General features: G+C 38.0%; 1 long non-coding RNA gene and 1 pseudogene across 1 annotated transcript; one reads left to right on the top strand and one right to left on the bottom strand.

Annotated features, from left to right (window-relative positions):
• Nucleotides 1-18,377: 18,377 nt before the first annotated feature.
• LOC105478699 (uncharacterized) lies at nucleotides 18,378-60,102 on the bottom strand. Its single transcript, XR_985386.2, has 3 exons — nucleotides 59,985-60,102; nucleotides 59,332-59,446; nucleotides 18,378-18,709 (listed from the first exon to the last, which is right to left on the bottom strand). It is a non-coding gene; the product is annotated as an uncharacterized lncRNA (long non-coding RNA).
• On the top strand, nucleotides 43,314-44,823 carry LOC139363142 (B-cell CLL/lymphoma 7 protein family member C pseudogene; annotated as a pseudogene).
• Nucleotides 60,103-72,089: the final 11,987 nt, after the last annotated feature.

Below are 72,089 nucleotides of genomic sequence, written 5' to 3'. Positions count from 1 at the left end.
TATCAATGGAGAAGAAACCAATATAAATCTCTATACCAAAACGTACTTTCCCTGGCCATCTCATCTAAACTGGGTCTTCCCCACACCCTTCTTTCTTTTTTTCAGAATACAGTCAGCCCTCTGTATCCATGGGTTCCACATCTTTGGATTCAACCAACAGCAGAGAGAAAAAAAAAGAAGAAAAATATATCTACATAAAAATTTCTATATATCTATATATCTATCTATATATAAAAATTGCATGTGCACTGAATATGTACAGACTTTTTTCTTATTCCCTAATCAATACAATATAACAACTATTTACATAGCATTTACATTGTATTAGCCATCATAAGCAGTCTAGAGATGATTTCAGTATAGGAGGATGTGCTTAGGTTATATGCAAATACCATGCCATTTTATATCAAAGAATTGAGGATTCTTGGATTTTGGTATCTGTGGAAGGTCCTGGAATCATTCTCCCATGGTTACTGAGAGATGACAATACTATGGTATTAAGTTGTCAAAGAAAATCGAATTTCAGGACCCTCTAAATTTATTGTGTAAAGGGAGAAGGTAAACACTGGAGACTGTGTCACCTAGCATGTTTGCAATTCTGTTTCTTAGATTGTAGCTTAACTCTCTTCCTCATTGTTTTTATTCTGTAAATGACTAGGAGAGATCAGAGGCCAGGTCCTCCCCATCCCAATCACTGGTCTTTGTTATAAATTAACTACCTCCTTTATTGTCCTGTACCTAATTCAGACCAGATGGTCCCCAAGACCCCACGACAGTTACGTCTTCAGTGTGAAGTGTTAAATATACCTTGCCCCCCAAAAAAAGACCATCTTGGTAATAGAGATATTTTCCTATGACAGTAAGCATAGCCTCACATCTCTCCTCTGAATAAATAATCACGATGTGCATGAGCTTAAAGCAGTCTGTCTTTTTCTTTGGAATGCCGCATGATACACCAAAGAAGACTGTAAGCAGCGATCCTAGAACTGTAACAGCAAATGCCTATTTCACTGCCCAACAGTAAGGCCTGGAGAGAACTTTAGGTGACGAATGGGACGTGGTACTCATGTGAGAACAATAGATTGAACAAAATAATGCATGGATGGGACATGGTACTCATGTGAGAACAATAGATTGAACAAAATAATGCATGGATGGGACGTGGTACTCATGTAAGAACAATAGATTGAACAGAATAATGCACTGCCATTAGAAACTCCCTTGGTCCCACCTCAGTATTGAATGTCTTTCAAATATGCCCAGGACAATGTGAGTACCTATAATAAAATAAGCTACCTGGATTTCTTACCTCACATATTTAGGGGAAAAAAAACAGTCTATAACAATGCAATATTTAAAAAAACAAAACAAACAAACAAAAAAACAGGATAAGGGAAAACTTATCTAAGGAAACATACCTCTTTTTTTATCCTGATTGAAGATTTTTAATAACTAAGCTTTTTCTGACACAAGTCTTCTGAAACAACACCTTTGAAAATAAAGTTCTAGAAATGTTTTCACCAATGTAACTTTATTTATTCTTTTTAGTAATTATTGGGAAGGGTCAAATAATTTCCTATATTACATGTGATTAAGCTTTCAGAAAGTTTACCATAATCCATACAACGTAAGATAAGAATTAGAAGCCAGTGCTAATATGTTGCCTAATTATGAGCAGTGCAAGCCTGCCAAACCAGTACTCAGGCAAGATCCACACCAATCCCTGCTCCTTTTTATTTAATGGTTTATGTTTTTCTGTTATACAATATTTTATAAGTGTCAAAATTTACAATACTTAAAGTAAGTTTTTCTTCCTCTCCTTGTATACATATACATTAGATATGTGTATGTATATATAAAGCACACACACACCCAAAATCAGAAATTTATATTCCCTTATATTTATGATTTATCTCATTCTTACCCACTCATGTTTCTGTAACACAATCAATAGTAAGACTTCAGACATATTTAAACAGTTCACATGTATATGCAAACATTTATATTTACAGATATGTATATCATTGGCAGCATATTTTGTAATAGAAAAAGATTTGAGGCCGGGCACAGTGGCTCACACCTGTAATCCCAGCACTTTGGGAGGCCAATGCAGGCAGATCACAAGGTCAAGAGATACAGACCTTCCTGTTCAACGTGGTAAAACCCTGTCTCTACTAAAAATAGAAAAATTAGCCGGGTGTGGTGGCAAGTGCCTGTAGTCCCAGCTACTTGGGAGACTGAGGCACGAGAATTGCTTGAACCCAGAAGCCGGAGGTTGCAGTGAGATTATGCCACTGTACTTCAGCCTGGACAATAGAGCAAGACTCTATCTCCAAAAAAAAAAAAAATGTTAACAGTCACTCTGTGAACTCAGAATAGTCTTTGTTACCTTGCGAAGAAAAGTATGCTGTCTAAAAGATATATTCTATGTATCTCCAGAATAATCAAAGAATATACATTGTCCACTTTAAGGAGGCAAACTGAGGGCCTGGAGTTTGCAAGGAGAAAGAAACATTGTTAACCTACTAGTCTTTCAAAACCTTCAAACTTTGTTACATATGAATGCATTACTTGTTTAAAAATAGTTTTTTTTTTTTAAACCCAGGTAATAAGCACAAAGCTATACTACAATGTTAATATTATAATTATAAAAAGGGTATTATAATGTTCATAAGCTAAAATTTTTTAAACTAGTATCCTTAGAATACTGTCCTAAAAGATGTTCTGAGGAAAAACAGCACTAAATTACATGACGTAGTATGTGTGGAAATGCCAGTGAAATCTTCACCTCTTCCATATTCATTATGAACTCTGCATGTTCCAGGCCCTGATTAATTGTTTCATAAAGGAACATCTTTAGCTCCTTTTTCATTCCATAATTTATAAGTTTGTATTTGACTTTTAAATCTCTTATATTAAACAGGTTTTAACATCCAATGACATCAATTTTAACATGACACTCCTGAGAAAATACAGTACTGCTTTACGCTAAATTCAAGGCAATGTATGTAGAAGAGTCCATTAAGCCATCACGCACACTAATTTATTTTTATTTTGTACACAGACACAGCAACCTTGACATTCTAATTTCTAATTCAGCAATAGGTTAGAAGTAACAAATAAAGTGGGAGGGAGAGGCAGTGACAGGCACATGTACTGTTAGCTGGGAAAAGCTATGGATAAAACAAGAAAGCAGGCTGGAAAAAGAAAAATAGACAAATGTGCAACAATTTGTGATTATTTTAATTTAATTAACAAACAAGGAAGAAATAATAACTCATTTGATGTGTTGTTTAGAGTAATTGGTGACACATTGAAGCCATCTTGATGGATGTGATTTGTAACATTAAGAGATACATTTAAGAAAGAAGAAATGACAGGAATATTCCCCACACAAGCCAGGAAAACACTCCCAATTACAATGGGACTTTGATAGTGGTGTTGTCATAATATAAAGGATACAATCCAATGAGCAATCTGGAAAATGGAAAAACAACAGCAAGTTCTCACATTTTAGCCTATTTAGAAGGAAAAGGTAGTCTAAATTTTTGTTTTTTCTTTTTTCTTTTTTTGAGATGGAGTTTCGCTCTTATTGCCCTGGCTGGAGTGGAATGGCGCAACTTTTTCTTTTTTAGACAGAGTCTCACTCTGTTGTGTGCAGGCTGTTTTGTAGGCTGGTGTGCAGTGGCACGATCTCAGCTCACTACAACCTCCCTCTCTCAGGTTCTGGTGCGTCAGCCTCCCAAGTAGCTGGGATTAGAGGTGTGTACCACCACACCCCGGCTTATTTCTACATTTTTAGTAGAGACAGGGTTTCACTACGTTGGCCAAGCTGGTCTTGAACTCTCGACCTCAGGTGATCCGCCTGCCTCGGCCTCCCAAAGTGCTGGGATTATAGGTGTGAGCCACTGCACCCAGTCTAACATAGTCCAATTTTGACACACTTGTAAAAAAGTTTTCCAGAGTTATCCATTACATTCAGTGAGATTATCCAGATGGAAGAGCTCTTAAAAACATCCAGTTGCCTTTGCTTTAGTTCTTTGTTCATTAGCCACCTTCTAATCCATCATTTGTTTTTCTCAATGAGTTTTCTCCACAAAGAACACATATCTTACTTGGACGAGGGAATCTAGCTTTCAAGCAGTTGTATCTTTGTTAATTAATCAGAATACATAAGTAAGTAAAGTTATTTTCATGTCTGAGATTTCTGCTGAAAGTTATTAGGAAATATAACGCACTCCAAAACAACTATAAAAATATATCAAACTAAAAAGTCATCCGACATCTATTGATTCTTTTTATGATCACACAGGGTTTCTTATCTCTTGTGGAAGCTTTTTATAAATGATCAGTGGAAGAAAAAATATTTGAACATAAAGCAAGAAGGAATGAAGTAAAACATTTCTCAACATAGATAAAATAGGGAAATTCACTTGGTCTGAAACATTCCAAATATTTGGGAAGCTGAAAATATTGGAAATACCATGATTTAGGTTTCTAATTTTTATATTTAGTAATTATGTAAAGTAATTCTCAACCTTCATTAACTTGGGTTTAATTATTTCACTGTAGTATTTGTAGTTCTAAAATATGCATATTTTTCCACAAAGAAATTCATGTTTATTTGCTTCCTGAATAGAAATGTAATAATGCAAATGCATTGTTTTAATGGATATGTTTAAATGCTAATACCAAATAAGATACAGGCAGGAAGAGAACAGTCCCATTTTGAAGCTCTAAATTTTTGGAAAGAAAATTTTAAACTTGCTCCTTTTCCTTTAAATTATTGTGTCATTGTTGTTTTTGTTTTGCTTTTACTTATTATTGATTAGATTCAACAACAGCAAGAGAAAGAAATAAGGTGGTTGTGGAGAAACACCTTTCCTAATTATAACTGGAATTTTATAGAGAAAGAAAAATACGGAAAAAGAAATTTAAGTTTTCTGAGCCAAATGCATTATGCAACAAATATTAAGTTCTTCCTTACCAAGTAATGATTTTAAACCATGAAAATATTGTTTCTCTAAAAGCAAAATGCATCATGCAATTCAGAGTGCTCTGCAGGGAACAAGGCCACTAGGGAAGCAGCAACAAAACACTTTCGATAAGAAAGTAGCAAATTATTCCAGATTTTGTATTATTCTAGTCAACAGGAGACACAGAAATGTGGACTTTCAGAAAATGACATCTCAAAATGGTCAGAAACAAAGAGTTCTATGAACTTTCTTTGAGGCACTTGCAGCATAATGTAGTCCTTGCACTTTAGGCAAGCAAAAGTCATCTTATTCGATTGGAGTCATTCATTTCTCATCACACAACAGAGCTTTATCAGGGAGGAAATGGGAGACTAACATCATATCTAAATATATATACACATAGAGAAGTCATTAGAATCCATGTCTAAATACTGGGACAGTGATCTTCCTCTGGTTGGATGTTAGGATGGAGAACAAGTCGTTCTCAGAGGAAAAGAAAGACTATGGTTTTGTGGAAAGAAGTACAGTCTTGTGGCTGGGCACGGTGGCTCATACCTGTAATCCCAGCATTTTGGGTGGCCGAGGCCGCCAGACCACTTGAGATCTGGAGTTGGAGACCAGCCTGGCCAACATGGTGAAACCCTGTTTCTACTAAAAATACAAAACTTAGCCGGGTGTAGTGGTGCATGCCTGTAATCCTAGCTACTGGGGAGGCTGAGGCACAAGAATCACTTGAACTCAGAAGGTGGAGGTTGCAGTGAGCCGAGATCATTCCACTGCATTCCAGCCTGGGTGAGAGAGCAAGACTCTGTCTCAAAAACAAACAAATAAAAAACAAGTACAGTCATGTGCTACGTTTCTGTCAATGAAGAACCACATGCAACAGTAGTACCATAAGATCTTAATATATTATTTTCTCTGTAGCTTTTCTATGTTGAGATACGCAAATACTTAACATCGCGCTACAACTATGTACAGCATTCATTACAGTATGTGCTGTACAGGTTTGCAGCCTGGGAGCAACAGGTTATGCCGTATAGTCCTGGTATGGTAGGCTCTATAATCTAGGTTTGCATAGGTACACTCTATGATGGTCACACCATGATGCAATTGCCCAACCACACATTTCTCAGAATGTATCTCTTTGTTAAGTGATGCATGACTATATTAGTAGGTTAGTTCAGCATGCTAAGACAATGTATTCATTTCCCTGCAGTGTGGTTGGCAGATTATAAAACAGATATAAAATCAAATCCAACCTTTGCTTCTAAGTAGCTTCGTGACTGAGTTACTAAGTCTCTCTGAGCCCTTGGCTGTTTAATAAAATGATCTGAATATCTATAAGGTGACATTTCTTTAAGAATTATAAAGTGCCTAAGAGGGCAGTTACGTTTTAGAAAGTAATGTTTCTCATTGTTGTTTTTAATTTTAATACACACATTATAGGTTCACATTTTTCTTGTAAGTATAATTTTTATTCTATAACATGTGCCTTTGTATATGATGATTTCATTTAGATAAGCTCCAAATATTACATAGTTGTAATAATAATTTCTGCTTTAACCCTCAAAATTAAAATGTGATTTCTAGTTTCTAAGTACATGGGAAAATTGAGTCTAACTTTGATTATACAATTTTTAAAAATTTTATTGCATTATAGTCAGAGAGCACAGCTTGTAGTGTGTATAACTTGAGTTTTTTGGAATTTGTTAAGAATTTTTTGTATCCAAAAACATGATTGTGTGTGTGTGCGTATGTGTGTGTGTGTGTGCACACATATTAATGAACAATCATTTTTTGTGTTCATCTCAAGTGGTGAATGTCATCATTCTCAAACCCCTTACACCCCATGTCAGGGGTGAGGTCTGCAGGTGAGGTTGGTGTCCTCTTTGCTAATAATCACTTATTACTGTCTACTCTCTCTCTTTCTCTCCTATAGAAACACTAATCTTTGTATATAATGTCACCAGACTACCACACCCAATCACCTACCATTCATTCTACCTTACTCCTCTTAGATCTCTATGAGTCTTTCCAGAAAAACTATTGTCATAGTTCTTAAAAATTATTTCAACAATGTCTATCTATTTTGATGAATTTTTTTTTTAAGAGATAGAGTGTTGTTCTGTTACCCATGATGGAGTGCAGTGGTGTGATCACAGCTCACTGCAGCCTTGAACTCGTGGGCTCCAGGGATCCTCCCATCTCAGCCTCCTGAGTAGCTAGGATTACAGGCATGAACCATTGCACTTGGCTCTATTTTGCTGATTCATTCCAATACTCTGGTATCTTCATCCCATGTCTCCTCCAATGGTCATGTCTTCCTTCTTATGTCAGCCATTCGCTGCTGTGGTCGTACCCTTGACTTTATCATTACAAACATATGCAACGCATGCATAGTGATCAACCCATCTGTAGACTGCAGTAACTTCACAATTATCTTGAATCAATTGAACTTACCATATTTTCCCTCCCTTTCATACCTCTAATGTCTGTTCTTGTCTTCTTTCTTAGCATAGTCAGTCATTATACTTGCTCCCTTTCATGTATCCTTAACCTATTTTACCCATTTTTGCACTTAATTGTTAAAAATGTGTTTCTCCTTAAGCCATCTCTCTATATAATCCACACAGCCAGATATCTGTGGCTCACTCCACTTAGAAGCATATGGCTGGAAAAAAAAACTTTGAACAATGCTGCCTAGTGTCACTTGAAATTCCTGATCACTAGCTTCAAGTGACTTTTTAAGGATGCCCTATGAGTCTACTGTATTTTCCTGGGCATTTTATCCTTTCACTGTAACAGATAACTTTTCTCATACTTTATCTTTTCTCATTAAACCCCAACATCACTTCCCCATTCTTATTCTCCAGAAGAACATTTCCACAGTCTAATACCAATAGCTTAACAATAAACTCATCAAGAACATTTCTCCAGGTTATTTTTTTTTTCTAACTATTCTGCAAAAACAATTTTTCTCTCTTTACTAGATCAATATTATAAGTCTGGAGAAATGCTATTACTTCTGTCACAGAGAAGACACACATGCATGTAAATCCTCTGTTCACTTTACATTCTAGCTAAAAACTCATATTTCTTAATTTCTTAAAGTAAAAGAGCATAAAAATTTTCATATGTGATATTTACTTCCAATTTCCCTTTTCTAATTCTATTGGAAATAACCAGATATTTTTCAAAACTCTTTATCAAAATTGTTTGTCGAGGTCATCTTTGACTTTACATTACATTACTAAATGCAATGATCAATTCTAACAAAAAACCCAATATTTGACACAAGTGGTCACATCTTTTTTGAAATATTCCTTCTTCTGGATTTTACAGTTTTATTTTGACTTTTCGTTCCCTGAACATGTATCATTCTGTGCTCTAGCCTCAGTGTAGCTGTTGATAGATTTGTTATATATCTAAATGACTTTTCCCTATGAATAATTGTTTTTATTCTCTGTGACTACTGTCAGTATCAAACAGGGAGAAAAACAAACATTTTAATTGGGCATCAATGTAAGTTATAGAAAAATTTTACTTGAGTAACTAAATAATATACTTTTAACTAGTAAGCCTTTCAAGGGTTTGTTTCTAATATTTGATTTACATATAACTTTATAGGAGCTTATTTATAATATACAAAATGAAGGAAAACTGTGTGCTAATATTACCATTTCTTGAAGATGATAAAATTTAGATGATGAAAGAGGATTTTGGGAGAAAAAATATTTTAATCTTAATGGAAATTGAAAAAATAAAATGCACAAATAATTGGCAGAGAAGAGCAAATATTTGATATGGCCTGAAATTAAATTTATATATATAGGTTTTTATTTTGTACAGACATATGTCTCCCACACACAATGTTAATAAGAAAAATAACAAAAGATAACATTAACTGAGCGCTAAAAAATAAAATACAATGTGAATGGTGTCCCTAAGATTGTTCAGCAAGGCAACCCTGATGGCTATAAAACACCAAGTGCAGCACATATATTTAATTTGATTAAGTAATTCAAACACTGTAAAGCAGGTGCTTTTATTATCCTCATTTTACAGCTGAGCAATATGAGAGATGGAGAGTATGAGTAATTTGTGTAATTTTACACAAAATTATACAAGTGCTTATGGCTTGTAAGTGCTATGACTTGATGTTTTTGTACTCTCCAAAATTCATGTTAAAATTCAATCCTCAAAGTAACAGTATTGGAAGGTGTTCCTCTAGGAAGTGAATGAGTCATGAAGGCAAAGCCCTCATAAATGAGATTAAGTGTCCTTACAAAATGGCTTTGCCGAGGGAGTTCCCTTTGCACCCTTCAACCTATTGCCATGTGAAGACATGGGCTTCCTCCCCTCCAGAGGATACAGCATGTAACGTGCCATCTTAGATGCACACAATGGATCCTCATCAGAAAACTAAAGCTGCCAGTGCCTTGGTCTTTGACTTCTCAGCCTCCAGACCTATGAGAAAATTAACTTTAGTTCCTTATAAGTTACTCAGTCTCAGGTATTCTGTTATAGCAACCCAAACAGATTTAGACAGTAGTGAAAGAGCAGGCTCCAATCACACCAATAATAATTCAAACTCAGTTAGCTGTCATATTATACTGCTTTCATAAGCCCAAAGCACTAATTTCTCTTATCAAACTACTAATTTTATATAAAAAATAAATATATATACACAGTATAAAGCCAAATTGAATACCAAAGCAATCAGCAATCTTAAAAATCCTTTAAATTCTTACCCTTCACATATTGCTTTTGAAGTATTCAATAAGCAGACATGAGTAAATTTATACCCCAAGTTTGGAAACATAACCAACAATAGACTCCAAAATACATGATATTTTTGGAAACATGTTTTCTGTCAGAAAGGAACACAATTTCAGAATAGTTTTTGACCGTATTAGAGTAATAGAGATGGATTTACTCTAATGCTTTAAGTAATTAAAAAAAATAGATATACTGTATAAAACAAACATTTCAGACACTGGACAATAGGCAGCACAGGGCTGTGATATCTAAAATGGGAGGAACAAACGAGATGGCCTTGAGGTTGCCCTGCTTTTTGCCTCAAGTATCACTTAGAAATACAGAGTAGGGAAGGTAATAGAAACTTGAATATGGTAGACTGAGTTGAGGAAACACATGTTGGCACTCAGGAAGCCTGAGGTTGCTGGAAATTACAGGGCAGAGTTCCGGAATGAAAGGAGTTATGCAGAGTAAAATCTAAACAGTGGTCCTCTTACATTTTTAATGACTACCAAGATGTGAGTGCATTGGGTGAAACTCTAGGAGGTTAGTCAAAGAACGACTGAGGAGATGTGAGCTGTACAGTTCTCGAAGCTTAAACAGGGTTGAAAATTATTTCTAATTCTTATCATCAAGAGAAGAGAGCTTTCAACGTTCACTTTAGGCATGCAGTAGAGACACTAGAAGGTCTACACCTTGGTATTGGCTAAAACTATCCCTAGAATTAAGGCTATTCTAGACTCACACTAATAAATTGTTATTAAAATAGCATCAAAAGAAAAAAGTAATTCAACTGATTAGTTGGACAAAAACCAATGGCCTTTAAAAAAAAAGACAATGAAACCCTTATAAAAATACTATATATATATAAAAATTGTGATGTATAATATGTAATCAAACCTTACTAGAGAGATCAGGAATTAAGAAAATGTAAAAATGTTCAGGAAACAAATAAATTAAAAATAATTAAGAAATAATAGAGATAATGAGATTAGCAAATAAAAGTGTTAAACTGTTATTATAAATATATTCAAGTATTTAAAAGAAAACATGAAGAAAATACAATATATCAAAATGAAATTTAATGAAAAAGTCAATGGATAAGAAAAATAGCAGATTAGGCACAGTGAAAGAAAGTTAGTGAACATAAAGATAAGAAGATAATTATAAAGAACAAAGTTAGAAAGATGTCTTATTCTCCTGTGATACAATATCAAACAATATAACACACACATTTATAGACTCCTCGAAAGGGGCAAAATGGAAAGCATATTTAAAGTAATAATAGTTGGAATTCTTCTAAAATGGATGCAAACTAAAAACCCACAGATTTATGAAGGTCAATGAGCATCAAGTGGGTTAAAAATATAGGAAACCTAAACCAAGCACAATATAATGTCATTGCTGAAAACCAATGAAAAAGAAAATTTTGTAAGTGGCACAGAAAGAAGGCTTACATGGAGAGAAACAAAAAACAAAATTATAGTACCTATCCCATCAGAAACTGCAAGCAAGACAACAATGGAACGAAGTTTTAAGTTCTGAACAAAAGTGTCACTTTAAATTATCTCATCATCAAAATTATATTTCAGAAATGAAGGCAAAGTAACCTTAGACACAGAAAAGCTAAGAATATATCATTTGTAAACTTCCATAAAAGTAAGTTAGTTTAAAAAAATATATGGAAACAAAGGAATGATGAATGTAGTATGTTTTCTTATTTTTCAATTTCTTTTAAGAGTAAGTGACAGCTTAAACATTAGTAACAATGTATTGTTTGAATGTATAACATATGTAGAAGTAGAATCTACAAGAAAAATAGCAAAAAAAGATAGGAAGATGGAGATAAAAGTATACTGGAGTAAATTGCTTGCATAATAATATGCTGAGCAGTTTAAAATCATTTGATGTAAATTGTGATGTTAAAGATGTGTATTGTAAAACTTAGAACAATTTAAAAATTTAAATGGAGCTGGTGTGCGAACAAAAATGGAATTACAAAAAACGTGCAAAATAAGGCAGAAGATGCAGGAAAAGAGAAACAACTCATAAAAATAGGAAAAAATTACAAAGTAGCAAAGTGATATAAATTCAAATATATCGATAATTAAATTATATAATATTAAGCCATTTACATTAGCTTTAAGAAATAAAATATTTAGATATAATAACAATATACGTACAAGATTGTTATGCTGAAAACTACAAAACACTGACAAAAGAAAGCAAAGAAGGCCTAAATAAATAGAAAGACTTATCATGTTCAGGGATTAGAAAATCTCACAGAGTAAACACATAAATTCTCCCCAGATTTATCTGCAGATGTAACACAATACCAACAAAAACACAAGTAAGTTTTTAGAAATAAACATAGACAAGCTGATTTTAAATTTTATGTGGAAGGGCAGAGAAACTAGAATGACTAAAAAAATTATCAAAGTGGAGTCACACACGGAAATGTAAGACTTAGTATACTATACTACAGTATACTCTAAATCTGTAGTAATCAAGAAAGTGTGGTTTTTGTAAAGAACAACAAATTTATAGATATATGAAAGACAGTAAGATGTCCAGAAATAGACACACATTATTATTACCAACTGATACTTAACAATAGTAATTCAACAAGGAAAATGTAATCATTTCAACAAATAGAGTTGAAATAACTGAGCATCCACATGAAAACAAAAAGGGCCTTGATTAATAACTCACATTTTATGGTAAAGATAACTAAAATGTTCATAGCCCTAATGAGAGGTGAGGCCAGCTGAACTTTTTGGGTTGAGTGGGGACTTGGGGAAATTTCCTGTCTTACAAGAGGATTGTAAAATGCACCAATCAGGAACTTTCCTGTCTTAAAAGAGGATTGTAAAATGCACCAATCAGTCCTCTGTAAAAACGCACCAGTCAGCGTACTGCAGCTAGCAAGGGGATTATAAATGCACCAATCAGTGCTCTGTAAAAATGCACCAATCAGCAGGATTCAAAAAGTAGCCAATCTTGGGGAGGACAGAAAAAAGGGCACTCTGATAGGATGGAAACAGAACATGGGATGGGCCAATAAAGGAATTAAAGCTGGCCACCCAGCCAGCAGGAGCAACCCAGTCAGGTCCCCTTCGATGCTGTGGAAGCTTTGTCCTTTTACTCTTCACAATAAACCTTGCTACCACTCATTCTTTGGGTCTGTGCCATCTTTAAGAGCTGTAACACTCACCATGAAGGGCCACGGCTCCTTTCTTGAAGTCAGCGAGGCCATGAACCCACCAGCAGGAACTAACTCCAGACACACTAAATGTAAAGCTTACAACTCTAAAACTTGTATTAGATAGCATGATGGGGGGAAATCTTTTTTAATTTGGCTTAGGTAAAAAGATTTTAGACATACTATCAAAAGCATTATCAATAACAAAATAAATTGACATTTATCATAATTAAAATTTTGCTCTGTGAAAGTGCTGTTAAGACATAAAAAGATAGGCTGCAGTCTGAGAGAAAATATTTGCAAAATACATGCCTGTGAAAGAGCTTATATTAAAATAATATAAAGAACTTTGAAAATGTAACCATAGGAAAACAACCCAATTCTTTCTCCTACTGCTTTTTGTTCTGTGGGATTTATAGTGCATAGAATTGTTCATCTAGTACCACAATCATAAATACAACAGTTCTACCCAAACAATCTTCTTGACTTTGTCTTTTTTAGACAAACTGATCTTAACTTCCAATACCACTAATTTGTTCTTCATTTCTATAGTGATGTTTCTTTCTAGAATGGCATATAAATGGGCTCTGTCACTATATAGCCTCTTTCTTTTACTTAGTAACATGCATTTGAGATTCATTCATGTTTTGCCTACATTATTAGCTTACCAGTTGTAATTGCAGGGTAGTGTTTCATTGTATGAATGTATCATATGTTGCTCATCCATTCACTAGTTAAAAGATGTTTTGAATCTCACCAGTTTAGGGGGATTATGAATAAAGCTGCTATATAGCTATTTGTGTGAACCTATTTTCACTTCTCTAAGTTAAATCCTAGAAGTACCAGTGTTGTAAGTATATATTTAGCACATCACAAAGGACAGTGGTTCCAATTGCTCCACCTCTTTGTCAACACTTCTTATTGTCTTTTTTTTTTTTTTTTTTTTTTTTTTTTGAGGTAGCATCTTGCTTTGTTGCCCAGGCTGGAGTGCAGTAGGGCTGTCTCTGCTCACTGCAAGTTCCACCTCATGGGTTCACGCCATTCTCCTGCCTCAGCCTCCCGAGTAGCTGGGACTACAGGAACCTGCCACCACGCCCGGCTAATTTTTTTGTATTTTTTAGTAGAGATGGGGTTTCACCGTGTTAGGCATGATGGTCTTGATCTCCTGACCTCGTGATCCACCCACTTCAGCCTCCCAAAGTGCTGGGATTACAGGTTCATTTTTTTATTATACCTATTTTATAGGTGTGCAGTTACATGCCGTTGTGATTTTAATTTGCATTTCCCTAGTGACTAATGATGTTGAACAACTTTTTATGTTAATTTCTATAACTACTTAAACAGTCATTTAATAGTATAGGATGATTAAAAAAATATTATTCCTCCTTCTCTTCTAAGTAAAAAGAGGAAAGGAAAAGAAAAAAACACACTTAAACCAGGACATGAAGGTAGCATTCTTACTCTGTTAAAGATAACTTTCAAAAATCAGCAGCAAACATGATTCATAATGTGGAATTCATAACAATTCCCATTAAACCAGGAACAGAAAAACACATAAACAAAACTCTTGCTTAGTTCTACTTTTATTCAACATTTCATTAGAGGTGGCATAAAATACAATAAGAAAAAGAATAAAGTGACATCAACTTGGAAAGAATAAACATAATTACCTCTACTAATGAAATGTTGTATACTTACAATGTTTATAAATAGATATTGGCCATTATGAAAGAGTTCACCAACTTCACTAGATTCAAGGTCAACATACAAAATCAATTACATTCCTGTGCATCACTGCTAATCAATTTTCATAATAAAAATTTCCAATCACAATTAAAAAAAATACTCTTAAGCGCCCCAGGAAACTATTAAACCGGAGATAAGCCATTTGTGGGAAAACTTAAAATTATTATTAAAATATATAAAATTGAAATTTAATATTGAAAATTACACCATGTACCTGGAAGGAAAGATTTATTATCATGGAGATGTCAAGTATTTTCCAAATTAATTTATAAATTCATGCAATTCCATTCAAAATATCACTTTTTTAATGAGATTTCAAAAAATGATCTTAAAATTTAAGGTCAATAGAAGATTAATCGAAAGCAGCAAAAAATATTCAGGGAAAAAGAGGTGGAAGTATTTTCTTTAATAGACATCAACACTTTCTGTCAAACTATTATGGTTAAAACAATGTTAATATTGTGGCAAAGATATGCACATGTATCAATATACCAACAACGAGAAAACCAAAAGGATCACAACCAAGAACATCACAAAGTTAAAAAAAGAGCCACTAATTGGGAGAATTTATCTATAACCCATAAAACAGGTAAAGCATTCACACAGAAGATTTCAAAGAGCCTTCTCAAATCAAAGAGCAAAAGACAGAAAATCCCCATTGAAAACATAGAGAAAATATATGAATAGATGCTTAACAAAAATCAGATAAAAAATATTTAACCTCATTAGCAATCAAGAGAATGCAAATTTAAACAAAAAGTTACTATTTCGTATTCATCTGATTTTTAAATTAAAAATTCAACAACCAACTTTGTACCCTGTCATTTTACTATTATCCTTTTTTACTTACTTTGTTAATTTTTGGTCTCCATGTAATCCTTATTACAGAGAGTAATGTTAATAACTCTCTGAACATTGTTTTATAATATTAACTAAATCTTAATAACTAATATCTAGACATCTGATTCTTTTTCAGTCTAGATTAACTAGATCTAAAATATAAAAACAATATAATGAAGACATTTCAAATATTGATCCAGATTTTTTAAAATTACAAATACAACTTTAAAGTTGTAGTAAAAATTCCATATGTATTCTAGGCCTGCAACATTATTTGTTTTGAAAGATTAAGCTTTTCTTTCACTCAATACATGGTTCATAAGATTTGCCTACTTAACTGTAGTCCATTCATTTTATCAGAGGTTTATAGTACTGCACTATACCACTGCACCATGGGTGTTCATTATTTTCATATTGGGGGAAATGTTTTTAAATACTGCCATTTCTCCTTATATACATACAAGCAAGATATTCTGTGTGTCTGTGTGTAATATTGTCATCTTCTTACATTATAAAGTAATACCTTCATATATACTAGATATCATAATATTAGTATTCAAAATGTTTGTTTTAATTATCTCGTAATTTTTAAAGGCCTCGGAATAGAAGACAGGATGAAAAGGGTCAATCTGTATCTTTGTATTTGTCTGAGTAGGTAGGTTTATTTCTGAATTAAATGTCATACTAGTAGTTTCATATGAAACTGTGTACATATACAAATAGGTAAGATTTTGGATCATAATAGGATATTTTTCTAAACAATGCTTATTTAATTTTATAAAATATCGATTTTGCTTGCTAAAGTGACTTGTCTTGTATATTTCATGATTTTACAGAATAAACAATAGAGCAATTTGTATGTCTTTTTGTGTATCTGAATGGAGGCTTTTTTCCTGGATTAAATTCTTAAGCTACATTTTCATGAGCAACAAATTTTTAAGATTTTGGTCTGAAATAGTTAACATTCATAGCTTAAGATATGATAATATTCTAATTTTGTAGAAGACATCTTATAAACAAGTATTTAACACAGCATAATTTTTTAAAATGTTCCCTTGGTTTTCATAATAACATAAAGTTTTCATGTCATTTTTTTATCAGGGTAAAATTCTGAATCCTAAGAGGCATTAAATTTAAGAGTTAATTAGCATATGCTGGCTAGAAATGTAAGAATCGCATTATAATAGGTAAGCCTTCAAATTCCGGTTCTGTAGGCAGTGGAACAGAAAAAAAGATGTAAGACCACTAAATTTTTTTATGTATATACACCATATATCTCCATCTTCTTTTTTCCTCTGTGTGAAACAGTGGCTTTCACTAAATACATTTTGAAAAGCCTTATTTCCCTCAGGATGTATTTGAGGCCAATCCATTATTTTCTACTTTAGAATTTTAAATAGGGTCTATCAGTTGAATGAATGTAACACAATTGTCATTGCTGAGCCAGTACATAACCAAAAATATGATTCTTGTACATCATTCTGAAGAGAATAAATCTTTGTTGCTGGCCTGCTAACCACTAGGCATTAATAGTACCATTAAAAGAAATTTGGTGTCTAGAAATGATTCAAATTCTACTCTTTTTGTTTTATAGTTTTGAAGTGAAAAGTGAATATAAAAGGTGAAAGTAGCGCAATAACTCAGCTTAGAAACATAAAGGCAAATATTAAAGGATATTTTGCAAAGATTCCACAAGGAAGTGTAATTTTAAAAACTAAATGTATGTTCCATTCAAATAGTAGAGCCATTGTTTTTGAAAGGTTATAGTATGGATCCATGTTTACAGATAATGCACAAACTTACTGAATAAATATGGAAAAATTTCCCGCAAAATAGTAGATAGTATAGTGTGAAAAATCTAATAAATAGGTAAACATTCACCATTATGAGTTTTTGTATAGGATATACCACTCTCTGGATGTAGTAGATGATAATTAAGCATATAAGATAAAATTTTTGTAAGCATGACATACTGGGGCAAAATGTTAGCCATCACCTTTAATATTCTATGGCAGTGGTATGGAATGCTAGTTATCACTCAGTATCTGTTCTTTCATTTATTTATTTTTTCAGCTTTTGGTGTAGCACATGGTTGCGTAGAATAAGAAGTGCCTGTCCCAATCTGCTTTGCAGCTAGGTACAACCAGAATAATATAAATACACAATATACAAAGACTCACATTTTACAGAGGACTTGTATGTTGGCTTTCTGTTAGAATATATAATTTATGATTCCCAATTTGATATTGTTGCTGTTCTTTTTTTCCCTACTCTTCTGCGTTCTTAAATAAACTTGGGTCTCATGTATGGGTAGGTGAAAGGGGAGCAAGTATCAATGCATTGAACCAGAAAAGTACCTGAAATGATCAGGAAACACCATAGAAGTCAGTGTGATTGGAGCAGAATGAGGTAAGATAGAGTGACATAAAACTGAGACCTGAACACTGAACAGGCCCTTTAAGACCGTTGTTAAGAACTATTATACTTTATCCTGAGATGAAAATCTACTACCAGAGAGCTCCAAGTAAAAAAAATGAACTGTTCTCAATTACTTTCTTCTTTATTTCTTTGTTTTTTTTTTTTTTTTTTTTTAAAGAGAATATGATTTATTTGAGAAGTATAATAGAATTTCTAGTTATCTGACTAATTTTACTAATTTTTAGCTTTGGTAAAATACATAACACAAAATTAGCATCTTAACCTTTTTAAGTGTGTAGTTCAATAGTATTAAGTATACTCACATTGTTGTTTAACCAATCTCCAGAACATTTTCATCCTACAAAATCAAACGTTCCCATTCCCCTCCCCTGCCCCTCTCCCCCCAGCCCACTATTTTACTTTCTGTTTCTGTGAGTTTGACTACACTAGATACCTCACATAAGTGGAATTGCATAGCTGAAAGAAAATAATACATACTCTTCTATGTAAAATTTACCCTGATGTATTACATTTTATTCAGTTCGTTGTATTTTATTTTACAAAGAATTAGAAACTATTTGTTGACCTACAAATGAATATCTTATTATGAAAAATGCTGTTCAGTCTTTGGGAACAACCAATTCAGCATGGTATTTAAGATGATCAACTCTGGATGCAGACTGCCAGTCTTTGAATCTGAACTCCTTCACTTGCAAACTGTGTGTCCTTCTGCAGCTTATTCAAACTTGCTATGCATTCCTTTCCTCATCTGAAAGCAGTCATAATAATAGTACTTAATCAGAGAGTTTTAATTAACACATGAAATCATGTAGAAGATTATTTGTTACACAGTAAAAGCACAGGTAGTGGTTATTTTTCCACTATTTTTATTAATAATGAATATTATGCTTTTCTTTTAGAGAAGAGTTCAGAAACTTAAAATGCTGGTAGAGGAGATACAATGATCATAAAACATGAGAAGTGTAGTGTGTATATGATAACAAGATGCTGGTATTGTGATCTTAATTACACTGCATTCTAAAATACTGGACTCAGCCAAACAACACAACAAAACAAAATATGTCTGAGGGTCATTATTACCAGCAGATACCAACTGATTATTCTTGATGTGAATCATAATCATTAATTTAGGACAGCAAATAAAACAAGTTAACGAAGGTAGCTCTGAGCCTTGGATATCAGAATTTTAAATTTCATTAATTAAACACTTATGACATGTCCACATTAAAATTAACATTATTATTTGAAATCCCATTATTAAAATGTAAGATAAATCAACAATGGTATGTGTGTGTATAACTATATATATAATAAAAAATTAACCTACACACACATACACACATACTTACACACATACTTACACACAGTGCACACACACACACACACAGTTGAACATCTATAATCATCCTTCCATATTCTTTGGGTTCCACATTCATGGATTCAACAAACCACAGACCAAAAATATTTTTTTAAAAAAATGAATGGTTGGGAAGGTTGCATCCGTACTGACCACATACAGATTGTTTTCTTGTCATTATTTTCTAAATAATACAATATAACAACTATTTACATCACATTTAAATTACATTACGTATTATAAGTAACCTAGAGAAAATTTAAAGTATACAGGAGGATGTGCATAGGATACATGCAAATACTATGCCATTTTCTATAAAGGGCTTGAACATCCACAGATTTTTGGTATCCATGGGGCTCCTGAAACCAATGTCCCATGAATAACAAGAGATGATTTGGTATTGTTTCATATATGTGTGTGTGTGTGTGTGTGTATATATATACATGATATGTTTTTACGCACATGCATATGAAACATCATATATATATACACACATATATAAAACAATCTTTGCAGTTGCATTAATTCATACAACGGTCAGCAGTGCTTCTTTTCTCCAAAAGTTTAATGATAATCTACTATTTTTTCTAATTTTAAAAAAGATTAGTACCTGATAGGAATTCTTAATATCTAAGTAACTGATACATTTCAGATATAAAATGTTTTATCTTGTCACACTGGTTTGTACTCAAGAGATAGTTGATACATTAGAAGGCTTCCAAAAGAGTGTTAATGAATAGACAATTCTATTGACATTCTGTGACCTGCAATTTGGCAGACTAATTTACACTTTAGGAATTAATTTAGTATCAACATGATTTTAACTGCTTTAATCACTGTCATTCAATTTCTATTTGCTTAAACTGTCTTGCATTTCCTATGATAACTGTCATTCAATTTCTATTTGCTTAAACTGTCTTGCATTTTATAATGACTATTTTCCGTTTCTTAGGCAAAAGATACAGCAATTTTAAGAATAATAAACACTAATTAATTTTATAACATTTTATATTATTATATTTCAGCAACTTTGGTATTTATTTGGAGTAAGACAGTGGCTAGTAAATAGTATTGAAAAATAAAAGTAATGAGAGTTGTGATTACCTTTCCTTATGCCAACTTGTTTAGACTACAGTCCCCTGTCATTTATTCAAACATTAATCTATTCAAAGAGGTAAAGGTATTTTTTTCTGAAGAGATGAAAGTATATAATCAATTCACTTTACATAAGAGAGATTATCACAAATAAGCAATTATAGATAATCTGAGTGGGCCTGGTTCAATTAGTTGCAAGACTTTAAGAACACAGCCTAGGATTCCTGATGAAGTTGTTCTCCTCATGAATAACAACTCAAGATTGCCAGCCTGTTCTTCCTAAAGACTTGCTTTATATGTTTCATACCTGCCTAGCCAGCCTACATAATCACATTAACCAATTCCTTGAAATAAACCTCTTTATATATATATATCTCAGTTCTTCCTGTCTGGTTGTGTTTTAACTGACACAGGGTTAGTTTTTAATTGCCTTATCAGATATGAAGGCATATTTTGAAGTTAAAAGTATCAAAATGTTGTGATACCAGTATACAGATCAATAAACGGATCAATGGAAGATGGTAAATGATATATATATATATATGCAAGTGATTAAAAAAAGTGGTGTTGTGGAACTGATAAGGAAATACAACAAAATTCTGACTATTTTCTATAGGTTGACAACATTAAAAGATGCTGTAAAAGAATGTACTTGTATAAAAATAAAAGAAAAAATGGCAATAAAAAAACATTCTCAATTTTACTATTAAAAATTTAGTAATAGAAAACTTTATTCACAGAAATTCATATAGAAAACCGACTGTTAATAATAGATAAAGTTCAGCTGTGTTTGTCAACTGTCAAAACCTACCACCCCCCGGGTGGATCCTGAGGAGACGGTGGGTGATAAAATCGAATCTTCATCAAGGATGTCGGACAGTCAATAAAAAGCAGCTGTAGGTTAATAAAGCTGTGTTGCCTGTCCTTCTTTACATCTTCACTTCAATTAGATATCTACATTTTGCCTTTATGAAAATATAGGCAAATATTTTTTCCTATATTTTCCTTGATGAAAAATGTTGAGATATTCATTTGACTTATTTCTTTCCTATTATTCCCTTAATTTCATTTAAGATGTATACTCATCTTGTATTAAGCTCATCTTGTATTGAGCTCAGATCTCTGAATTCTTTCACTTAATAAACAAACCTTCCACTCCTTTTAGTTCATTAAATCAAACTATTTTAATCTTTCCTTGACAGTGATTTTATAAACAATGGTTGTTTATGGGAGAAAATAATATCTGGACTAAAAGAAGTGTCAATGAGATTAACCTTACAAACTATCAAGTCAGTTATCTAACTTGCTAGGTGCTGCCCAAATATTAGTAATTGAATAATACTACAGAAATATCGTGTTGTCCACCTTTAGAAAAATTATTCCAAATAATTATGTCATTTGTTTTAATTTGAAGAATACATAGTTCAGACAGTTAAGTTAATGATTAAACTCATGGAAGCTGACAATTCAGAATGAGCAGTGTGATAATGTAAGATACATTTTTCAAATATTTTAAAGTTTCTATTAAATATTTAAAAATTATACATCAACTGGGGTCTTAAGATGGCCAATTCAATGCAGGTGGGAAGTGCTGCTCCCATGGTAACAGGCTGAGATTTTGACTAAATCAACAATTTGAACAGATGTTTGTAAAGAAGATGCCGACTGTGGATGTAAAGAAGATGCGGACAGTGAGGCTGAAGAGGGAGGAAGCTGGAAACTCTGTGTGGGGTAACTGAATGCTAGGGCTGCTTCCTGGCCTCAAACAGTGTCTGAGGAAGGGGTAAGTGAAGGGTCTTGGAGCCTGGGGACCTCACACCTGCCATGGACATTTGAGTTGGTAGGTGGATGTCTTCAGAAATTAGACAGAGACAGAGCTGCAGCAGGCATGGCACCAGGAATCTTTGTGTTAGGGACAGCTTTGGTGGAGCCTAACTCACCAAGGGCTGCCTGTCTCCCTTTGACAGGCTCCCCTAGCTAACCACTGGGGAGAAAGCAGGGCCACCTTCCCTGTGGGAATGAGGCACATCTGTCCCACAGGACACCTGCCTGTCAGCCCCTCCCAGGGCTCCGACCTGGCCATCCTGCAGAAGGCTGTCCACAGCATAGCTCCACTCCCAGCCTGGGTGCTTTGTGCCACCTAAGTGCATTCTGGAAGCCTGGGAGCCCTTCAGATCCTATAGCACACCTGGGACCCAGTCCCAAGTGTCTGGAGGAGGGAGCTGCAAACAGGTCCTGGTACACCAGGGCCATGGCCCATGGCTCAGGATTATCTAGCCAGGATCTGTGCCCTGCACTCAAGTTGGGGAGGAGCCCACACTATTGGAAAACCGGGAAAAGTGAATTGCACAGGTTCACAGGTTGACCTAGAACCTAGATGTGCCTCCCTGCACAGGGCAGGTCCATTAAGGATGTGGTCTATTTCCCTACTGGACCTCTGTTCAAGGGAGCCCTGAGGCCAAAACATCAAATTAAAAATAAATAAATAAATGGAATTGCTGGCCAAGTGCCAGTGATCAGAGGTGGAGCCCCCAACTCCCAGGAGTGGACCTGGTGAGGAGGTCACCTCTCTACCGCTTTGCATAGCTGCAAATCCAAGGATCCACAAAGGAGCCATGCTGCTAAATAAGAGCCTGTCTACCATCCATTGCCCTCAAGCACTATCTACCAATCAGAGCCCAAACTCCAAAACGAAAAAGTCACTCTACTAATTCTCCCTGCTGATAAACCAAGGGCAAGAATTCAACGAAGACCCTGAACAGAGCCTTAGCCCTCTGAAGCCAACTGACTATACTAGATTTCCATCACAGTTAAAGGAACACCAGCCTTCCCAGATGGGAAAATATCAGCATAAGAACTCTGGTAGTTCAAAAAGCCAGAGTATCCCCTTGCCTCAAATAGGCCCACTAGGTTCCCAGCAATGGTTAATCAATCTGAAATGTCTGAAATGACAGACATGGAATTCAGAATCTGGATGGTGAGGAAGCTTATCAAGACCAGGAGAAAGCTGAAACTCAATCCAAGGAAGCATAGCAATTCAGTAAAATGATTCAAGAGTTGAAAGACTAAGAAGCCATTTTAAGAAAGACCCAAATTGAGCTTCTTGAGCTGAAAAAGTCACTATGAGAATTTCAAAATACAATCAGAAGTATTAAGAGCAGAATAGACCAAGGAGAGAAAAAAAAATCTCAGAGCTTGAAGACAAGTAATTGAGTCAACTCAGTCAGACAAAAATAAAGAGAAAAAAATCAAGAAAAATGAACAAAACCTCTGAGAAATACGCAGTTATGCAAACAGACCAAATCTATGACTCATTGGCATTCTTGAGAGAGAGAAATAATAAACAACTTGGAAAATATATCTGAGGACATAGTCCGTGAAAATTTCCCTAATTTCCCTAGAGAGGTTGACCTGCAAATCCAAGAAATATAGAGGATCCTAGCCAGATACTATACAAGACAACCATGCCCAAGGCACTTGGTCATCAGATTCACTAAAGTCAACACAAAAGAAAAAAAATCTTAAAGGCAGCCAGAAAGATGGGGCAGGTAACTTACAAAGGGAATCCATCAGGCTTACAGCAGAACTTTCAGCAGAAACCTTATAAGCCAGAAGAATTGGGGGCCTATTTTTAGCAACTTAAAGAAAAAAAATTCCAACCAAGAATTTCATATGCTGCCAAACTAAGCTTCTTAAGTGAAGACGAAATAAAATCCTACTCAGAAAGCAAATTCTTAGGGAATATGTTTAAACTAGACCAGACTTACAAGAGATCCCCAGAAGTGGACCTGGTGAGGGGGTCCTAAGGTCTTCAGGTCCCTGGTGAGGGGGCCATATTGAGGTAGTGCCAAACATAGAATTGAAAGAGCCTGCTACCACAAAAACACACCTCAGCACATAGTCCACAAGTACTCTAAAGCAACTGCATTATTAAGTCTACAGAACAGCCAGCTAAAAAAAATGATGACAAAATGAAAATCACTCATATCAATAGTAACCTTGAATATAAATGGGATTAAGGCACACTTAAAAGACACAGAGTAGAAAGCCTGATAAAAAGACAAGCCCCAAATGTCAAATTTCTTTAAGAAACCCATCTCACATATAATAACACCCACAGGCTCAAAGTAAAAGAATGGAGAAAATTCTACCATGTAAACTGAAAGGTAAAAAGAGCAGGAGTCACTATACTTATATCAAATAAAACAGACTTTAAATCAATAATTAAGAAGGAGAGTAAAAGGCATTACATAATGATAAAGGATAAAAAACAACAAGAAGCTTTAACTATTCTAAATATATATGCACCCAGCACTGGAGCACACAGATTCATAAAACAAGTTCTTCTTGTTCAATGAAAAAACTTAGACAACCACAAAATAATAGTGAGAGGCTTGAACATCCTACTAACAGTGTTAAATCATCAGGGCAGAAAGTTAACAAAGAAACTCTGGATTTAAACTTGACACTTGACTAACTGGACCTCAGACAGCTACAGAACACTCCACCCAGCAACCAAAAAATATACATTTTTCTCATCTGCACACAGAATATATTCTAAGATCAACCACATGCTTGATCATAAAAATGTCTCAATAAATTCAAAATGATTGAAGTCATACCAAACACATTCTTGAATCACAGTACAATAATAGCAGAAATCAATATCAACATCTCCCCAAACTATACAAATACATGAAATTAAATAACTTACTCCCGAATAACTCCTGGGCCACCATCAAAATTAAGGCAGAAATAAAAAAAATTATTTAAAATTAATGAAAATAGGGACAAAACTTACCAAAATCTCTGGATACAGCCAAGACAGTGTTAAGAGGAAAGTTTGTAGCCCTAAATGTCTTCATCAAGAAGTTAGAAAAATCTCAAATTAACAATCTAACTTTGGAAAGGAAGAAACTAGGGCAACTAAGGGGAAGGAACTAGAGGGGAGAAAAATCCCAAAGCTAACAAAAGACTAATAAATCACTGAAATTGGAGAAGAACTTAATGAAATTGATGTGTAAATGTTGGAACCGAACTGTCGATTCCCTCCTGGGCAGGGGTCGCCGCGAAGGACCACCGACACAAGATTCACAGCAGAGAGTTATTTATTACTAGCGCGCTAGGGTCCCAAGCTCTAAGTTGGCCCTGGGACCCAGAGTGCTTGTTTCAGGTTGTTTATATAGGCAAACACAAGTTCAAACACAGCTTAAGGCGCAAAATTCAAACAAAGCTTTAGGCGTGTGGTAATTGGGTCTAGCTATGGCCTGAGCAAGGTGTTTTGTTCTAATTGGTTAGAGCAGGACCTTATGAGGTTTTTTTCTTGGAGTTGCTGATTCCGGGAACTTCGAGGCAGGGTGGGACCCCCGGAATTGGCAGGGTGGGACCCCATGGGGTGGGACCCTATCGAGGCAGGGTGGGACCCTATCCAGAGCCACCTGGTGTTAATTTTTTTCTATGTGAGGCCTAGTTTCTAAGTTTTATGAGGCCTAGTTTCATTCCCTCCTCTTTTTGTGTCAGAGGCTCAATCTTGAGCCTCTTCTTCAGTCCTGAGGGTCTGGTATTGTTGGGTCAGAACCATAGCATGTACTATGTTTAATCTATTTTTAATAAGGTGAGTAAGCGGTTGAGTATGCATGGCCCGAAAGTCAGGATGAGCATAAGCAGGATGAGGGGTCCTAAGATGGTGGAGATTAGGGTGCTAAGCCAAGGGGATTGGTTGTACCAATTTTCAAACCAATTTTGCTGAGATTCTCTCTCTTTTTTTCTCTTGTCTAATCTTTCTCTTAGTTTTGCCATAGAATCTTTAACTACTCCTGAATGATCTGCATAAAAACAACATTGCTCTTTCAGGGCTGCACAGAGCCCACCCTCTTTCAGAAAGACAATTTCTAGTCCTCGTCGGTTTTGTAATACAACTTCAGACAGAGAAGTCAAGGACTCTTCTAGTTTTGTGATGGATTGTTCTATGGCTCTAAGGTCTTCATCTATGGCTACTCTACGTTGTTGCAGATGATGGTTACCATGCACTAGGGCTGCTGTCCCGGTCCCAACTCCAGCCGCTACCCCAATTCCTAACATTACGGCGAGGGTGAGGGAGACAGGTTCTCTCTTTGGTCTAGTATGAGTTTTTTGCTCATACTGGAGATCAAAGGAGTCTCCAGAGTGATAGTATACTCGGGGAACAACTTGTACCAACACGCAATAGTGGGTGCCACTGCTAAAAACGGCTGTGGATATACAGGGGGTGAGCCCAGTGTTGCAAGCCCACCAGTCCGTCTCGGAGGGGACCAGATAGTGATTGGAGCTGGGTACTGTCAAGGTTACATTACAAAGATGCTGATGACTAGGGGGCACCTGGCCTATGCAGGTTCCTGACCCAGAAACTTCAGCCAGGGTTAGTTTTCTTTGTTGTTCCCATGCGCATCCAGTAGGATTGGCGGAGTTAGTGAAATTATTAGTGGAGGCAATGCCTTCATAGTAAGGGGGGCCTGTTGCCAGACATAGCCAGCAAGAGGATGTAAATTCTGGCTTTGTCTGGTTTAAAGCGAAGTAGGAGCCCTTTATGAGATTTAGGAGCCTGTCACCTATTCCCAGGTCAAGGGGCCCGCGGGTGACGGTTTGGGCTGAAGGTGTGTATTTAGAGGAGGTGGAGATTAGAGGCGGGGAAGTGCTTTTAGGAGCTCTTGGTTGGGGCTCTCTTGGTGCAGGAACCAGGGGCTTCCTTGTTTCTGATAAAACTTGGTTTGGTCCTACTGCGACAGGGGCTGTGATAGGGTTGACTATTAATTTGATTTGGATAGGGATTCCATACAGTGGCTTTTGGTATAAATATAGGCCCCATATTAACCCGGATATCCAACGGTTATCAGATTTTGCTGCATCTTCAAACTTGATGCAGACCAGATTGCAAGTTTTTGAATATCGGGTTCTGGTGCAGCGCTGGACAAAGGACATGGTTATGTACCAGGGTTTCGTGGCCCATTTCCATTCTCCATCATTAGTAGTTATACAGGACCAACTAGCGCAAAACAGGGCATCTATTTCTCCACAAGTTTTTTTCATTTCTCCTGTCCTGAATCCGGGACAGGCATAGAACCCGTTCCGGCTTACGGACACCCTTCTAGCCTGTTTTCTCCATTCTCCCCCTTCCATGTCATCTATTTTTGCTATTTTGTCTAGGTTGAAATAGAGGTCAGGGAACCAAGTCCCCATAGGAGCAATTTTTGAGGTTTTATCTAAGACTTCATGAGTACTAAAATCAATCACCTGCCAGGTCAGGTTATATGGCCGGTGGGGGTTATTACTGCCAGCGACGCAGGGAAGGAGGGCTAGTAACAAGCAAGGGGCTAGATACGAGAGAGTCTTATCTTGAGCGGGTCTTCGGAGCGTCGGAGTTTCCATGTCTCAGGTGGTGTTGGTCCGGGCGTCCCTGGAGCAGCCTTGGCGTGGGATGCGTGGATCCAAGTGGAGATTCCGTCCACCTTTATGGCTGTGGGTGTGGTCAGGAGAACAATGTAGGGTCCTTTCCACCGAGGCTCTAGTCCTTGAGTGCGATGTCGTCTAACGTAGACAGAGTCTCCCACCTGGAAGGGGTGACTGGTCTGTGGATGTCCTGGTTGGTACAGTTCTGCCAAGGGGGCCCAGATTTGGGCCTGTACTGCTTGGAGTCCTTTTAGCCGGGCCTGTAGGTCAGTCTTAGGATCGGAGGGGGAGAAGGAATTAAGCAAGGTTGACAAAGGGGGAGGTCCTCCGTAGAGGATTTCATATGGAGTGAGCCCAAAACGGTTAGGTGTATTCCGGGCCCTTAACAGAGCTAAAGATAGGAGGCGTCTCCAATCTTTCAAACCAGTCTCTAAGGTCAATTTAGTAAGGGTCTCTTTTATTGTTCTATTCATTCTTTCTACCTGTCCTGAGCTCTGGGGTCTATAGGCACAATGTAATTTCCAATTAATCCCCAATATCCTGGCGAGCCCCTGACTTACCTGAGAAACGAAGGCCGGCCCGTTATCTGACCCAATTACCTTGGGAAGTCCGAATCTAGGAAAGATTTCTTCCAAAATTTTCTTGGCTACTATGTGTGCCGTTTCTTGCCGGGTGGGGTAGGCTTCTACCCATCCTGAAAAGGTATCTACAAACACTAGTAAGTACTTATATCCAGCATAGTGAGGTTTTACTTCAGTGAAGTCTATTTCCCAATAGACTCCTGGGCGGTTACCACGAGTTCATTTTCCTTCTGGCACTCGGGTAGCCCCAGCGTTTACCTGCTGACAGACCTTACAGGCAGATGTCACTTGTTCTACGAGGGTACTTGCCTTTGGGATTAGAAAGTCAGTTTTTTCAATCAGTAATCTTAGCTTTCGATTACTCAAGTGTGTCCAGGCATGCATCTGCTGGATCATTGCCAGGGCCTCCTTTTGGGGAAGGACTATTTTCCCTCCTTTTTCCCAGTTTTTAGTGTCTTTGTTTTCTATAGCCCCTATGGCCTTTGCTTCTTCCTGGTCTTCTGGGGTATAAGTATGTTCAATAGTTATGTGGCTGGTTTCGTCAGGTTCTGTGGCTAGGGTCAGTACTTCCGCCATGGCGGCTTGCCTGGCTACTTGGTCAGCTTGTCTGTTTCCTACTGCGACTGGATCCTGTCCTTTCTGATGCCCGGGGCAGTGAATTATAGCCACTTCTTGAGGAAGAAAAAGGGCTTTCAATAAGGCAATTATTTCAGCTTTGTTCTTGATTTCCTTTCCTTCTGAGGTTAGGAGACCTCTTCTTTCATAGATACTTCCATGAGTATGAGCCGTTGCAAAGGCATACCGGCTATCAGTATAAATGTTAGCTTTCTTTCCCTTGGACAGCTCTAGGGCCTTGGTTAGTGCTATTAACTCAGCCTTCTGTGCAGACGTGCCAGGAGGTAGTGATTGTGCCCAAATGGTGTTGTGGCCATCTACTACCGCCGCTCCCGCCCTCCGGGTACCTGAGTCAAGGTAACTGCTGCCGTCTGTGTACCAGGTGTGATCCGCGTCTGGGAGTTCTTGGTCTTTAAGGTCTTCCCGTGTTCCATGGGTCTCAGCCAGTACTTGCCGACAATCGTGTGGGCTTGGTTGGTCTTCCGGTACCGGCAGCAGCGTAGCAGGGTTTAGGGTGACCGGAGGACCAAACTGGACGCAGTCCGTGTCCAGTAGGAGGGCCTGGTAGTGGGTTAGGCGTGCGTTGGTTATCCACTGGTCCGGGGGCTGCCGCACTATGGCCTCTAGAGCATGTGGGGTAATAATAGTCAGTGGCTGCCCAAGGGTTAACTTAGCAGAGTCCTTGACCAGCACAGCGGTGGCTGCCATGATACGGAGACACGGGGGCCAGCCGGCCGCCACAGGGTCTAGCTTCTTAGACAGGTATGCTACCGGTCTTTTCCAAGGCCCTAATTTTTGGGTCAAGACCCCTTTGGCAATTCCTTGCCTTTCATCTAGGAAGAGGGTAAAGGGCTTTGAGGTGTCCGGTAACCCAAGGGCCGGGGCAGACAAGAGTGCTTGTTTTAGTGCCTCAAAAGCCAATTGATGCTCTGTCTGCCAGGTGAAAGGGGTGCTCTCCTTGGTGAGTGCATAAAGGGGGGCGGCCAGTTCAGCAAAACCGGGTATCCACAAGCGACAGAACCCAGCAGTTCCCAAGAATTCACGTACCTCCCTGGGATTTCGTGGTGGTGGAAGGCGAGCCACTGTCTCTATGCGCCCAGGGGTGAGCCACCTTTTCCCTTCACTCAGGATATACCCCAGATATGTTACCTTGGTTTGACAGAGCTGTGCCTTCTTGGCGGATGCCCGGTATCCTTTTTCACCCAGTGCCTGGAGTAGATGCCTGGTACCTTGTATACAGATTTCCTTTGTAGGAGCAGCCAAGAGGAGGTCATCCACATACTGGAGTAGAGTCACGTCTGGATTTTGGGTCCGGAAGTCGGTCAGGTCTCGATGAAGAGCCTCATCGAAGAGAGTGGGAGAGTTCTTGAAACCTTGGGGAAGCCGGGTCCAGGTCAATTGGCCCGAAATTCCTTTCTCAGGATCCTTCCACTCAAAGGCAAAGAGTTCTTGGCTTTGGGGGGCCAGAGGTAAACAGAAGAAAGCATCTTTTAAATCTAATACTGTATACCAGTCATAGCCTGGTTTTAAGGTGCTGAGTAAGTTGTAAGGATTGGGGACCGTGGGATGGATGTCCATTGTTCTTTTGTTGATTTCTCTCAAGTCTTGGACAGGCCTGTAATCCTGAGTACCAGGCTTTTTTACTGGCAGAAGAGGAGTGTTCCAGGGCGAGTGACAAGGTCGCAACACTCCGAGTTCTAGAAATTTGTTAATGTGCTGCCGAATTCCTATATGAGCCTCTCGGCTCATGGGATATTGCTTGATAGACACGGGCACCGCCGTGGGCTTTAGATCAATTATGATTGGGGCTTGATACTTAGCTAGCCCGAGTCCTCCCGTTTCCGCCCAAGCTTGGGGAAAATCTTGCAACCAAATATCAGGGAGGCTAGTGTTAACCGGAGCGTCGAAAAGCCGATGCTCATCTTGCAGAGACACAGTTAAGATTTGGATGGGCTGACCGTCCCGATTTAATACCTGGGCCCCTGTCTCGGAGAAATGGATTTGGGCTCCGAGCTTGGTCAGAAGATCTCGCCCTAGGAGGGGATAGGGGCATTCAGGTACCACCAAGAAGGAATGTGTCACCATTCCTTGTCCAAGATTAACTGTCTGGTGGTTAGTCCACTTGTGCAATTTTCCCCCTGTTGCCCCCTGGACCCAGGATGTGCGGGAAGACAGGGGCCCGTCTGCCTTTGTCAAAACTGAATGTTGGGCGCCTGTGTCCACCAAGAAGGTGGTGGGTTGCCCCCCTACAGAGAGAGTTAGCCGGGGCTCGGGGGGGGCTCCAGAGCCTTGACACCCCTATTCGCTATCTTCACCTAGGGTGAGGACAGCGGCAGGTTTCTTTTGGTCTTTAGGACGCTTGGGGCAATCTTTAATCCAATGTCCCCGTTCTTTGCAGTAGGCACACTGGTCTTTTTCCACTTTTGGCCGCCTTCGCTTTTCTCCCTCTCTCCCTGGTCCTTTCTCTTTTACAACTGCCGCCAGGATTTTTGTTAAATGCTTATTTCTCACTCGGTCCCTACGATCCTCTCGCTCCATCTGTTCCTTTGCTAACCTGGCTTCCCTTTCCTCAGGGGTTTCTCTCTTATTATATACTTTTTCTGCCTCCCTAACCAATTCCTGTAATCCATAGGTTTGGATTCCATCTAGCCTTTGGAGTTTTCCTTTTATATCTAATGCAGCTTGGTCTATGAATGCCATAGCTACGGTAGCCTTATGTTCTAGGGCCTCTGGATCGAATGGGGTATACATTCGGAATCCTTCCAGAAGCCTTTCCATGAAGGCTGCCGGGCTTTCATCCCTTTCCTGAGTTATGGTCCTTACCTTGGCCAAATTTGTGGGGCGCTTTCCTGCCCCTTTGAGACCCACCAACAGAGCCTGGCGATAGATTCGGAGACTCTCCCTACCTGGTGCCGTTTCATAGTCCCAGTCTGGGCGGGTGAGGGGAAATCCCTCGTCTATTTCATTGGGAAGTTGGGTTGGGAGGCCTCCTGGTCCTGGCACATTTTTCCGGGCCTCCAGGAGGACTCGCTGCCTTTGTTCAGTGGTTAGGAGGACCTGCAAAAGTTGCTGGCAATCATCCCAAGTGGGCTGGTGAGTGAGGAGAATGGATTCTATTAACGAGGTTAGGGCCTGGGGGTCTTGGGAAAAGGAAGGGTTATGGGTTTTCCAGTTGTAGAGGTCAGAGGCAGAGAAGGGCCAGTACTGGACCGTGCGATTGACAGTACGGAGGGGAAAAAGGGAGGATTGCCAAGTAGAAGGGCCCTCTGGGTCCTCAGTCCGCCGCAAGCGGAGACGAGGAGGTGTCGGCGGCGGCGTCCGAGGGGTGAGTTTGGGCGGGGCTGGAGAAGGAGACGGGGTGGAGGGAGGGGCCGAGGGAGAAGTTGGAGAAAGGGTAGGGGCCGAGGTGGTAGAGGAAAGAGCTGGGGACAAGACAGGGGGCAAGGGTGAAGCGTAAGGTGGAGGTCCCAGAAGGGGGTTCTGAGGTGGAGGAGGCAGGGGGTCAAGAAGGAGGAGATCCCTCTGGGGTTCATCTGGGAGGACTGGCTTAGGCGGGTCTGGATTCCGATTCTTTGGGGCTTCTAAGGCAAGGAGGGTAGATTGGGATGGGGAAGGGGGATGGAGGAAGGGTTTCACCCAAGAGGGAGGATTTCGGACCAGATCCTCCCAAATAATTATGTAGGCCACCTGGTCCGGGTGTCCGAGTGGCCCAGGATCCATCACTTTTGCTTTAACCTGCAAGATAATTGAGAGGTTAAATGTTCCGTCCCGGGGCCATTCCCCATGGAGGGTTGGCCATTCGGACGAGCAGAATGTTTTCCATCGTCCCTTACGGACTTCTACAGAGAGGTGGTGGGCTCGAGCCCGGACGTCAGGGAAGTGAGTCAGGGTTAGAGACAAAGGAGTCGTCAACGTCTGTCCCATTTCGTCCACGTATAACAAGGACAAAACAAAAGAAACAAAAACAAAGACCAGACAAGTAAGGAGAAGCCGCGCGGCCAGAGAGTGGCGCCACAAGATCACAAAATATTCAGACGGCAGGGGCGGCCTGCCTACAGATTTGAAGAGGCTAACTGAGTCGTTAGCCTTCTCCCAGACTACCACCAGGGCGTCCCCCAGGGTGCAAGTGGGAAGGTGCGGGACACGTCTGTCCCCCTTCCCCACTTAATTCAGAAGGAGTACTCCCCAGAGTTCAGAGTTAGCCGGCAAGACAGACAGAACAAAACGAAAGTACCTGGTAGGTCCGTTCAGTCAGCAGTCCGTGGCCCGGGCCAGATGGGTCTCCGCCGGATGGGTCGGGGGTCCTCGGACGACCCCACTTCCCGGCCAATGCACCAAATGTTGGAACCGAACTGTCGATTCCCTCCTGGGCAGGGGTCGCCGCGAAGGACCACCGACACAAGATTCACAGCAGAGAGTTATTTATTACTAGCGCGCTAGGGTCCCAAGCTCTAAGTTGGCCCTGGGACCCAGAGTGCTTGTTTCAGGTTGTTTATATAGGCAAACACAAGTTCAAACACAGCTTAAGGCGCAAAATTCAAACAAAGCTTTAGGCGCGTGGTAATTGGGTCTAGCTATGGCCTGAGCAAGGTGTTTTGTTCTAATTGGTTAGAGCAGGACCTTATGAGGTTTTTTTCTTGGAGTTGCTGATTCCGGGAACTTCGAGGCAGGGTGGGACCCCCGGAATTGGCAGGGTGGGACCCCATGGGGTGGGACCCTATCGAGGCAGGGTGCGACCCTATCCAGAGCCACCTGGTGTTAATTTTTTTCTATGTGAGGCCTAGTTTCTAAGTTTTATGAGGCCTAGTTTCATAAAAATCCATACAAAAGATCGATAAAACCATGACTTGGTTTTCAAAAAAACAGTAAGATTGATAGGCCACTAGTTTAACAAAGAAAAAGGAAGAGAAGACCCAGGAAAGCACCACTGGAAATGAAAAAGCTGTTTTTTATCAATATCACAACTGATCCCACAGAAATACAAAATATCCTCAGAAACTATTATGAATAACTGTAAGCACACAAATTAGAAAACCTAGAGGAAATGGATACTTTCCTGTAAGCACACAGTTTTCCAAGATTGAATCAGGAAGGGACTGTTACGCTGAATAGACCAACGTCAACTTCTGAAATGAAATCAGTAATGAAAAACCTACCAACCAAAAAAGGCTCTGGACCAGTTGGTTTCCCAGCTGAACTCTACTACACTGAAAGCGACCCTGCACAAAACTATTCCAAAAAATCAAGGAGGAAGGGCTTCTTCCTAACTCATTCTTTGAAGCCACTATCAGCCAGATATGCAAACCTGGATTTGAAAAAAGAAACCTTCAGCCCAATATTCCTGATGAACGTAGACAGAAAAATCTTCAAAAAAAAAAAAAAAAAATACTAGCAAACCAAATCCAGCAGCACATAAAAAAGTTAATACATCACAATTAGGAAGGCTTTATTCCTGGGATACAGGGCTGTTTCAACATATGCAAATCAATAAATGTGCTTCACCACATAAACAGAATTAGAAACAAAAACCACATAATCATCTCAATAGACATAGAGAAAGCCTTCGATAAATCCCTTCATGGTGAAAACCCTCATTAGACTCAGCATCAAAGGAACATACCACAAAATAATAAGATCCATCTATGACAAACACATGGACAATATCTTACTCAACTGGCAAAAGCTCTAACACTTTTCCTTGAGAACTGGAGTAAAACAAGGATGCCCACTATCAGCACTCCTGTTCAATCTAGTCCTGGAAGTCCTAGTTCAAGCATCAGGAAAGAGAAAGAAATAAAGGGAATCCAAATAGGAAAAGAAGAAGTCAAACTATCTCCCTTTGCTGATGATATGATTCTATACCTAAAAAATCCTGAAGACTCTGCCAAACGATACCTAGGACTGATAAATGACTTTAATATAATTTCAGGATACTAAATCAATGTACAAAAATTAGTAGAATTTCTGTACACCAATAATGTTTAGGCTGAGCATCAAATCAAGAACATATTCCCATTTACAATAGTCAAAAGGAAAATGAAATATTTAGGAATACAGCTAACCAAGGAGGTGAAAGATCTCTACAAGAAGAACACAAAACACTACTGAAATAAATGAAAGATAACCCAAATCAATAGAAAAGCATTGCATGTTCATGGATTGGAAAAATCACTATAGTTAAAATGGCCATACTGACTGAAACAATTTACAGATTCAATACTATTCCTATCAAACTACCAATGTTATTCTTCAGATAATTAGAAATACTATTATAACATTCATATAGAACCAAAAAAGAGCCCAAATAGCTAGAGGAATCCTAAGTAAAAAGAACAAAGCTGGACGCATCACACAACCTGACTTCAAATTACACTATAAGGGTAGAGTGACCAAAATAGCAGGGCACCATACAAAAGCAGATGCATAAACCAATGGAGCAGAAGAAAGAACCCAGAAATAAAGTCACACACCCGCAACCCTTGACAAGTCTGACAGAAACAAGCAATGGGGAAAGGACTCTCTATTCAATATATGGTGCTAGAATATCTGGCTAGCCATACGTCAAAGAGTAAAACTGGACCCCTACTTTTCACCATATACAAAAATTAACTGAAAACGAATCAACTATTTAAATGTAAGACTTCCCACTATAAAAATCCTAGAAGATAACCTAGGAAATACTCTTCTCAACAGTGGCCTTAGTAGAGAATTTATGGCTAAGTCTTGAAAAGCAATTGTAACAAAACCAAAAGTAGACACATGGGACTTAAACCAAAAGCGCTTCTGTACAGCAAAAGAAACTTGTAGCAGAGCAAACAACCTGCAGAATAGGAGAAGTTATTCACAAATCATTCTTTCAATGAAAGGCTACTATCCAGTATTGATATAGTTTAGCTCTGTGTCCCCACCCATATCTTGTAATCCCCATATTTCAAAGGAAGGACTTAGTGGGAAGTGACTGGATCCCAGGGGCAGCTCCTCACTGACTGTTCTCTTATAATAGTGAGTTCTCATGAGATATCATGGTTTAGAAGTGTGTGGCTGACAGTGTGGTGGCTTACACCGCATCTGTAATCCCAGCACTTAGGGAGGCTGAGGCAGGCAGATCACCTGAGGTCAGGAGTTCAAGACCAGCCTGGCCAACATGGTGAAACCCCTATCTTTACAAAAATTAGCCAGTCATGTTAGCAAGTGTCTGTAATCCTAGCTACCCAGAAGGCTAAGGTGGGAGAATCAATTGAACCCAGGAGGCAGAGGTTGCAGTGAGCCGAGATCGCACCATTGCACTTCAGCCTGGGTGACCGAGCAAGACTCCATCCAAAAAAAATAAGTGTGTGGCTTTCATTGCGCTCTCTCTCTCTCTCTCTCTCTCTCTCTCTCTCTCTCTCTCCTGCCACTTTGTGAAGAAGGGACTTACTTCCCCTTCTATTTCTGCCATGATTGTAAGTTTCCTGAAGCCTCTCCAGCAATGCAGAACTGTGATTTAATTAAAACTTTTTTCTTTCTAAATTACCCAGTCTCAGGTAGTTCTTTACAGCAGTGTGTGAATGGCCTAATACAAGCATCTATAGAGAATTAAACAAATCAACAAGCAAAAAACATTTAGCCTATTAAAAATGTGCAAATCACATGAACAGATACTTCTCAAAAGAAGGTTTACAAGTGGCCACTGAACATATGAAAAAATGCTCATCATTACTAATCATCACAGAAATGCAAATTAATACAATGACATACCACCTCACATCAGTCAAAATGGCTATTATTAAAAAGTCAAGGAATAACTGATGCTGGTGAGGCTTCAGGGAAAAGGAAATATTATATACTGTTGATGAGAATGTAAACTAGTCCAGTCACTGTAGAAAACAGTCTGGAGATTTTACAAAGAATTTAAAGACACCTACCATTTGACCCAGCAATTTCACTACTGGGTATGTATCCAAAGGAAAATAAATCATTCTATCAAAAAGGCACACATACTCATATGTTTATTGTTGCACTATTCACAATAGCTAAGACATGAAATCAACCTATGCTCCCATCAACATAGATTGGATAAAGAAAATGGGGTACATAGACACTATGGAATACTATACAGCCATAACAAAAATGAAATCATGCCCTTTGCAGCAACATGGATATAGTTGTGGCCATAATCCTAAGTGAATTAACTTAAGAATATAAAAATCAGATACTACATGTTCTCACTTATAAGTGGGAACTAAACGTTGAGCATACATGGACATTAATATGAGAATAATAGACACTGCAGAATACTCGACAGAGAGAGCAGGAGTGGGTCATGGGTTGGAAAACCACCTCTCTGATACTATGCTCACTATCTGAGTGATGGGATCAGTATAAGTCCATTTTCACACTGTTATAAAGAACTACCTGACACTGGATAATTTATAAAGGTCTAATTGACTTACAGTTCCACATTGCTGGGGAGGCCTCAGGAAACTTAGAATCATGGTGGAAGGTGAAGGGGAAGCAAGCACCTTCTTCACAAGGTGGCAGGAGAGCGCGAGATTGAAAGCAAAGGAAACCACACACCTTTAAACCATCATAACTCATGAGAACTCATCACTATCACAAGAACAGCATGGGGGAATCCACCCCCATTATCCAGTCACCTCCCACGAGGCCCTTCCCTCCATGTGGGAATTTGAGGTGAGATTTGGTTGGGAACACAGAGCCAAACCATATCGGGGCCATACCCCAAAACTCAGCATTACACAGCATTACACCATATTCCCATGTAACAAACCTATACATGTACTCCCATATCTTTTAGATAAAAGTTGAAATTAAAATATACAAATATCAAAAAGAATGTATATACACACTTAAAGTTTCATAAAATACTTTTATATGTGATAATTTTAATGTTAAATTTAATAATTGAATATTAAATGTGGTCAATGTTTAACATATAATTTCTTGTCAGAAATGTTCTTTATATATTAGTATGTACTCTCTAAAGAGAAGCATAAGATATGTGAGGCAACCATGTCTCTTTATTAAGTGCCTTAAAATTTTGCTTGTTTGGGATTCTATCTTTTCTTAAAAATTGTTTTAATCAATGTTAGAATAGTTTGAATTAATAAATCAGACTTAACTCCCTAACAATTTTTTTTAAAGTTTTCTCTGATGTTACCAAACTTGATCAATAAAACTACTGTTCTCAAGGTTACTAATGGCCTAGTTTCTTTTGCTAAATAAAAAGTGTATAAGAAAAATCACAATCTTATTTTACTTTTCAGCAGAATTTTACCTTGTTGATGGTTCTTAGACTTTTTTAAAAATTACAATATTAACATCAAACTTGAAAACAATTCAAATAATGTTAAAGTGTCTGAACTAGCAATCAGGAAACATCATCTTATTCTTCCCACTCACCATATATAACTATAGTAAGCAGTGCACATGGACAAAGTCTATGAACTTCGAGAAATGTGTTTACACACATTCAAATGCACCAAGTCAACGGAAATGTTAAAAGTGTTCAAAATAAGTTAATGAAGACATAGCTTTTATAAAACATAAAAGAACAAATGAGAAATAATCTTAATGGACAAGGTAATTTGTTGACATTCCCTAAAATAAGACCTGTGTTTTTGCTTTCATGAGCTACTCCAAGATCTGGAAGTTCAGCTCTCTCTTCTGGCTTGGCTGAGTTCCTGGCAAATGCTAATTTAAGGTTAAGGCACAAACCTGCTTGTAACAGAAGGGAAGCCACCAAGGACCTGCAGGCATTCTGCTAGTCTGGCCCCATGGAGAAGAGCAGAATCAATTCTGCCACAGATGGTAAAAACCAAGGAATAGCCAACAAATGTTTGAAGAAAACAGCAGAATAAAAGACAAATAAAAACTATCACATGTAAGCATTTACACACAAAAAAATTATTAAAAACAGAAATTGACATTAAGATATATGTATTTAATATTCTCAGAAATATACTTAGGTATATAAGAAAGTGTCATAGGCAAATAAATTACGCAAGAAAGGAAAGGGGGCGTGGAGAAATTGAGAGACAAAGTTAAGATGTATACAAGTTGTCAACATATATTTGATGAGGATTCTTGCTGGAGAAAACAGGAGAAACAGACATCAAATAATGGAATTAATAATATAATATTTTGATCAAGTGCAAACTTATATATATTTTTCACAACCCAGGCCTTCTGTGGGCTATCTAAAACTTCTTGGCCTAATCCAGAGAAGTGAAAATTTAAGGTTAAGATCATGTATGTGTGGGTCTATTTATGGACTTTATTCTGTTTGTTGCTCTGTATTCTGTTCGCTGCTCTGTTCTTATGCCAATCCTAAATTGCCTTGATTACAACAGAAAACTCTTTTTATGTTTATCATGCTGATTATTTCTCCACATTTTCCCATATGGTTCTAGGCTCTTTGTATTTCCCTTTTTTGTTGTTTTTTTAAAAAAGACTTTATGTATATTATTTTGGATAATTCATGTTTTTCTTCTTAATGCGTAAGAACATTCTTTATCCTTTTCTCTATATTCCTATGTTTGCAATTGCATTTAATTTTGTTTTTGGTCTTTTATTGTTAATTTTAAAGGTTTAGAAACGTTATCCGTATTTTCCTTTGTGATTCTTTTTCTCATTACTGCTATGCTTAGCTAGTTCCAGAAATCACAAACTTGCTCATTTTGCACCTACGTTTTTCTAGATAAATATTTCTAGTCAAATATTTCAGTTGTTTAGATTTTGACTAAAAACTTAGAGAATGAGACATAATAAATTTTTAAAAATCTGAATCTTGTTTGCATATGCCCTCAGACATGACCATCAAATATTTTTCCTGAGATTTTTTTCCAAAGTGAACTATAAAGTTATTTATTTTTCCCCCCAGATCCCAGTGCTATAGGATTGTTATCCCAGAGGTGGCAAGAGTTCTTTTTCACCACATGGAAAAAAATCCATGCAAGAAGGGTGCAGATGGCAACTTTCATAGTCCTGTAACCCTGACTGCATAGTCCTGTAACCCTGACTGCAAATTACTGCTTGTGATGAGTCACATACAGATTGTGAAAGGAAAATATCTTGGGCCCTTTCAAGCTGAGAACTGCTCAGGGCAAACCTGCCTCCCATTCTATTCAAAGTTATTCCTATGCTCACTGAGATAGATGCATATCTGATTGCCTCCTTTGGAAAGGCTAATCAGAAAGTCAAAAGGAGGCAACAGTTCATTGTCTCTCACCTATCTGTGACCTGGAAGCCCTCTTCTGGCTTCCAGTCTTCTTGCCTTTGCTTCAGGTTGTCCTGCCTTCCCAGACTGAACCAATGTACTTCTTACATATTTTGACCGATGTCTCCTGTCTCCCTAAAACGTATACAACTAAGCTGTTCCCCGACCGCTGTAGCACATGTCGTCAGGACTTCCTGAGGCTGTGTCACAGGCGTGCATCCTTGACCTTGGCAAAAGAAACTTGCTAAATTAACTGAGACCTGTCTCAGATTTTGGGGGTTCACATTTTGGTAATCACAGGGGGATTCTGCGTGAAGATGCCACTGACCCGTGACTCTCCTATGAGTGCTTGGTACCCGCATCAGCTAACTCTATGGCTCAAACCAATAGAACAATTTGCAGAGGTCTTTGAGCACCTCCTCCAGTGAATCCCTGATCTCTCAAAATTTGGCCGAGATCTAAAGTTTATTTTGCTGTATAACTCCTCTTTTTTTGGAGACCTACTTGCTTCCAACAAGGAAGGCATGTCTTCCTACTTTCATGATGATGGAAGTCAGGTTAACTCCTTTATGGAGTTTGAGCTCACTACCAACATGGAAGAGGAGTTTTATTTTTCCCTGCTTCTAGGATGGGAGAGACCAGTCTATAGCCTGAGACCCATCACAAGGTAAGTGAAACTAGGCCTCATAAAATTTAGAAAATAGGCCTCATATAAAAAAAATTAACACCAGGTGGCTCTGGATAGGGTCCCACCCTGCCTCAATAAGGTCCCACCCTGATAGGGTCCCACCCTGCCAATTCCGGGAAACAACCTCATGGGGTCCCACCCTGCCAATTCCGGGGTTCCCACCCTGCCTCGAAGTTCCCGGAATCAGCAACTCCAAGAAAAAACCTCATAAGGTCCTGCTCTAACCAATTAGCATAAGACACCTTGCTCAGGCCATAGACAGACCCAATTACCACGCGCCTAAAGCTTTGTTTGAATTTCGCGCCCTAAGCTGTGTTTGAACTTGTATTTGCCTATATAAACAGCCTGTAACAAGCAGTCGGGGTCCCAGGGCCAACTTAGAACTTGGGACCCTAGCGCGCTAGTAATAAATAACTCTCTGCTGTGAATCTCGTGTCGGTGATCCTTCGCGGCGACCCCTGCCCAGGAAGGAATCGACAGTTCGGTTCCAACATTTGGTGCATTGGCCGGGAAGTGGGGTCGTCCGAGGACCCCCGACCCATCCGGCGGAGACCTATCTGGCCCGGGCCACGGACTGCTGACTGAACGGACCTACCAGGTACCTTCGTTTTGTTCTGTCTGTCTTGCCGGCTAACTCTGAACTCTGGAGAGTACTCCTTCTGAATTAAGTGGGGAAGGGGGACAGACGTGTCCCGCACCTTCCCACTTTTCGCCCTGGGGGACGCCCTGGCGGTAGTCTGGGAGAAGGCTAATGACTCGGTCAGCCTCCTCAAATCTGTAGGCAGGCCGCCCCTGCCGTCTGAATATTTTGTAATCTTGTGGCGCTACTCTCTGGCCGCGCGGCTTCTCCTTACTTGTCTGGTCTTTGTTTTTGTTACTTTTGTTTTGTCCTTGTTTGTTATACATGGACGAAATAAGACAGACGTTGACGACTCCTTTGTCTCTGACCCTGACTCACTTCCCTGACGTTCGGGCTCGAGCCCACAACCTCTCCATAGAATTCCGTAAGGGACGATGGCGAAAATTCTGCTCGTCCAAGTGGCCTACCCTCCATGTTGGGTGGCCCCGGGACGAAACATTTAACCTCCCAATTATCTTACAGGTTAAAGCAACAGTGATGGATCCTGGGCCACACGGACACCCAGACCAGGTGGCCTACATAATTACTTGGGAGGATCTGGTCCGAAACCCTCCCTCTTGGGTGAAACCCTTCCTCCATTCCCCTTCCCCATCCCAATCTACCCTCCTTGCCTTAGAAGCCCCAAAGAATCGGAATCCGGACCCGCATAAGCCAGTCCTCCCAGATAAACCCCAGAGGGACCTCCTCCTTCTCGAACCCCTGCCTCCTCCACCTCAAAACCCCCTTCGGGGACCTCCACCTTACGCTTCACCCTTGCCCCCTGTCTTGTCCCCAGCTCTTTCCTCTACCGCCTCGACCCCTACCCTTTCTCCAACTTCTCCCTCGGCCCCTCCCTCCACCCCATCTCCTCCTCCAGCCCCGCCCAAACTCACCCCTCGGACGCCGCCGCCGACACCTCCTCGTCTCCGCTTGCGGCGGACTGAGGACCCAGAAGGCCCTTCCACTTAGCAATCCTCCCTTTTTCCCCTCCGTACTGTCAGTCACACTGTCCAGTACTGGCCCTTCTCTGCCTCTGACCTCTATAACTGGAAGACCCATAACCCTTCCTTTTCCCAAGACTCTCAGGCCCTAACCTCGTTAATAAAATCCATTCTCCTCACCCACCAGCCCACCTAGGATAATTGCCAGCAACTCCTGCAGGTCCTCTTAACCACTGAAAAAGGCAGCAAGTCCTCTTGGAGGCCCGGAAAAATGTGCCAGGACCAGGAGGCCTCCCAACCCAACTTCCCAATAAAATAGACGAGGGATTTCCCCTCACCCGCCCGGACTAGGACTATGAAACGGCACCAGGTAGGGAGAGTCTCCAAATCTATCGCCAGGCTCTGTTGGCGGGTCTCAAAGGGGCAGGGAAACGCCCCACAAATTTGGCCAAGATAAAAAAGAAACCCCTAAGGAAAGGGAAGCCAGGTTAGCGAAGGAACAGATAGAGCGAAAGGATCGTAAAAACCGAGTAAAGGATAAGCATTTAACAAAAATCCTGGCAGCAGTTATGAGAAAGAAAGGACCAGGGAGAGAGGGAAAGAAGCGGAGACGGCCAAAAGTGGAAAAAGACCAGTGTGCCTACTGCAAAGAACAGGGGACTCGCGGAGGCGTTAAGGACAAAAGAGGACTCGGCCAACTCCCGGAGGAACGGCAGGCCGAGAGCGCGGCGCCCGGGCCTGGCGCCAAGCCTGAGCCCGCCAGACGGGAGGGGGCCCCGCCGCGGGCTCGGCTCCGGCCCCAGCCACGCCAGCATGGCCGGCCGGACCGTACGGGCCGAGACCCGGAGCCGGGCCAAAGATAACATCAAGAAGATAATGGCGACCATCAAGAAGGTCCAAAAATGAAAAAAGCAATGAGTGACTGTAGGCGACACTTCCCTTCGTATCTTCAAGTAAGTGCCAGTGGTAGACCCCCAGGAGGAGGAATGAAGGCGGGCAGGTGGCGGGGCAAAGAGATCCCGTGGCCGGGAACGTCGGGGCAGGGGCGCCAGTCCCCGAGGGGGTGGCCCTCTCATCCTGCTGGATCTCAATGATGAGAACAGCAACCAGAGTTTCCATTCGGAAAGTTCCCTGCAAAAAGGCACAGAGCCCAGTCCTGAGGGCAGCCCCCAGCCCAGCTGCCCTGTGTCACCTGCCGGACCCCCAGAAGGGGTCCCTAAAGAGGCTCAGCCCCCACGGCTGGGCCAAGAAAAAAATCCCGGGGGCATAACTGCTGGCAGCACTGACGAACCCCCAATGCTGACCAAGGAGGCCCTGGCAATGATCCAGCAGATGCATGCCTGGACACACTTAAATAATTGAAAGCTAAAATTACTGATTAAAAAAAACTGACTTTCTAATCCCAAAGACAAGTACCCTCGTAGAACAAGTGACATCTGCCTGTAAGGTCTGTCAGCAGGTAAACGCTGGGGCTACCCGAGTGCCAGAAAGGAAACGAACTCGTGATAACCGCCCAGGAGTCTATTAGGAAATAGACTTCACTGAAGTAAAACCTCACTATGCTGGATATAAGTACTTACTGGTGTTTGTAGATACCTTTTCAGAATGGGTAGAAGCCTACCCCACCCGGCAAGAAACGGCACACATAGTAGCCAAGAAAATTTTGGAAGAAATCTTTCCTAGATTCGGACTTCCCAAGGTAATTGGGTCAGATAACGGGCCGGCCTTCGTTTCTCAGGTAAGTCAGGGGCTCGCCAGGATATTGGGGATTAATTGGAAATTACATTGTGCCTATAGACCCCAGAGCTCAGGACAAGTAAAAAGAATAAATAAAACAATAAAAGAGACCCTTATTAAATTGACCTTAGAGACTGGTTTAAAAGATTGGAGACGCCTCCTATCCTTAGCTCTGTTAAGGGCCCGGAATACACCTAACCGTTTTGGGCTCACTCCATATGAAATCCTCTACGGAGGACCTCCCCCTTTGTCAACCTTGCTTAATTCCTTCTCCCCCTCCGATCCTAAGACTGACCTACAGGCCCGGCTAAAAGGACTCCAAGCAGTACAGGCCCAAATCTGGGCCCCCTTGGCAGAACTGTACCAACCCAGACATCCACAGACCAGTCACCCCTTCCAGGTGGGAAACTCTGTCTACATTAGACGGCATCGCACTCAAGGACTAGAGCCTCAGTGGAAAGAACCCTACATTGTTCTCCTGACCAGTCACCCCTTCCAGCCATAAAGGTTGACGGAATCTCCACTTAGATCCACGCATCCCACGCCAAGGCTGCTCCAGAGACGTCCGGATCAACACCACTTAAGACGTGAAAACTCCAACGCTCCGCGGACCCGCTCAAGATAAGACTCTCTCGTATCTAACTCCTTACTTATTGTTTACCCTTCTTCCCTGCGCCGTCTCTAGTGTAGTTTTTGACGCTAACCCCCACCGGCCATTTAGCCTGACCTGACAGATAATTAATTTTAATAATCAAGAGGTCTTAAATAAGACCTCCGAGAATACTCCTATAAAGACTTGGTTTCCAGACCTCTATTTCAACCTAAAAAAATATATATATATAGCAAAAAAAAAATAAAAGACACAGGCCCCCGGTTTACTAGTCCCACAGGAGTCCTATTAAGAACTCCTCAAGATAGACAAAAATAGAAAAGACAGGCTAGAAAAATGTCCATCAGCCGGAACAGGTTTTATGCCTGTCCCGGATGCAAGACAGAACCAATAAAAAACTTGTAGAAATCTGACTCACTTGTATTGCAAAAACTGGTCCTGTGTAACTACTAATAATAAAAAGTAAAAATAAGCCACAAAACCTTAGTATATAACTATGCCCTTTGTTCAGCCCTGTACCACAACCCGATATTCAGAAAATTGCAACCTGGTTCACATCAAGTTTAAAGATGCGGCAAAATCTGATAACAGATAGATAACAACAAAATTAATATAAAGTCTCTATTTATACCAGCACAACCCGCCTAAAATTCCCCTCCAAATCAGACTATTAGTCAATCCAGACACTGCCCCTGTTGCAGTAAGGCCAGACCAGGTTTTATTAGAAGCTAAGAAGCCCCCGGTTTCCATATCGGAGAAGCCCCAACTAAAAACTCCTCAAAGCACTTCCCCGCCCTTAATCTCCCTCACCCTCGCCGACATGTTAAAAATTAAGGTAGCGGCTAGAGTTAAGACCAGGACAGCAGCCCTAGTGCATAGTAACCATCATCTGCAACAACTTAAAGTAGCCATAGATAAAAACCTTAAAGCCATAGAACAATCTATCACAAAACTTGAAAAGTCCTTGACTTCTCTGTCTGAAATTATATTACAAAACCGACAAGGACTAGAAATTGTCTTTCTAAAAAAGGGCGGGCTCTGTGCAGCCCTAAAAGAGCAATGTTGTTTTTATGCAGATCATTCAAAAATAGTTAAAGATTCTATGGCAAAACTAAAAGAGAAAAAATCTCAACAAAGTTAGTTTAAAAATTAGTACAACCAATCCCCTTGGCTTAGCACCCTAATCTCCACCATCTTAAGACCCCTCATCCTGCTCACGCTCATCCTGACTTTCAGGCCATGCATACTCAACCACTTACTCACCCTTATTAAAAATAGATTACATGCTATGGTTCTGACCCAACTATACCAGACCCTCAGGACTAAAAAAAGAGGCTCAAGATTGAGCCTCTGACACAAAAAGAGGAGGGAATGAAACTAGGCCTCATAAAATTTAGAAAATAGGCCTCATATAAAAAAAATTAACACCAGGTGGCTCTGGATAGGGTCCCACCCTGCCTCAATAAGGTCCCACCCTGATAGGGTCCCACCCTGCCAATTCCGGGAAACAACCTCATGGGGTCCCACCCTGCCAATTCCGGGGGTCCCACCCTGCCTCGAAGTTCCCGGAATCAGCAACTCCAAGAAAAAACCTCACAAGGTCTTGCTCTAACCAATTAGCATAAGACACCTTGCTCAGGCCATAGACAGACCCAATTACCACGCGCCTAAAGCTTTGTTAGAATTTCGCGCCCTAAGCTGTGTTTGAACTTGTATTTGCCTATATAAACAGCCTGTAACAAGCAGTCGGGGTCCCAGGGCCAACTTAGAACTTGGGACCCTAGCGCGCTAGTAATAAATAACTCTCTGCTGTGAATCTCGTGTCGGTGATCCTTCGCGGCGACCCCTGCCCAGGAAGGAATCGACAGTTCGGTTCCAACAGTAAGTAACTGGTTTGGGATTCTGTCTTGCAAATTCTTTTTAAGCAACTAAAGTTAGCATTAACAAGCAGCTGGTACTAATTTCTGTTTACACTTAGAGCACTCAGAAATCATGTAATTTGTGTGATCATTATTAGTTTTCCTAAACTGTTTTGTTGTTTGTTTCTGGTCTTGTTGGGTTTGTGTGTGTGTGTGTGTTTCATTGCTTTCCCTTATCAGATCTGGCTAACTCTAAACCTTCTAGCTCATTAATGTGGAAATCTTCTACTCCAAAGAAATAAGAGCACCTTGCTCCCCTCAGAGACTGAGAACCATGTGAGGGTGTCTGGGAGAAACACTCCCTCAGACAAGCCGTGGCTCTAAATAGGTTCCCCTGCAGAAGAACACACTTGATGTTTAATCTCAGACGGCAGGTACATATGAGGAGCTGACCCCTCCTGCACCTTGAGGCCCTGACACACTGTGCCAGGTAGCTGAGACATGGGTGAACCAAACAGGTTCAGGGGATCATGACCCTGAAGAGCTAGGTCTGCGAGCAGCACATTTTGGGTCCGCCACACGTCCCAGTTTGGTTAAATCCGAAGAGTTCCTTGGGGAACAAAGCCTTTGAAGTGGGAGGAAAATGGTCAGCAAAAGGGAAAAAGAAAAAGAGAAAAGATTTTTGATTTTGACTACTAAAGGGGCTTTACTTACATAACGAGGCCACGTTTTTGCAGTCAAACCAAACTGAAAGAGCAATGGCAGTACTGCTGAAATAGCAGCACTTTGTCCTAGCTGATATATGGTAATGAGATTTAAAAAGATGTTTTTAAAAAGTTTAATGGTTAAAAGTCAGCTTAACTAAAAGGATAACATACAAGATGTGCATGTGTATGTGTGCATGTGTGCATATTTGTATTTAAAAGGCCTTCATGGTTTTGGTTTTGTTTGTTTGAGTATTTGTTTTTCTCTTCTAAGATCTTGCTTTTTTTGAGCAAAAGCTTTCTTTTCTTCTTATTGGTTGACTGAATTCTGTTTTCACCTGATTTATTGGCTAACATAGTTATTACAACAGAGGCTACACTTGGGTCTTTAAGGAATAATGTAGTTTAGACAATCAGAAATGTCTTTGTTTAAAAAAAGTTTTTTTAAGTGCACTGTAAAGGCGTCTTCCTCTAGCACCACCAAACTTGTTCTCTCTGTACCTTATGATGTAAATTTTGCTATATAATTTTCACCTGAGTTGTTTCCTTTAATACGCAAATTTAAGGCTATTTAGCTACCAACTGCCTAGGGTTGTAAAACAGGTTATCAAGGATCTAAAAGTCTCAGATAGGAAAAATAAATGGTCTTTATGAATCTATAAAATGTACTTCCATTGACATGCCCAGTACCTCTATGTATTTATGTATTGTGTATACAATGTCTCACTACTGAAAATATATAAAGGGATCTAATTAATTGGCCTAAAGAAAAATGAAAGCATTTAAATCAAATACGTTATCAGGAAAAAAGAAAAAACTAGTCAAATGCTTTTTCAAGTTTATGTAACTTAAGTAAAATCTTTAATAAATAAGCTAGCTTTAAAAATTATTAGTAAAGTAATATCAGAAATGTCTGAGGAATTGCCAGCATACTTTTTTTGCATTTATTAATCAGGTAATTTCGTACTTATCCCTGCCAAATAGTATAAGGTATCAAAATTTGGCACAGAGGTTACAAAACTACAAACCCTGTCCGAAACAGAGTGATCTTTGCTTGTGTAATTTTTAATAAATAAGATATTGATATTGGTTTAATGAAAACAGCTATTTCTTAAATTTAGTAAGATTACCATAACTTCTAATCTTGTGGCTTTAGCGAGTCTAGTTCACAGGCAGTAAGGAGGTTTGTTTTGGGAAAGGACTGTTATTGCTTTTGTTTCAAAGCTAAACCATAAACCAAGTTCCTCTCAAAGTCCAGAAATGAACAAGGACAACTTGGAAGCTAGAAGCAAGATGGAGTCCATTAGGTCATATCACTTTCACTGCCTCTGTTATATTTTTGCAATGGTAATCTATAACTTTAAATCATAACTATCACAGTTTTCATAAATAATCTAGGTAAACCATTAAAATAATTAGGTAAATGTAATAAGATAAATACTTGTAGACAAATGTCATAATTTATAATCTAAAGTTGTATTAAATTAAATAGATATTTCATTATTTGGATATTTTCCAATCTATATTGTAGGAGAACATTCTTGCAAGAAAAATAAAAGTGTGTCCTTTTTCTTTAAAAAAAAAAAAAAGGTGAACAAGTATTGTCTAATTCAAAGCTTATTTAAAGATTATATATAAAACAAGGTAAAAAGAACCGGGAAATAAAAAAGAGATGTAAGGAAAATTATAAAAATAAAGAGGTTTTGTGTGTGGTAAGAAAGCTTAAAGAGAAACAATTTTATATGAGAAAGCATCTTGTATGGCAGATTTAGTCTTAGATAAAATGACTGGTTGTTTAAGAAGGAGGGATACTCAGGAAAAACCAGAAAGTCCCAAGCATGTTATGAACCATTGGTGTAAGTCACAATAAGAGGATTTATTTTGGAAAAAAAATAAATCTTTAATATGATCAAGCTGTCATATTATTATTAAATTTTAGTTTGCTTAGAAAAAAACTGAGATAATTTTTTTAATTAAGGTTATTACATCCATGTGTCTTCCTGTATGTGCTTTTAAATTTCTTGTGACATTGAGTTACAGAGCTTTGACTCCTGGATCTAAAAAGGACACCAAGTCCTGCTAAATCTTAAACACTGACAGCAATTAAAGTCTCATCTTCAGGCCCCATAGAAGATGTCAATCAAAATAAACTGCATTCCTGAGACACAGAGCCAGAAATTAAAGCCATTTCAACTTTTCAAGGCCCAGGAACTATCACAGAAGAGGTGGGTGCATAAGATTGCAAGGGCCGATTTTGAAAGATAAAATAAGTTAAATTTCTCTATAAATTAATTATTAATGTCAAAGGCACATTGATGCAAGACCAGCATATGGACCCCTGTGTCAGATTAGCAAGGTTTTCTTGAAGAACTAACCAACTCCTTAATAAAGTTTATAAAGCTTATAAAAGGCTTAAAAAGTTATATCTTATTATCAAGATTAAATTTTATAGATTGTTACAAAATTTTGAAAAAGCAAATTTAATTGGCTTCATGCTCTTTTTATTAGGACTTCTTTTTTTTTTTTTTTTTTTTTTTTTTTTGAGAAAGAGTCTCACTCTGTCACCCAGGCTGGAGTGCAGTGGCATGATCTCAGCTCACTGCAATCTCTGCCTTCCAGGTTCACGCCATTCTCCTGCCTCAGACTCCCGAGTAGCTGGGACTACAGATGCCTGCCACCACGCCCAGCTAATTTTTTACGTTTTTAGTAGAGACAGGTTTCACTGTGTTAGTCAGGATGGTCTCGACCTCCTGACCTCATGATCCGCCTGCCTTGGCCTCTCAATTTTATTAGGACTTCTTATTTGGAAAATTAAGTCTCCTCTCTCAAAGAAGGAAGGTTTTCACTTTTTTGAAATGCTTGAGTTATCACTTTGGTTACATGAATGACTTCACAATAACCTGTAATTCTACTTTGTAGTATCAAGTGTTTTAAACCTTTTACATTTGACAAGCTTTCCAAAATCAAACTACTAATTGTGTCTTTTTCTGACCTAATAAATCCTTTAAGATATTAATTTCCCTAAAGTCCAAAAATGACAAAATTTGGCTTATTTGGTATAAAAATTATACCAGAAGAATTGTCAAATATTAAATGGTGCTTGATTTTCTTTGGGCTGTATTTGTAAAATATGTTATTGATATGTGTTCCAAAATTATGGAAAACTCCTGTTATTTTGATATGACTTAGTGTACATTATCAGTAATAAGCATAATTGTTATGTTAAAGTTATTGTGTACCACAGAGGTAATACATTTCTTTGTCAGTTGTGTCTTTGACTATGGGTGCCCTAAAACCTTTTTTCATCCATGGACAATTGTTGCCTTGTTTTGGTCCTCTTTAGAAGATGATTTTATAATCAGCTATAAAACTTTAACAGGTGCTCATGAATGCAGGTTTCTGATAACTTCAAAGATTGTAACATTGGAATAGAGAAAAAAATGTTCAGGACTCATGGAGAGTTAAAATGTTCATGAATATCAAGCAGAACAGAAATTAACTGCATGGACTGAACTAATCTTTGTAATTTTTTGCTTAAAATCTTTGCTGATCCTTTGTTTTGCTTTTCAGAGTCTTAAAACTTTTCTTTTGAGCTACTCACAGCTTTAAAAAATTTAGTATAGTCCTCTGAATAAAATTTGGAGCTTATTTGTTTCTCTCTACCTGATTTATCCAGAATTTGGAAATTATTTGTGAGTATTCTCAACTTATGGCAAAAGAGTTATTTGCATAAGTGCAATAAAAATCTGTTTTCAGGCCAGGATTGGTGATTAATGCCTGCAATCCCAGCACTTTGGGAGACCAAGGCAGGTGGGTCCCCTGAGGTCAGGAGTTTGAGACCAGCCTGTCCAACATGATGAAACCCCATCTCTACTAAAATACAAAAATTAGCTGGGTGTGGTGGTGGGCAACTATAATCCCAGCTACTCAGGAGGTGGAGGCAGGAGAATTACTTGAACCCAGGAGGTGGAAGTTACAGTGAACCGTGATCACTCCAGCCTGGGTGACAAGTGTGAAACTCCATCTCAAAACAACAAACAACAACAACAATGACAACAACAAAGAATCTGTTTTCATTTGTAACAGGACACAATTAAAGAAACTTGTTATTTTACCAAGACTTTAACTGGAATGGTGTGCTCTCCTTTAAGGAATCAATATTGAGTTATGGAGCCAATAAAGCCTTTGGCCTCATATTCTGTGTATGTAGTCCCTGTACAGGGTTTCTGACCTGTGCTAAGTAAAGAATGTCACCTTCTGACAGATTCAGAAGGCCCAGGTTTATCTTGGAACCTCAAGAGGAGAGGAAATTCACCCAACTCATAGATATTTGATGGCACAAATCCGTGGCTCTGCTCAGCTTTTAAAAAGTCTTATCTGAGATCCCTTCTATGGAACAAAGTTTCATTAAAGCCAATTTAAAAGACTATGTAAAAATAATTATTTTTGCTGTAATGCATACAAATAATTAGGCCAAGTATAATAAAGAAAACCAGTCCTACCATGATTTATCTTTAGTAAAATGGGAAACTGGAGAGAGAAAAATTATGTTTCAGAAACTGTAGTACACCTGTTGTGATCTAATCTTGCCCTAATGTTTTCTCCATTTTTATTATTTCTACAGTTTTGGCTGAATTCTAATTTTTTCTTGGCTACAAGTCTTCAAAATAATGTTTTATTTTATTTCCTTCTTGTTTTCCATTTATCCTAATTGGGAGTCACTGAAAACTAACTTGTGCTTTCTTAAAGCCCTGCAAAGTGAAACCAGACAACTTAAACTTCAAAAAAAACCAGCCTCAACCTATTTACATACATAAGCCACTTTCATACCTGTACTGATGTGTAGACTTCAGAGTAATGTGGCTTATATTAATTTTCCAAGATTGTTCTTTTGTTTGTTGTTGTTTTTCTCCCCACTTCTCCCTAATTTCTCTTCATAGGACGTGAGACTTCACAACTTGCTAAAAACGAGCTTTTGGGACCTACCCATCTAGGAATAATCCATCCTAGCAATAAGAGATCAAGTGAAACCTGAGAGCAGAGACTCATTTTCTTCTAAAATGCTTTCTCCAAAAGATTTTTAAGAAGAAAAGGGGGAAAATGTGAAAGGAAAATGTCTTAGGCCCTTTCAAGTTGGGAACTGCTCAGGGCAAATCTGCCTCCCACTCTATTCAAAGTCATCCCTCTGCTCACTGAGATACAAGCATATCTGATTACTTCCTTTGGAAAGGCTAATCAGAAACTCAAAAGAATGCAACTGTTTGTTGTCTCTTACCTATCTGTGACCTGGAAGCCCCCTCCCTGCTTCCAGTCTTCCTGCCTTTCCTTCAAGTTGTCCTGCCTTTCCACACCATACCAATGTACTTCTTACATATCTTGATTGATGTTTCATGTCTCTCTAAAATGTATAAAACTAAGCTGTGCCCCGACCACCTTGGGCACATGTCATCAGGGCTTCCTGAGGCTGTGTCATGGGGCTGAGTCCTCGACCTTGGCAAAATAAACTTTCTAAATTAACTGATGATACCTGTCTCAAATTTTGGGGGTTCACAATATCCAGAAGTATATCTATAAAAGTTATTTGTTTTCTTCTAAATTACAATATCCACTGTATAGAGCACCATTGACATAAGTAACTCCATTTTAGAAAAAGGCCTCATCTTATATTTCAAATGGCATCATATCAGTGGGACCAGATGTTTGTCTAATCAAGAGAGTCTATACCCAACAAGACAGAGGTGTAAGACAGCCCTCACCAGAGGATGGAAGGATGGTAGTCCAAGACACTCCCCTTGTCCATGTTGCTATCCTTGGACTGGTTCATTAACATCTTTCCCTATACTACACGGTTTTCTCACAATGTTAAATGTTATTCTGATGTGGAAATTTTAATCTATCACATGTATATATTCATTATACTACTATGTATGGTTTGCCATATTGACTAACTTGTAGATCAGTTTGAGCCTGTGTGCTCTTGGCTGTGACTGCCAAGTGAACAGATAATACTAAGGAGAGTTGCCTCCTTGGGAACTCCATGTAGCTTGTGCCTTATACGAATAAATAAGCATCAGTAAAAGCCTGACCTTATAAAAAGATACAAACATGCATGGATCTGATTATGTCTGACTTTGTACATCTCATGACATCTGCAGCCAATTAACATGTCTATTTTAGTCTCTGGATAGTCCTAGAAAGGAAAGGTATACACAAATACTTGACAAGTGGAAGAAAAAGGTCTGCAGCTTGGGTACATACTAATACCTTCCTTCTGTTTGTTAATTGTTTAAATTTTGCTTTTGTTGTATGCAACTAAAGCATGCTATAGTATACGCATCTTCTGTTTTTTACAATTATTTGGCATAAATACAATGGTTTTATTTTTATTTTGTTTGTTTTAGTCTACCATTCCTCAGATAATGAGAGCTCTATCTAAACATGGAATCTTTCAGGATACAAAGTTATATATTATCCATGTCTGCAGTCTTTGAACTTCAGAGAGATAGTTACCTTCTGGCATCTAATAGATCCTCTATTGTGATTCTACTGAAATAAATCGCTTCTGCCTTTAATCATGATGCTGGATGTGAACCATTTGAGTCTATGATAAACAGTAATTTCCACACGTGTTTTCAAGGCTTTTCTTTGCTCTGCCTCACTTCGGCAAGTAATTTTTTATGGACTGTTGAAGGAAGTCAGGGACCCCGAACAGAGGGACCGGCTGAAGCCATGGCAGAAGAACATGAATTGTGAATATTTCATGGACATGTATTAGTTCCCCAAATTAATACTTTTATAATCTCTTATGCTTGTCTTTACTGCAATATCTGAATATAAATTGTGAAGATTTCATGGACACTTATCACTTCCCCAATCAATGCCCTTGTGATTTCCTATGCCTGTCTTTAATCTCTTAATCTCGTCATCTTCATAAGATGAGGAGGATGTATGTCATCTCAGGACCCTGTGATGATTGTGTTAACTACACAAATTGTTTGTAGAGCATGTGTGTTTGAACAATATGAAATCTGGGCACCTTGGAAAAAGAACAGGATAACAGCAATGTTCAGGAACAAGAGAGATAACCTTGAACTCTGACTGCCGATGAGTTGGACGGAGCAGAGCCATATTTCTCTTCTTTCAAAAGCAAATAGGAGAAATATCACTGAATTCTATTTCTCAGCAAGGAACATCCCTGAGAAAGAGAATGCGCCCCTGAGGGTAGGTCTATGAATGGCCCCCTTGGAGGCTGCTTTCTTTCATGGTCGAAGCTGAAGGGATGAAATAAGCCCCGGTCTCCTACAGTGCTCCCAGGCTTATTAGGACATGGAAATTCCCGCCTAATAAATTTTGGTCAGTCAGGTTGTCTGCTCTCAAATCCTGTCTCCTGATAAGATTTTATCAATGATAATGCATGCCTGAAACTTCATTAGCAATTTTAATTTCGCCCCATCTTGTGGTCCTGTGATCTCGCCCTACCTCCATTTGCTTTGTGATATTCTATTACCTTGTGAAGCATGTGATCTCTGTGACCCACACCCTATTCGTACACTCCCTCCCCTTTTGAAAATCACTAATAAAAACTTGCTGGTTTTACAGCTCGGGGCATCATGGAACCTGCCGACATGTGATGTCTCCCCCGGACACCCAGCTTTAAAATTTCTCTGCCTTGTACTCTTTCCCTTTATTTCTCAGACCAGCCGACGCTTAGGGAAATAGAAAAAAAAAAAAACCCATTAAATATCGGGGGTGGGATTTCCCCTGATAATGGACCACATTTTCTAAAATATAAAGCCATATAACTTTATTCACTCCTCCCTTGTCCCTTTTCTTGCCTTTTGGTTTCCTGACAATTTTAAACCACAAATTGATGTTAAAAGAGGTTTACTAGGAGGGTGAAGACACATGAGCAGAGTGCTCACTAAGTAGAAGGAAAGTCAGAACCTTCCCCAGGGTTCTCAGTGGCAAGGCATGGTGAAGGGGTTAAGCTAAGCTGTACCAACGTCAAGAAGTTCTGGTTATACTGGATTTCAATCAGGACAGAAGAGCTCTCACTTGTCAGCAGTCATTTATGGCCTCTTTTTCCCAACTTCTTATAATCCAAAATGTTCCAGGCACATGGAAAACAGGGAGAAAACAACTCCATGTGGAAGCTTTCCAAACATTTGGGGCCTAACGACTAAGACATAATGAGAGGTGAGAGACCTGGGTCGAGAAAAGGAAAAAAAACAACAACACAGTATTCCCAAAAAGAGAAAGCGTGTAGTAAGGAAAATCATGGGATAAAAAGCCATACTGTTGTGTGAGCCATGGGAGGCTGTCTGCTGATCCCTGAGGGCCACACATATTTTGGGGCAGAGAGGAAGAGGAGTATCTTTACTTATAATTCCATCTAAATTTTCTAAAACTTAAGCTATTGATGTAATATTTTCTGTTCTATTCTTGTTTTCAATGGAAAAATGTTAATGTGAGGATTTTGAAGGAAATGTGATTTATAATCTTATATTATTCACAGTCCAGGAAATGGCACAATACTTCTTTGAAATGATTAAATACTTCTCATAATTAAATGCTCTGAAAAAATCAAACTCTTTGGAATCAAAGCTCTTGTCTTAAATCACAAAACATCACAATGATAGTTAGTTCACCTGTGTTCAAAGCAGTAATTTGTTAGTAGTTACATAAATACAATGATCACACACCACTCTTGACATAGTTTTAATTGTATTATTATTTTGTCTTTTGGATTCCCACAATAACTTACAGAACTGATTGATTCTTGAAAGGTAAGAGTTTATGTAACTGAACCATTATTATTCTAATGTGTACATTTCAAAGGTGAATCAAGAAAAAAACTGTTTTATTTCAGTTATTGTTAATACTACATTTTTAAAGCTTTTTAAACTTCATTTGGAAATTCTCTATTTCTGATGAGCAGAAAAAAATCTGATGTAGGATGTCTTTTTCACTAGAAAACATCTTTTTTTTTTTTTTTTAATTTTGATTTTTAAGAATTTAAGGACAAAGATCCTACCCCTTCCTCAGAGTTGGCCCTAACTCTACCCCTTTCCTTCATGAAAGATGCATGTAAAGTAGATTTTTATACTGTTTACTTCCACTGTTATTCAACATTCAGAAAACCAAAATTCCTCAATGACTATACTGTAGGAATACAGGATTTCATTAAACTACACTGTAGGAATACAGGATTATCATTAAATGATAACAATAAATTGCTAAAGAGGTTATCAGAATGGTCATTATATCCCTCACTCCTCAATCCGCTGATACCTGACTTTCACTCCACCCACTGCATATGAGCTGATGTACTGATCTCAAACATTTTACAATTATAATCTGGTGGTATCTTCTTAATCTTCTACCTTTGTGGGTTTGCTATAGCACTTGAAAAGTAGTAACAATAAGTTTCAGCATTTAAGATAAGTAGCACTGATTAAAATTTTTATTTCTTTAAAATTCTCTCATGAAAAAGAACTCTATAATAGTAAGACTTAGTTTTCCAGAATTAAACCAGATTATTCACACCTCCATCATTTCTGCCTCCTGTAGCCTGTGGCCACTTTATCCCCTGATTGTTCAGAATGTGGCTCCTGCTCATGATTTTCACTCTAGAATGTGAATTCCCGTATTTGGTTATTCTTTTTTTTAGTGTCTGTGCTGTTCTGTTTACTTGCATGCTGTTGATACAAATGTCCGCATGTCTTTCTGGCCAATCTCATTGGGTGGCTTAAGGATTCATCTTAAATGACTCCTAGACATAGATTTCTTGTCATAGGTTCTCTGTTTTGTACAGTTTCAATATGTATTTCCAACTGTCTATAATTTGTTCCATCCTGAAGGGGTTTACAGTTATTTCAATATTGAGTCAAACATTAAAAGTGTTTCTTCTACATGTACAAATTTATAATGCATTCCATTCCATTCTGTGGATTTGAGAAAGTTAATTAAATTTCTTCCCCTGGTTTTCTCATTGCCAATTGTTTAATTTAAGAAAACATAAATATCTTCATACTCTCCCTTTTTTTTTTTTTTTTTTTTTTTGAGACGGAGTCTCGCTCTGTCACCCAGGCTGGAGTGTAGTGGCACAATCTCGGCTCCCTGCAACCTCCACCTCCCGGGTTCAAACAATTCTCCTGCCTCAGCCTCCCAGGTAGCTGGGATTACAGGTGCCCACCACCATGTCCAGCTAATTTTTTGTATTTTTAGTGGAGACAGGGCTTCATCTTGTTGGCCAGGTTGGTCTCAAACTCCTGACCTCATGATTCGCCTGCCTCAGCCTCCCAAAGTGCTGGGATTACAGGCTCTAACCATTCTTAAAGGTCTATTCACTTATAGCTCCCTCAGACTCAATTTTCCCCAGTCTTCCCTTCTTTCTTGTTTCTGGTCTGTCTCCTAGAACAGTAGGCAGGATGGGGAAGAGTTAAGAACAGATATAGAGGCGAACACTGAGGACATTTACATTTTTCTCCACGCTACGACTTTCAGTTTAATACCTTTTTGTTATACTTCACTTTAAATGGGAATATATCACACAACTAAAACAGAATAAGTCTTGCTTCATCTGGAGTAGAGCTTTAATAGAAAAGTTTCGTGAATGATTTGCTCCATTCTGTTGAACACATTTTTTTCCAGCTTAAAGATAATAAGGACTAAGAAAGTCACTTTAGTACTACGTGGAGATATTGATAGACTGTTCTCAAACAATTTGCAGTAGTGGGTACAGAGTAAATACCATAGGTTTTCTAGAAAACTGACTGCGAAAAGTCAAAGAAACTTTAAAAAATAAAAATGGCTTTTTATTCCATCACTCAAATGGGAAACACTCTGATATATTTATTGTTTGTTTATTTAAAAGCAGTATTTGTTAAATAACTACGATATTTCAGGAATATAGAATATAACTAACAGACAAGTGCATTTTAGGGAAAAACTAATTAAATACTTTATTAATAGGCTATTATTGAGAACTCTTGTACTGAAATTTAACCCCAACCCTCCCCCCTTTAACTGCCTTTTCCATATTTGGGACACAAAAATCACGAGAAAGAATAATAGAATACAAACTAGGAGTTTCCTCAGGATAGCAGATACACATGGAGGACTAAACATCACACATTTAACTAGGAGAGAGCTGACTAGAAACTCACTCTTAGCTTAAACTCTGAAAACAAGGAATTCCAGAGCACTCATTAGAACAGCAGGGCATACCAATAGGAATTTGTTTTGAAAAACAGAAGAATGTTTTAGAAATAAAATCGTTTGTGTTCTCAGTCCAAATCATGGGAACATAATCATGAGAAATACATTCAAAAGTTAAAAGAATATATTAAGAAAAGGAAAGCATAAATGTATCATTAAAAAGGAAAGCTACATTTGAGGGCTTAAAACTCTGTTGTGAGCAAAAAAATAAAAATAAAATAAAATAACGTGGGCTATAGAAAATCGAATCAGTGATGTGGAGGAAATAGTAAGTCCACTCAGAATGCAGGTTAAAATGTGACCAATGCTGAGATAACAGAGAACGAAAAAGAAAGAATAAAAAGTCCACACAAATACATTTGAGTTTCCTTAACAGGAAAGCCGAAGCAATGTTTTAAAAGCAATAATCAAAGAAATAACAGAAGAGTGCTTTTCTGAGATGAAGAAAAAACAGTAGATTTACATAATGGTATGTTCACATAAAACGGTCTTTTAAATCAGGTCTTTACATAATAAAGGACTATACTGTACAAGTGGAAAACAAAAATATTCAAAACTTCTGTTGCAGGATGTAACTGATAGCTATCACTTCAAAATATACAGTCCCCAAATACCAGCGGCGTACGACAATATGATTTTTTTTTTCTCCAGATCTACACATCCACCAGTAAAGCTCTGTGATAGCAGCTGGGTTCACTCACCTGTCTGGGCTTAGCGGGGTAGCTCTGCTTCACTCCACAGGCGTAGCCTTCTCAGGTGTGCTCCACATCTCATTCTGAGACCCAGACTGAAGGGCAGCAGCCTCCTCAAACAGTCCTTCTCGTAGCAATAGTGAAAAGACAAAGGACAGGTCAAAACAAGCAAGCATATGAGTCCCTGCTTGCACCCCAATTCTTAACATTTTACCCACATGGCTGGGCTCTTTCAAGGACATTTTATATATGTATTAGCACTATCCAGTGAAGTCAGTGACAGCTGCCATTTCTCATAGAAACTCTAGTTAAAAAAAAAAAATCAAGACTTATTTGTGACTAGAAGGGAATGCCTATGTTCTCTGCCATTAAAAAAAAAAAACAAAAAACGCAGATTCATGTATTCATATATGCATTTAACAACTCTATCAAGTTAATATTTATGGTTTCAATAATCCTATTTCTAAATCAAATGCATGCATAAAGTTATTTGCGAAGGAGATAGTTTGAATTTTGTCCTCACTGAACAAAGAGGCAAATCTGAGTTCTGTTTTCTTTTCCCAGTGTATTATCTCTCCTTTTCCTCCACATTTGTCTCTAAACATAAAAGTACGCAGTTTTACTTCTGTAAGATTTAGAATTGTATCACCTCTATGACTCACCACTCATCTCTAGCAGAAGATACGCAGTTTTGGTTAAATCACTCCCAAAGTAATAAGCCTGAAGTCTTCTTTTCTGGCTTTCAGGAAGCCTAGAGAGAGCTGACCTGCTAATGAAATGCCATTTGTGTAACAATCCCTGGGTCTCTTATGAGTGTTGCCAATAAATGAAATTCAACGGCATTACAAAATGAAAAGTACTATCACAAGACAGGATGTTGGGAATTCCAGATGGTGTGTGTGCGTGTGCATGTGTGTGTACTGCATTTGCATAGATAATTGTTGGAGTTTGATAGACAGTTTGACATCTTTTAAAAAGTAATAATGTACAGAAAGGACAAGTCAGAAGAGGAGACGAAGGAAACTAGACACTTTCTTGTACTGTTACTAGACATTTCAATAAATGCAAACATTCCAGGGAAAAGTATGACAATACTTAGTGAACATTAATATGAATTGCTTTTTACCTGAATAAGGAGTTTAAAAATTTAAAAATGCATGCTGTTTAGAGAAGGTTGGATTTTACTGACCAGGCTAAAATGCATTATATCAAATGAGCAAAATTATTATGTTCTAAAAAATGAGTATTATTTCCAATAGCTCCAGTTACAATAGACACTCTTTATATACATAACACTATAGTAAGAATAAGTGTATGCAAGTAAAATAAATAACATTGGAAGCCAGGAAAGAGATTCTCTTATAGACTCTGAATTGGAAACAGTATTAAGGGGGAAAATAAGATTGTAGGCAACAGGGCTTAGACAGTAAATCAAGATAATTTACTGACTTACTGTACAAACGTACTTTAAACATGATACATTCTAATCAAGGTCAAAATTCTCATTGATCTATATTGCCTCACCTGTTCTGCTAGACACTTTGAAATAGTCACAAACACATTTTTACATGTGCCAAGCTGATTACAGATGAGTGAAACCAAATTGGATGCTATTGCAAGATCATAAGTCCCTTTTCAAGGATACAGCTCCTACTCAGAAACAGTGTTTTTGTTGCCATAAAGGAGTAAAAGACCTAGTGGCCTAGGTTTTGAGTTTTTCAAGAAAATATAGAAAAAGAAATGTTTTTCTTGAATCTCCTAATTTTTAAATGTATTTGGTTTTACTTGGGAATTCAGGAACGCAAACTCGATTTAGTAATATTTCTCAGTATAGGATGAACAATTCTAATCCATTCTGTAAGATCCAGTTCTTATTTGTAAATTTCATATTCATATTTTATTAGATTTCATTTTAATATAATGTAATTATTTCATTTTATTTGTCCCTTCATCCTCTACTGGGTACATATACCTTTCTACTCCTTATGTACCTCTCTAATGTTTTGGATATAGAGCTGTGATGTATATTGTCATAAAATATATGAATATTTACCAAATAGGCAATGTACTTTTGTGTATTTTTTTCAAATTTACTTTAAATGGTAATAAGCTATTAATAATCTTTAGCAAAGTCAGCATTATATTTTTAATCTACATTAGTACCCCTTTGAAGAATCCTATATGTCTTAACCACTTATATTTCCACTGGTACTGTCATGGGCCAACTTGTGTCCTCCCAAAAATATGTGTTGAAATTTTACCCTCCAGAACCTTTGAATGTGACTTTATTTGGAAGTAGGGTTATTACAGACTGAACTAAATTAAGGCAAGATCATTAAGGTGGACCCTAATCCAATATATTTGATATCTTTTATAAAAGGGGGAAATTTGAACACAAAGACGGAGGAGAACACCACAGGAAGACAAAGTCAGAGATCGGGGTGACACATCTATAAGCCAAATGCAGAAGATTGCTGGAAAATCAGCAAAGCTGGAAAAGAGGCATGGAACAGATTCTCCTTCACAGCCCCCAGAAGGAATCAACCCCACTGACACTTCGATTTCAGAGTTCTAGCCTCTAGAATGGGGAGACAATAAACTTCTGTGGTTGAACCCATGTAGTTTATGACCCCCTATTATTGCAGCCCTAGCAAACGGATACAGGTAGACACTTAGATTGTCTGCTGAGCCCACTAACTAATGATCTGATAAATATATACCCATGTCTTACCCTGTGGGGATTTGTGATAGTTTTTCTGAGTTATATGTCATAAAATAGGATAGCTGCATACATACAATCAATAGCTGGCATACATACAATCAATCTCACTAAATAAGGACAGATTTCTCTTTGGAATCACTCTATCAGTTTACACTTCCTCATCAGTGCAGGACAATTGTTCATTACCCAGCTTTCTGAGCATTTTCAGATTTGTCAGATTTTTTTGTCATGTGCTTTTAGTATGCCCTGCATATCCCCAGTCTGGAAATTACCTATTCATAACAATGAAGTTTTCTAATTGAAGAGTAGGATGATTCTCTACTTTTAATATTCAGAAGCTGTGCTGTAAGTACTTTCTCCCACTCTTTGCTCTTTTTAATCTTTTATGCTGTTCTTTGATAAATGGAAACTTTTATTAATATTTTCCTTCAGGAAAAATGCATTCATCTTTTCCTTTATGGTCTGTGAATAGAAATATGTAGCTTAGGAATTATCTTCCTATTCTGAAATCATAGAGCTAACCCCACAAAATTCAAATCTCTGACTCACATGGAATTTTTTTGTATGGTGTGAAATAAGGATAATATTTGTTTCCCATGTTTCAGAAATATTTATTGTCTGATCCATTTTTCCCATTGGAGTGCAACGCCAGGGACATCATAGACCATATTTCCATGGATTCATATTTCTATTGCTAAGTTCTTGATTGTGTTCCATTCATCTATTCTTCTATTCATGAACCAATGTCACCTAGACTTAAATCATGTTAGAGCTACAATAATATATAGTAATGCATTTTTAGCATTATATATAAATTTTAAAAGCAGTTTAAGTTTCACAAAAGTTCCTATAGGAATTCTGATCAGAATTTTATTGTTATATTTATTTCAAAAAACTGACATCATTTAACAGCCATAATTCTATTGCCCAACAAGGATGTATTAGTCCATTCTCACAATATCTTAAAGAAATACCTGAGACTAGGTAATTTATAAAGAAAAGAGGCTTAATTGGTTCATGCTACCACATGCTATACAAGAAGTATGACTGGGGAGGCCTCAAGAAACTTACAATCATGGTGCAAGGCAAAGGGGAAGCAGGCACATCTTCACATGGCTGGAGTAGATGGAAGAGAGGGGGGAAGTGCTACACTCTTTTAAACAACCAGATTTCCTGAGAACTCACTCACTGTCATGAGAACAGCACCAATGGGGAAATCTGCCCCCATTATCCAGTCACCTCCCACCAGACACCACCGCCAACATTGGGAATTACCATTCAACATGAGATTTTGGTGGGGACAAAGGTCCAAACCATACCAAAGGATATATTGAAGAGTTGCACAAAATTGTGTTATTTAGCCAGACACAGTGGCTTGATCCTGTATTCCCGGCAACTCAGGAGGCTGAGGTGGTAGAACTGCTTGAACCTAAGAGTTTGAATCCAGCCTGGGTAATATAGCAAGAACTCATCTCAAAAAAAAATTATTATTGCCTGACAATTTAAATATGGATGTTTTAAAATGCTATTCTAAAACAATTCTGGAAAAGAAAATCCTTTTAAAAACATAATAATAACAAGTAGTTTGGTTCAAAATATTTAATAACCATTTTATATTGAAAATTGGAGAATTACATATTACATAAAGAAATTGATCATGATAAAATGTACACACATATGTCAATATTTGTTATTCATATCTGCTTTTAATATATCCCTGGTTATTTCTGAAGTTATTTTGCACCATGCTCTTATTATTTCTTAGTTGCTCACAAAAGTGTATATACCTTTCTTCAAAGTCACATTTTGTGGTAATAAAAGTTGGAATTATCAACTTTAATAAATTCATCTGTATGGACCCAAATATGCTTTATAAAAATATTGTCACTATATATGTTAGAATTGCAATGTGTAAAACAACTACTATTAGAGAATATGCCAGTTATAAACTTGTCATGTAAATATATAAATATTATAGCTTAAATTTTTCCAGAGTATCTGTCTTTTGGTCTTGTTTCACAGACTCTGTCTTTAGCAAACATGTGTATCAGACAGCTCACCAAATAATAATTTATATTCTGATTATTTTGCCAAATGTAAGTGTGACAAAATTCAAAGATTTCTTATATCCTTTCGATTTTGATATAGGATATAAATTGATTTAATTAAATGTAGGAACACTATCAAGTGATTATTCTCACAAGTTAAGATATTGCACATCACAAGTATGAATTTCAATATTGAAATTTGTACATCACTATTACTCAATATTACATATTTTCTAAAATGTTGCTTAATGTGTATGGATTTGTTAAATTTTTGAAAAAATGTTTTTAAAATTTGGTTTTCATAAAAATATTTCATAGGCCCACCAATATAATAAAACTCTAATTTTTTGATAAAAAAAAAATGTTGTTTAAATTATATAATTTTAACTATTCTTTAAAGACCGCTTTCACTGTCTGGAGTACCCTAATAGGACAATACATTATATCATCAGCTTATATATTACCAGACTCTTCCTATTCTGGTTTCATAACTTTTCTTCTTACTCATTTTCCCTTTTTTCTTCCTATAGCTTTTGTTCACTTTCTTGTTTTATTATAAATACATTACTTTGGATGAATAAACATCTCATCATTATTTAGGATGTTCCTTGCTGCTGGTTGTTTTTTTTTTGTTTTGTTTTGTTTTTTGTGTTTTTTTTTTTTTTAACATATCTACTTCATAGTCCCTGATTCCAACTTTTTTATTTTTTTAAACGTAAAATGTTGTTCATGAAAACGCACACACACACATACACACACACATTCAGAATAACACTCCCAGGGCCAAAATCTTCTAAGGATGACAATATCCTTAGGCAAACTAAAACCATAAAGAGATGCTGTTGTTAGTCCGTTTTGAATTGCTTTAATGGAATACCTGAGGCTGGGTGATTTATAAAGAAAAGGACTGGCCAGGCACAGTGGCTCACCCCTGTAATCCCAGCATTTTGGGAGGCCGAGGCAGGCGGATCATGAGATCAAGAGATCAAGACCATCCTGGCCAACATGGTGAAACCCCGTCTCTACTAAAAATACAAAAATTACGGAGTGGTGGCACCCACCTGTAGTCCCAACTACTCGAGAGGCTGCGGCAGGAGAATTGCTTGAATCCGGGAGGCGGAGGTTGCAGTGAGCCGAGATCATGCCACTGCCACCCCAGCCTGCCAATAAAGCAAGACTCCATCTCAAAAAAAAAAAAAAAAAAAAAAAAAAAAGAAAGAAAGAAAGAAAAGGGGCTTAATTTGTTCACAGTTCTGCAGGCTATATTGAAAGTACAGCACCAGCATCTGTTTCACTTCTGGTGAGGTCTCAGGGAGCTTTTACTCATGGCAGAAGGCCAAGTGTGAGCAGGACAGACATTACATGACAAGGGAAGGAGCAAGGGAGAGGGAGCAAGAGTTGGGGATGAGGGGAAAATCATACTCTTAAATAACCAGAGTTAACCACTCTCAAATTCAGAGCAAGAGCCCATTCATTACAGAAAAGAGGGCACTAAATCATTCATGAGGGATTTCATTCTCATTATTCAAACACTTCCTACCAGGCCCCACCTCCAACACTGGGGATCACATTTCCATATGAGATTTGGAGGGGACAAGCATCCAGACCATATCAGGTGCCAATTACACCCTTCAGAATAGCCAAACTTAAAAATACTGACAAAACAGTATTCACAAGGATATAGAACACTTGAGACCCTCATATCTTGAGAGTGAGAGTGTAGAATAGTACATCCTCTTTGAACAATTGATTTTTTAAGTTTCTTATAACATGAAATAAATATCCACAGGGGACTCCAGTAGCAAATGTTTATGATGGCATTTTTGATAACAAAACTCAAAAAGTGGAAATCATGGCCAAAAACTGAAATCCATATGTCCATCAACAGTGAATGGGTGCAAAATTTGGTTATATTATTACAATGGAACATTACTTAACAAGAAAAATGAGTGTGTTGCAGATACATATAACAATATGGGGGAATCTTATTGACATTGTATGGAGTGAAAGAAACCAGATACAAACACATACACATGTGTTTCAACATGATAAAAATGCTAACAGTGGCTTCCTGGGTAGGAGGGTGTGCTGTGGTATGAGTGGGTAATGAAAGTCATGGGGAAAAAGTATTCTTGATTGAGGGAGGGGTTTACACAGGTGTCACAGTCATCGAACTCTAAATCAGTGTGTTTTATTTTATGTAAATTATAACTTAATGAAGATGATCAGAAATTCCATGGTTTTTATTCTTATCATTTCTAAGTTCGCAAAAAATAACAGCAGAAACTATAATCGAATCTGTATTTATACATAATCAATTTAAAAATATTTTTCAGCATAACTAAATAATTGTTTTAAGCCAGTGATAGATTTTGGGGAATAAAAATACAACAAAATCAATAAAAATTCTCTTCGTTAAATACAATAGTCTGTTGGGATTATTCAGATTTTATTCAATTTTCTTTCCTTGCTATTATTTTACCATTTTAAAAAAACTGAATGAAGTAAATAGATTGGATGCAATTATTCCCAACTCCTGCTAAGGAACAAAGTTAAATAACTCTCTTAGGTATGAAAAAATACAAACAAAGAGCAAATAGGGTCTACATTTTTTATTATCAGCCAACAGGCTTTACATTGGATGAATATTTCCCAAAATGTATTTTGTAAAGCAGTAATTCCCCATGATACCTATTTCAAAAAATACAATTCTTTTGCAATTTGTCTTTGACAATTTTTGAATAAACGAATATGAAGGCATGTATGAAGTATTTTAAGAAGTTGTGCACTATTTCTCAGAAAGTCAAGGAGTTGCTTACAATATTACCTGGTATATAAATGCGTTGACATTTAGCCAAGGTGGCATTTTTCTTAAGGAAACTGCTGGTGGACATGTGCGTTGTCAACTCCCTCTAAGTATGATTACATCTGCATGTGTTTATTTCTGTATATGGCTTTTAATTATTCATAATAAAGTATAAAGTATAAAAGTATAGAGTACTAACCTAATTAATGTACACTCAATTGTCTTTCCTCCACTCATAGTCTCATACACCCACTACCCTATCACCTGCACCCTGCAATAACCTCCCAAATAAACTGTTTGCATTCAAGTTCTTTTTCGGGGTTCCACTTCACAGATAACTCAACCTAAGACAAACTTCAAAAAGATATTTGTGTTTATTATAATAGCTTTTACTACTGTAATTGATAGTCTTCCATACCTCAGTCACTAAACAAAAGTTTAATTCTTACTTACGTAAAACTAACTAGCATGAGGGGGTGGGCGTTAACACTAACAATTCAAGAAACCAGATTGATGGAGGCTTGAACAATATTCCGTGTGTAACTTTCAAAGGTGTCCTCAGCACCAACATCCAACAAGCAGATGAACAAAAGAGCCGAAAATCATGCAAGTCGTTTTTATTGTCCAGATGTGACACTGGTCAGAATTTAGTCATCTGGACATACCAAACTGCAAATGAGGCTGGGAAATGAACTGTAGCTGCATTCCCAGGAGGAAAGAGGTAGTTGAACAACTAAACAGACACTGCCCTGGACATTCTTTTCTGGTAACTTCATACTTATTTTGTTCCTCTTCTGATAAAATGCAGCCCAACTTATTTCCCAAGCCTTAAGCTTCATCTTCTGAGGTGTACAGGCCTAGAACTGACATCCCCTTGGCTCCAAATATGCCCCCGAGTGATGGCAATCTACAAATCAAAAACAAGAAAACCACCCACTACTATCCTTTCATACACCCAAGGTACAATGTTGGAGCAAAAACAAAGACAGCAATAAAAACTCATAATCAAAAGGAAGCATCAGAAACACACAATTTTCTCTGGACACCATAATTTGGAAATCTTTCAGCAAGCCTTATGAAAGTCCCCTACCCTGGATGCAGGCACAGTTCATTAGATGACTGTATTCCTGCTCTCTGAAAAGAATAAGATTCCATGTCTCTTGTGGCCCATGGATTCACCTTCTGTGAGATTCTTTGCTTTCATTTTCCTCCGTGGACACATCTGAAGTTGGTTTTGGCAACTTTCCCTGCTTATGAGTTTTACAGCTTTCATGGCCTACTTCCTACTGGTGCATAATTGACTATTTAAAATTTGTCTTAGAATTGAATGGGTAAAGTCTTTCGAAAAATTGTTTCATTTCTTTAATTGCTTAATACTTCTGACATGTGTATTTTAAATCAGTTTCATTTGCCAGTAATCAAACTTAAAGGTGTTTTGCTTTTTTTCCTAGGAATAATGATCAAGTCTAAGTTGCTTTTTCTCTGCCTTTCCTTATTTCATTCTCTTCAACTCGGAGTGATTTCATTAATTCTACCTGCATTTCATTGGACAGAGATGAGTCATATTAGCATATCTAATTATTAATCTAAGAGAGGATGAGAATGGAAGTCTAGCTATGAACTTCAGAAAGAAAGGTAAATAAAATTATTGCCAATTGGTTTCTGCATTCTGTCCCATGAAATTTTAAGTAATTTTTATTTTGTTGAAATATTAATATATGAAATTACCTAAATATTGAACATTTAAAATATATTAGGGTGCAATTTATTCATTTATTTTATACATATGTATTGTCCAGTATGCCAGGCACTGAGCTAAATGTTAGGCATATAGGAGTAGATGAAACACACAAAAATCCTATCTTATATGGAGCTTACATTAGTGCCTACAATTTACTTGACTTGCTTAAGATAAAAAGGTGATGGTAGACATTTGAAATTATTACTTTCTAATTTGTACGCAGTTGTAAAGACGATTGTCTTCCCAGTAGAATAAAATTAGCTGGAGCAAAAATCATAGATGCTACCTCGGCCATTACCACCAATTAATTCTTTTCGTAGCAATTCCCTGAAGACATCCAAGTGGCAAACATAATTTTAACATCAAAGAAATTACTAGAGGGGCACAGCAGGAAAATTCATACTTAGTCAATTTAATTTAAACTATAAACTGTAGTAGGAAAATTAGTTTTAAAAAATCGAATGGAGAAGCACATGGAGAAAGCTGGTTCTAAGGTGGTTCCCAACATTAAAAAAAGAAACTCTGAATTCACTCCATTCACTCTTAGCTAATTTACTTGAATTTTTATAGGAGAAAAGCCACAAAGGCATTTATATGTATGAAGTTTGTGATTCAGCAACCTATAAATTAGTTTTTGAGGCTTAGCAAAATATACATCAAGTCACTGAAAGTTGGTAGGGTTTATTGTAAAAATCAAAGATTTGTAATGAAATATTTTAGGATAAAGATATAAAACTGTTAAGAATATTATATTATTTTTATAAATTTATATAGGAATAATTTAAATGCAATTGTTCGTTTGTACAATTCGACATGCTGTTTCTACAGTTTATATGCAAATGCAAAACACCTAGAATGGTCAATAACTTAAAAAAACAACCAGCGAGATTGGAGGACTTAAACAACATGGTTTGAAGATACACTATAAGGCTACAGTAATTATGATGATATAAATAGAAATAAAGTTTAAAAACTAGAAAAAAACAAAATACTGTCTCCAGATGTAGACTCACATGTGTCTGATAAATTAATTTTTGATAGTGATGACAAGGTAATTAAGTATTGATAACAAAGACTTTTCGATAAACGTTACTGGAAAACGGAATACCTAAATAGGGAAAAAAATTACACTACAATGTTCACAAAAAAATATTCAAGATGGGTCATAAGCTTAAATGTATAAGCTGAAGTCATAACGTTTCTAGAAAAAATATAGGAGAATGATTTTATAATATAGAGGTAGAGAATAATTTCTTAGAGAAGACATTAATGAACCAAGCTGGGTTCAACCAGAGAAGCAGAACTAGCAGGATATATGGATGGATGGATGGATGGATAGATAGATAGATAGATAGATAGATAGATAGATAGATAGATAGACAGATAGATGATAGATGATTTATTACAAGGAATTAACTTACGCAATTGTAATGGATGGCTAAACAATCCAAAATCCATACAGCTGTCAGTAAGAAAGGAAGATGGTGAGGATGAACTCCATGCATATAGGAAGCTGTTGCTCACAAGCTGAATTTCTTCTGCGCTCTTTCTCTCTGTCTATCTCCCCTATTTTCTCTCTCACTTTCACTCCCTCTCTCCTACCTAAGCCCAGTTTTTAAGGCCTCCTGATTGATTAGGAGGCCCACCAGATTTTCCAGAATAATCTCCCTTACTTATATCTGCACGTCGGCAAACTACTCTCACAATGATACTTAGATCAGTGTTTGAAAAATTAAAAACTGTTGGCAGGTCAAATTGATGCATCAAAACTTCCATCTTAAAGAAACAAAATAATAAAATGAATTTCATTAAAATTAAATTTTTTGCTTATGCGAAATGACCATTTAGGAAATGAAAAGTTAATCCACAGACTGGGAGAATACAATCACAATACTTAAATCTTACTAAGGACTTGTATCAAGAATACATAAAGAACTCCTACAAATGTGCAACACTAGTAATTCAATAAAAATAGCAAAATGTTTTAAAAGACAGTTCTTAAGATAGCACATATAAATGCCCAGTAAGTACATGAAAAGGTGTTCAACATCTTTCATCGGCAAAGAAGCACAAATGAAAGCAAAAATGAAGTATTTTTTGCCACCCACTGGAATAGCAAAAATTACAAAGACTAAGAGGAATAGATCAGAGTGGTCACAGGAGAGCCGAAAATTCCGGGTAGCAGTTTCAGATGACTAGCAAAGGGAAACCTTTGAAATATCTGCAGAGTCTAAGGGCAAATAAGACCCTCAAAAACAGGGTGTGGACCAAGCTGGCTAAGACCAACTGACCCAACATGGCGCTGGATTTGACCTCGGTTTCACCTAGGACCTTACTTATATGCTCACTACACACCTGCTAGTGCTATGACAGTTCTGAGAACACTCATATTTGGTTAAGAATGGGTGGCACCACAGACCTGAGAAATCTCCACCTTTGCCAGGAATTTTCATCAATATTCAATACCTTGGTTGAAGGAGCCCAGAAAGGTAAAACCCGCTTGTGCATGTCTCTCTCAAGTACAACTGCACTCTCTTTTCTCAAATGTCTACTTTTCCCTTTACAATAAATCTCTGTACTTTCTCTTTTTTTCTTTTTTTGAGATGGAGTCTTGCTCTGTCACCCCGGCTAGAGTGTAGTGGTGTAATCTCAACTCACTGAAGACTCCGCCTCCCGGGTTCAAGGGATTCTCCTGCCTGAGTCTCCCAAGTAGCTGGGATTACAGGCGCCTGCCACCGTGCCTGGCTAATTTTTGAATTTTTTAGTAGAGACGGGGTTTCACCATCTTGACCAGGCTGGTCTCAAACTCCTGACCTCATGATCCACCCACCTCGGCCTCCCAAAGTGCTGAGATTACAGGCATGAGCCACTGCTCCCCACCTGTACTTTCACTATTTCCTGACTTGCCCTTGAATTCATTCTCATAACTGTGTCAAGAGCCTGGAGGACCCTGGGCTCAAGGTCCCATTGGCATTCAGGAACCTCCCCCAGCATGTCAGTATCATAAGAATACCAAGCAGGGGAAATGTTGCTGAAGCGAGTGAAAAATGCTACAACTACTTTGGAATATAATTTGATAGCTTCTAATGAAACCTCACAATTCCATATTTAAGTATTTAACCATCAAAATGAACACATGTATCTATATAAGTCTTGCAGATGAATGGTACTAGTTTCTTGCAGTAAATTAATAGGATCACTAGATTTTTAAGCTTGCTTTGAAATAACTTTGTTTATAAATTTGTTACATTCCTATAATTTAAAAAGTCGCTTATATTACAAGTCCCCAGATATCGAGACTATTGTATTATATTTTGTTCATGCTTTTTATAAAGACATATACACCACATACACATGACTCTATAAAGATGGGTATTTTAAACTTCCTCTTTTATTATTAAACAAAACAATTAACTTTTGTGAATTAAGAAGTAATAGATTTTATGATAA

The sequence above is a fragment of the Macaca nemestrina genome, chromosome 5 (genome assembly GCF_043159975.1).
Source record: "Macaca nemestrina isolate mMacNem1 chromosome 5, mMacNem.hap1, whole genome shotgun sequence".
Taxonomy (NCBI): Eukaryota; Metazoa; Chordata; class Mammalia; order Primates; family Cercopithecidae; genus Macaca; species Macaca nemestrina.
This window is presented reverse-complemented; position numbering and strand designations above follow the sequence as displayed.